The 72089-nt window shown below is 32.1% G+C and overlaps 2 protein-coding genes across 10 annotated transcripts; one reads left to right on the top strand and one right to left on the bottom strand.

Moving 5' to 3' along the window:
• Window positions 1–5606: 5606 nt before the first annotated feature.
• LOC134691273 (insulin receptor substrate 1-B-like) lies at window positions 5607–39496 on the bottom strand. Of its 7 annotated transcripts, none has more exons than XM_063551700.1 (13): window positions 39314–39496; window positions 38279–38500; window positions 36582–36891; window positions 35210–35349; window positions 22256–22398; window positions 20017–20166; window positions 18144–18224; window positions 16575–16700; window positions 15858–15890; window positions 13540–14000; window positions 12572–12730; window positions 11366–11482; window positions 5607–8456 (listed from the first exon to the last, which is right to left on the bottom strand). In XM_063551700.1, exons 2-13 carry the CDS (start codon window positions 38396–38398, stop codon window positions 5728–5730), a joined length of 4569 nt encoding a protein of 1522 aa, XP_063407770.1. In that variant the 5' UTR covers window positions 38399–38500; window positions 39314–39496; the 3' UTR covers window positions 5607–5727. The 7 variants fall into 7 exon arrangements, with proteins under 7 accessions (XP_063407770.1, XP_063407771.1, XP_063407765.1 ...); XM_063551701.1 differs by having other exon boundaries at window positions 18144–18221; window positions 39275–39496; XM_063551695.1 differs by having other exon boundaries at window positions 39275–39496.
• On the top strand, window positions 34571–52193 carry LOC134691274 (uncharacterized). Of its 3 annotated transcripts, none has more exons than XM_063551705.1 (3): window positions 34571–34639; window positions 46088–46266; window positions 51071–52193. In XM_063551705.1, the coding sequence occupies exons 2-3, from the start codon at window positions 46132–46134 to the stop codon at window positions 51770–51772; spliced, it is 837 nt and encodes a 278-aa protein (XP_063407775.1). In that variant the 5' UTR covers window positions 34571–34639; window positions 46088–46131; the 3' UTR covers window positions 51773–52193. The 3 variants fall into 3 exon arrangements, with proteins under 3 accessions (XP_063407775.1, XP_063407773.1, XP_063407774.1); XM_063551703.1 differs by lacking the exon at window positions 34571–34639 and adding an exon at window positions 43720–43843 and having other exon boundaries at window positions 51071–52188; XM_063551704.1 differs by lacking the exon at window positions 34571–34639 and adding an exon at window positions 44406–44493 and having other exon boundaries at window positions 51071–52192.
• The last annotated feature ends 19896 nt before the right edge of the window (window positions 52194–72089 follow it).

Consider the following 72089-nt stretch of genomic DNA (forward strand, 5'->3'; position numbering starts at 1 on the left):
GGTAAATCCCAAGCTAATTTCTAATGATTGGTTAAATAATTCTCATTGTTTATGCATTCAGACATTAACGAAATATCCATAGATCAGCACAATATAACTGAATTATTTGGGTTGAGAAAAAGCTGCAGAGGAGACCACCTTAACTAATTATCTTGTTGACCAACATGGTTCAATATCACAGAACAATAGATATAAGAAGATGTAGTATGAGTGACATCAAAGTCACAATTTGTAAATGTAATCCATTAAAGGTCCAGGTACAGTCTTCAACTCAAAGCATTGCCTCACACCTAACAGCTAGCTATAAACTAAAACAGCCCCAAAAATGATTATATTAGTGTTAAACCATTCAAATGGGAATGATCTTATCAAAATAATAAAAACAAGAAACTAGAAAACAAACACATTAAATTTTCATTTTCTTTATTGTATAACAACAATAAAATTTATTTATTTATCACTTCAATGGTGATGCTATGTTGAGCAGATAACAAATAACGTTTCCATAGTAACAAACAAAGCATTATCATTAACATAAGCCAAGGAATACACTTATATGTATCACATTACATTAATATAAGATTTTTGTACAAATTAAAAATTCTGTTATATATATATATATATACATTAATACACAATTTTAAAATAACAAATCAAGCAGGGGCTTTATGATACAAGAGTTATTTTAGATAAATGAATAAAATCTATGTAAACTCTCTATTTTACCTTTCATACAATTTCCCTTTTTCATAATTAAAGTTGAACTGGAGTTCTTTCCCCTTTTATGTACAATTTTGAGTAGCAATGTTTGGCTCTAAATTTAAAGTATTTTACAAATAATCACGATTTATAAGTTTTATACACATTTCACATTATTACTGTTGCCTTTACTTCATCAATCCTGTGATTAATTATTACTGACAAGTGGATACTAATTTTCAGTGATTTACACCTCCTACACAATGAAGAAAATTGAGACAACTAGCATATTAAAATATGTGACATTTTTTAAACTAATAAAATGGTAAATTACTGTTTGTATACATGTACAAATTGTACATACCTATTAGTTGTGTCATTCCACAGTTTCTTACTTGCAATATATGCATGACGTATATAAAATGTATACTAAAAGATTTTTTTCAAACACAATGTTTGATAAGAATAATATAATTCCTACCAATTTTAATGAATCATATCGTCGCTGGTCTTCCAAAATGTTGTTAATTACAAATTTTTCAAGAAAAAAATATCTAACAAACAGGCTTTTTTAAAATTTTGACAAAATGCATGCCTCCAAAATGTTGTATGTGAACTGAAACATTTTTTTGAAAAAGCAGTGAAATAAAAACTTTGAAATTTCTGGATTATCCGAGAACTTAAATTATTTTCACAGAAATAAAGAAATATACAATTATCTCATTCTCAAGCCACTATACAACGATTTACAAGTTTTCATACAACATTTTGGAATCAAACTTTACAAATAACTGACATTGGCAATTTTGCAATATGTCTTATTTCAAACGTTTTGATTGGTATAACTGTATGCTATTTTGTATTACCAAAGATCTCCTCCCGACCAGACCATTGGTGTCAAAAAGTATTTTTAGCCAAAAATGTCATATACAACATTTTAGAAGCCCAGCATAGATATGCATACTTTGACAATTTGTGTCTCTTAAGTGATGCTCAAGGCCAACATGTTGGATAGGCCAAAATATTTGAATATTCAAAATCTAATTGCAAATGTTGAAAAGCAGACAACCCCAAAAAGGACCGAAAGTAAAACCAAATTTAGAGAAGAAATCTGAGATTTGCTGAATAAGATATTTAAAACAATTACTACATTTTTATAACAGCAAATTTTAGTCAATATTTTCATGTCTTGTTTTATCAACGTAAAAGAAGTTAGGGCTATTTCAGGATGAAATATTTGAAGCAAACTGTGTTTCAAATAAGATTTATCATTTTTTGTGTTAAAATCGGATTAAATCTAAATGATTAGACAATCACAACACTCGTCTATAAAATTTCTGTTTGATCATTCTCTAACTTAAGAACTTGCTTTTCTCTCTTAAAATACATGTTAATATGGCATGCATTAAAAAGATCATGGGTGTCATGTTAAAACAATTATTATAGGTCAAAATGTCCTCCAGTAAAATATTGTTAAAATCTGCATATATAACAATTAAAACAGTAACTTTTTAACATACAAATACATTTTTACATGTAGGAAAAAGTACTTCTCAAACATTCAACTTTTCACAACATGGACACAAAATAATAAAAATGGCCATAAAATTATATAAAATGGGTAAAAGAAAGTAAAAAAGCATATAAGGCCTGATGTAGCTTACAATTTCAAATAAAGAGGTACTCGCAATAATTATTAAGGTGGCACCCAACACTTTAACTAAAATTATTTTGGCTCGTTTAATTTTCTTAAAATTTTAACAAAGTATTTTTTCTGACCCTTTGAAAAAAATATAAAAATTTCAAAATGTTTGAACCAACCATTTAATCAGAAATTACACTGGTTATTGCAGTTTGACAAACACTTGGTTTGGTCATTGAGAAGCTTAATATTCCCTTAACAACACAACATCATTAAAACGTTCTGCTGATTTTACAGAGTTATCTCCCTGTAGTGTTAGGTACCACCTTAAGTTCCTACATTGAAGGTAAAATGACAGTGACCTTTTATCAGTGCTCAAATTTCCATGAATGTTTTCAAGACATGTTTTTTTTTAAACTTCAATAAAGGTAAAAAGAGTTCAAATAACAAAAACAATAACTAAATTGTGTCATGTGTACAATTGTTTGTCTGTTTGTCTTTTTCATTTTTAGCCATGGCGTTGTCAGTTTGTTATAGATTTATGAGTTTGACTGTCCCTTTGGTATCTTTCGTCCCTCTTTTAAGAAAATCCAATAATCATACATAATTTAGTGAAATAAACTATAAATAGAGAGCTTTTTATTTCAATGCTTCTTTTCCCTGACAATACACAGACATTAAGGATTCATTTTACATGACTGATTAAAACAAGTATGGAAGAAATAAAAACATCAGTACATATTATTTGTTGGTTGCTGATTTTAATTTATTATTTGGATAAAGGCTATTGAAGAAAGTTTGTAATTTATTGGGTCAGTACAACTGTACACATAATTTTTCAAAACTATGAAAACAAGAACAATGTATTTAGTGCATATAAAATATAAATTTTTTCCTCAATTAAATAAAAATTTAGCCCAAAAAATTAACAGATCTTTACAAATAAATTTCCATAAACTTGAAGGATTTACAAGTTAGAATTTCACATTTTTTTTAATTGAAAACAAGATAAAATATATATCTATATCCTTAAATTTATGCCATACCTGAATGCCCTTAACCAATGCAATAAAACTGTGATAAAAATTAATTGAAAATAATAAATAAACCCTTAAATTCTCCAATACACAACCATTGAGAAACAACACAGTACAATATACTTCATAATATGGATACATATATATATGTAAATATTCTATAACATAAATTGCTTCTGTGTCATGACTGCACAGCATGCCGGTTTCATTCAAATGACTTTATAAAACAAATTCACCTTTAAGTCTAGTGTGAAAGTTCAAAAAATTAATCTAATCGTCAAACAAATCTGTGAATTTCACTTGACAAAAAATAACACCTTAATCAAGCTATACATTAAATGCTGCATTTGAAGACAAAATTTGGCTGCTTTACATTCAAACATCCTTAATTTAGTACAATGTTAAAAAACAAAAATTAACAAAAGACCTTATAATAAAAATTACCCATAATAAACATTTCTTTAACAAACAATTCAGAACCAAAATATAACCCATAAGCTTCTCAATTAGCTGGCCTAACAGCTCCATGTGTAATTATATATAATAAACAATCATAACAATAATCAAATAATATATAATATAATCAGTTTAAATGTCCATATTAAACCTACAAAGTCATCTTCATTATTTGTTGAACAGTTGAAGTTACACATTGAACCAAGTCATGTTTACTTTTATATTATTAATCTATCCTATAGCTTGTGTTGATTTGGTCATTTATAGTCCACAGTTGATTTGGTCATTTTCACCTGTCAAATGTGGACAATAGGTCATCTTACAACTCAAATTTAACATTACAAAATAATCATATTTGTACTAAATCTAATTATGATGAAAGGAAAGGTAATTGACAAGTTAAGTAATCCTGGTATCCAATTGGACACAGATTTTTACCGATATGTACTGAAAATGACCAAATCAGCAAAAGCTGTAAGGTAATTGCATTTAATCCCCCTTTTATTATCCAAGTCTCATACTCTCTAAAAAAAATACATATACTTTTAGACCATGTAGACCATAGATCAACCTTTAGGAATTTTCAAAGATATTAAAATAGAAGTTATAATGTCAATGTAAATTATATTAAAAAGTTATCAACTCCTTTGACAATGTTTGAGATTGAAGGATGTTTGCGTGTCATGTTTTGGAATTTATGTCAGATTTTCAATGTCCTCTGGTTTTATCCATTTGAATGCCTTTAAAATATTTGCACATGGACACCCATTTTTCTTTTTTTAAATCTTGTGCATGTATTATTATAAGCCATTTGTGAAAGACTTCTAAAATCGTATTTATTCTTCAATAGTTTTTGAGAACTTCAACTGGTCAATTATAAAGCTATGAAAAATCAAGAGAGAACATTTTCCTGTCAAAATTCTGATGGCTAATATCTTGAAAACAAACACACTGACCCCCAGATTTTGTCTGCCTTTTATAATCCTCGATCAGTCCCCTATCATTATAGACTAGTTTTATGGAAAGTTATTTATTTTGAAATTGAGCAGCAAACATCCTTAAGTAATAATACAAAGACCATGAACAAGATGAATCAAATGGCTTGAAATGTTATATACGCAAGACCAATGGAGAAATTATAAATATTGTCCAATTGTAAAATAAATTATAAATGTATCTTCTTTTGAAGCCTGTACATGTATAAGTAAATAAATATATATCATAACACTTAATGACAAATTAACAATGCTGAACATGAATGCCTTCAATCTAAATTCACTGTTTAATGTAAATGTAATCTGACTTATCCTGCCATATATGTAAAATAATACATTTGAAATAAATCTTCTAATAAAGACCAAATTTCAAACTTTACCAGAAATTCCTATTTGTTTGACAAACACTCGTCACATAACATCTAACCACATAAAGTTCTTGATTATTCCAAATATTTTAAACACATTAAAAAATAATATGAATTGTTTTCACACATATAACATGTATAATGCATGCTATCTATACTTTTTCACTCACATTTCTATCATGTCAATTGCAGAAATAGAACATCTATTGTATATTCCAAACTGAAATAATTTTGTTCATATCACAATATCACTATATTACATTCACACTTGTTTGAATATTTCAAGCCATGCTTTACATTATCATGATTATGATCTGTATAGTTTTATCAAACTTGCATTCCAAGATACATGTAAAATAATTTACTAATGAATTAGAAATGACATTAACACTTTCAAGCAAATTTCTGTTTATCATTATCAGACTTTCATTTTAAGACAATATCTAATTTACATGAAAGTATAATTTCAAGTATTTTACCTGTCTAGCTTTTTACAATACACATGATCACATGATTTGATTATCAACCAATCATTCTTTGGAAAATTTCCCATCTTGTTTACTAGAATTTTTCAAATTTTCAGACATATTAAAATCAATTTGGGCGTAAGAATTAGGCGGTAAGGGACCAGAATCTTCTGCTGTGGAAGCATGCCGGCTTTTAACCGGTTGTAATTTTATATCATTGTCTATGTTTTCCCTGGAACCTAAGTCCAGAGATGCATAATTAAGTCCAGGTGTCGTGAGCTGTTGTTGAGATGAAGAGAGTTCTGAACTTTTAAGTGTGTCACTTGGAAAATTCATCGGTTCATAGGACATTGTTAAATCGGAGCAACTATGTCTACTTGTGTTTGAATTTGCACTATTTTGAATTTCTACTTTTTCTACCTTTTCTTTAATTTGTAATTCTAAACTTTCAGCTGGAAAATTCATACCTAATAGATTACTCTTGTTTGAAAGTTCCAATGGGCTAGTGGATATTTTTGATGATGTGCTACTATGCCTTGATTTGCATTCCTTAATATCTTTTTCAGTGGGGGACTCTACAATTTTCAGTTCCTCCAAAGATGAAATACTGCCTTCAAACACATCTGGAAGGATTTTAATTTTTATATCTAATTTCTTCTCATTTCGGTGATTTTCTGGTTTACCTACTTCATTTTTAAATAAGTTATCTTTCTTACTATTTTTAGAACTAATTAACTGATCACTTGTAATGTTTTGATTTCCAGGGGTTATTCCACCTAACAAGAAACGTTCAGTTGATTTAGATTTGAACTCTAGGCCAACGTATTCGTCACTTTCAGGAATTGTTTCTGACAAGTTAGGATTAATAACCGTTTTAATTTGAACACTTTTCTCACTTTGAACACTATCACTGGCTTTTTGTTTAATAGGTTTGTCTATTGGACTACTTGGTACAACTGTACCGCTAATTTCTTTGAGAGAGTTATCTTTTCCTAACTCTTCTTCCATAGAAGTATCAGTGATAAATGACCGCACTCTAGATGGCGCTTTAATAATCCCTGGCTTAATATCTGAATTTTCTGGATCAAAATCCATATATGAATCCAAATCCACATGACATGCTGATCCACTGTCTTTCAGAGTCTCAATACTAGATCCACCCGACTCATATTCAGAAGCAAATGTTTCTTCCTGTTCAAACTCCGCCCCTTCTGTTTTTCTCGGTGGTATAGGAGGGGCTTTCTGTCCAGACAGCCCTGATACGACTGCTGGGGGAAGATCTGGCTCAGAAGTCCTCATACTTTGTTCAGCTGAGCCTGGTTCATACTCCATGTATGCACTATCGTCATTATTTTCACTACATATCATATCAGATTTCATGGCTACACTTTCAGGTTCATATTCCATATAGGGACTACTATCAGCCATAGATTGGTTCTGAGATGTATCCATTGAAGGCTCTGAGCCTGACGATGTAAGATTAAATTCATTACCACATGAAAATTGTACGGGATTTGTTGACTCTGATGTAGAAACATTTAAAGCTCCAGGTTCGTAATCCATATACATACTATCCCTATCGTTTTTCATTTCTTGAATGTTTAATCCAGTTCCTGATGAATTATTAGAAGCTACTGAAACTTTACTTCCATTTTTCTTTTCTTTTTCTTCCGATTGTTTTTTATCTTTATGTTTTGACTTAGAATGCCAAGATTTCTTTTCTTTTTTATTTTCACTTTTTTTCTCGTCTTTAGTTTTTCCAGCTGATGCAGGTTGATACGACATATAACTCTCCTCCTCTGACTCCCTCCCAGAACTCGCTGGGCTACGACCTTTCACAGAGGGACTACGAGATCCAGATGGGGAAACAAAATTAATTGGACTAAAAAGTGAACTTGGTGGAGGGATGCTGTCTGTACTGCTACTGTTGGTTGATGTGGAAAAACCAATAGATTTTTGATTCCCAGAAGGCTTTATGATTTTGATACTTGGCGAAGAGGTAGCGTCCTGTCTAATGGGACTTGTCAATCCAACAACAGCTGGCGAAGAACTAAGACTACTTGTGGATGATTTATTTCCGACACTTTTAGGATTAACTGTCATATCAATGTATCCTGGAGCTTCTGATTTGTCCAAGCGCATATCTACATACTCTGATTTTTTATTACTTTTTGACATAGAATCATTTCTTTTCAGAGATTCAGAAGACGAAGCTCCAGAAATCTGACCTGTTAATGATTCATTTGAACGTTTTATATGGAGTTCCTTTGAAGTTAATCGTACAGATTCATAAGATCCTAACTTTCCACGTGCACTTGTACCATAGCTTGAAGACCTTGGCCTATGACCTTGAACAAACACTTTGCCAAAACTTGATGACCTTGGCCTACATCCAAAACTATCACTTGATGTCCTTGGCCTCATATGCTCCATTTCTATAAAAGAATCGGAATCAGAAATTGAGGATTTGATTGACTGACTTGGACTGCAACTTAACGAAGAATCCATAGTCGTGTATGGGATCATGTTCATGTTACGTAATTTTTTCTCGATTAAGTGTGGCGCACTCGAACTCCTCCCATTGGTTGATACATTCTGTTTGGGCATAACAGGATGGTGTAAATGTTGAGGTAAGAGTTTCCGCGGAGGTCTACTTCCAACAGAATACGCTCTTTTTGGGAATTCCCCTGACATGGAGTCATCAGATAGGTAGCTGACTACTTTATTTGGACGAAGATTCATGTCAACAAAATGATTGTGTTGTTGTGTTAATGGAAAGTTTCCTTCCCCACCTAAAAAAGAGAAAACAAATATTTCAAAACACTTTCAAATTAATTCTGTTTAAACTTATACTGATCTTATGCAATGATTTTCCAGACCTCATTATGAACAAACCAATAGCCATGGCATAATTTTAACTGACTTCAGAGTTTAGAATTTTCCCTTTAGTAACTTTCCCCCTTGTTTTTACCTTTCAATTATGATTTTTGACACTATCTGATTCAAAGATTTGTTTCAAAGAATAAATATACAATTAGTTCTCCCATATTATATAAAGGTTAAATTGCTTATGGCAGATTTTACAATAAGAAGGAATTATTGTTTTTGTGTATCCATCAAAAAAGCAATTGCTGAAACTGTGAAACAGACTGTGTAATGGAGTAATGCATTATGTTATTGAATAAAATGTGTCTTTCTGAGTAAATAAAAATAAAAATTACTCTGTGTTTGTGTTTTTTGTTGGAATTAGAGGGTTTTCAATTTCAAAATATTGGACATGGAATAGACATCATGACCTACTTTACTGACATCCAGCTTATTTGGAGTGGAATTTTGAAGTATTATTTATAAGTTGAGCCTTATCACATGGACTTATATTTTAATAAAAAGTCTTCTTTTGTGTTTTAATCATAACTTTAAGGCAGATTTTTATTGGTAAAGGCTAAAAAAGGTAATTTAATAATATTGTTGCTAACGTCACGTCTTTTCCGTCCATTGTGGTATGTCACGATCGCAATTTTCTTGTTGGTTCTCAGACAGGCAATTGTAGTTATTTTTATCCCGGGTTTTATAAATAATTGAAAATAGCAATCATATTAAATTTGGATGACGTAAGGGGGTCAAAGGACATGAGGAATCAATATCATTGGCTGTTTTATTTTTTGCGAACGTTACTACTTGAGGTTTCCGTCCAAATCAGTGTCACGTGAGCAACATATATTTAGATCTGTAACTCTCCTGTATAGGAGTTACGATATCGCCCTTTGCAGAATTAGATTCGGAGTCAGTTCCTTCACATGATGGGGTAGCAAAGAAGGTTAGTTGTATGTAATATCGTTACAAGAGGACCTTAAATGTATTCCGTCCATCAAAAAGACGTTCGCAACAAAACGTAATGTCATGATAGTAGATGTTGCTAATGTTACTATTACGAATTGGTTTCATGTGTATTCATTTGATATAAAGTACACCTGCAAATGACATTCTGTATATTTAGAAATTCTAAACCAGACTGTACAATTTTATTACTCCAGGCATATATTAAACATCACTGTGTGCATACATTTTATCTTTTAAAGATGTTGTTGCTCATGTTACATGTCCAAATGTCGCTAACGTTACTTATTTTTGTCTCCGTCACGTTAGCAACATGAAAGTAGGAGACAGAACACAATACTGTAAAATCTGCCATATGTAAGCTAGCTGCAGTGTTAGTTTATTTATATATCTATTTATAGTAGATTGGAAAACAAGTTCTGCAACTTATATTAATCCCTTTCCAATTTGCTGGTGCGAGTGCTGCCTTGTAGCAATGTAATAACAACCCAACAAAGTTCCTGTACTAAGAAAATAATAAGACGCATAAGAAAAGCTTTCATTAATACAAGAATCACATTTTCAGAATTTAAATCTATTTAAGGAATGACTGTAATATTTTTTCTTTCTATGAAGAAATAACAAAAAAAATGTGGTGCACACTGAATAACGCGTGTAGCGGGTTATTTACAGTGTGCACCAAATTTGTTATGTTATTTCGAATAGACAGAAAAAATATTAGTCATTTCTTATAATTTAATTCTAAATTCCATTTTAAACCGTAGAAAACCATGAAAAAACATTGATGACGTCACGGTCACATGACTAAATTATGTCTATGGGCTGATAACAAAATAGCATCAGCCAATCAGAAGACGCCTTACATCCAAATTTAAATCTGTATTGGACTATACCCAATGTTGTATTTTCATTTGTATCTTTAATTAAATTCTGTCTGTACAGTCTATCATGGAATATTGATAGTAATTCATAATATCCTCTGTCTTTTAATGTATGTACACAATGTACATGTATGTGGTTTAAGTTATACATTTAAAAGTAAACCAATTTTGATACTTTTAACCCCAAATTGCTCTTCCTTAACATATTTTCATTGTATGTAAATGTTTCATTTTGATTTAGTCCTGAAGTAACAAATACTGAAAATTAAAAAAATTCTCGCAATTTTTTCATCAATTTGGATTTTTTAAAAACTTCCATTCATAATTTCTGGTGTGATTTTTCCAAAAAAATATGCAATCACATTAACTTATAAGATATTTCACTTTTGTGCCAGAAAAGGCTTTGTTTTGGCTTTTGAATAAAAAATGCATGCATTAGTTGTTAAATGTACAGTAATTAAATCCTTAAACAGCTATTCTGTTAATTAAAAAAAAAAGTGTAACTAAATAATTTACCTTCAGTTTTTTTTCCCCCCATTTTTTTAAATTTTTTATAATAGATCCTTTTACAAGAGATAAAATAAATCATGTCAAGAGAGCAGTCTTCACGACGAACTATTAAATCTACAGGCCCGGAGCTCAATTTATGAAATTTTTTAGTTAGATTCTGTTGGCCTATAGATATGATTCTTACAGGCCAAAGAACAATTTCACTAGCCTGGGCTGCCACTCAGCGTGAAGACTGAGAGAGGAGCAGATGTTATTTTCTGCAAAAATTAACTCATAATATCAGTACTTTTAAGAAATAATTCATAAAAATCAAACAGAGTATCCATTTACTTAACCAAATATTCTGGATTCCTATTTTACAAGCATTAATGAGAAATCAAAACAATCAGAGTTCATTGTGTCATCATGCTAGAACTAATTCAGACAAAACATGTGTATAAGGACATGCTTTAAATAAATTCCTAACGACTTACTTCCACCCTCTTTGACAGGAGCTAATGGTTGACTGGACGGTCCCATATCCATGTACGCAGACTGTTTTGTTGATCTGATAGGTATTGGAGCTGTACGAGATAACTTTGGACTTCCATCTGAAAAAAATCATACATGAGGTGACATTTGTTCATATATAGACATGTTAGATGTATATACATGAGATAAGTCCCTTATCCTTCTGCTTTTTTTTATAGGGATATCATGACATTCAATTCAAACATAGCACAGACCCACATCTCTCCCATTATTTGACAGACAGAAGTCTATATAAATACAAAATTGTTTGATCAATAGTATGTATGTGTTTTGGCAATCCTTAGTTGGAATAATGTTTGACTGGTATAGGAGTAAACATTGTTAAATTTTATCAATTACAAACGAAAGTGAACCAACGCCTGGTGAGTCTGTAGTAAGGTAGAGTCCATAAAGTGGATACCCGAGGGTATGCAGGGTGGTTATGATAAAAAAAAACGTTAAAATGTAGAGAGTCTTATAACAACAACACTTTAGGGACTGCTGCAGAAATTTATTGATCGACATGCTTTGGTGTCTAGGTTAAATTTTATACAATTTGTTCATTAACAATGTATTGCACTCACTCAGAACAAACCAGGATTTTTTTTCAAGTTTTTAAAGATATTTATTGAATCTGAACTTTTCATTAGAGTTTTAGATTGTAAGAAATGCCACTTTCAGCACTTTGGTGTCATTTCATGGCCCTCAGTTTTAGAGGAAGTCAGAATCCAACCTTTAGTAGGAAAACTGACATTCCTAGTCAATTAAGATGTGAGTCAAGTGTCATGCCATGTGCAGGCTATAAACTCAAAACCTCAGTGTTGAAAGCCAAGTGATACAGTAGGTCGACTAATTAGACCAATCACCACTGAGGCCCCATTATCATTATGGAGTGGACATGCTGTTTCTCATGTTTTATCTATCATGGCTGTAATCAGGTAATGTTTTCTACTCAGTAAAAGATAAAACAGTGAAACATGATTGCTGATGGTTATTGGTGAATCACTCTTAATTATCTCAGTGTTTTGCCACCATCAACTACCAACAGTCACCCTGTCAAACGGTACTAAGTTTACTTCATGGGCTGCACATTTGGGCATAAAGTTAAATGTTATTGCACAGAGCAAGTATTAAACAACAGCTTAAACCTTTCAATCATCATTAAATACCTTTTGATGATGTAGAAGAGCTACTTCCAACAGTCATATCTATGTAGCCTTGTTCTGGTCCAATATTTACTTTCTCTGAACTCTTGGACTGTTCAGCTGGGTTCATTTCCATGTATCCATCTGATGAATTAATGGATGAGTCGTGTGAACAAGAAGATCCTGAAAATATAAGCTTGTCATCAACTGCAGGCCAAGAAGCCTTATCAAAATATATTTACCATTTAATGTTTTTTTAGTTTGTTTCTCCTTGTACTTCCTGTATTTCAGGAAAACCAGGTTCAATCTACCATTTTCTACATTTGAAAATGTCTACCAAGTCAGGAATATGACAGTTGTTGTCCATTCGCTTGGTGTGTTTTGTCATTTGATTTTGCCATGTGATTATATAATTAGGGACTTTCAAATTGAAATTTCCTCAGAGTTCAGTATTTTTGTGATTTTACTTTTCACATACAATTTTTTTTGTATCTGGTTTTCATCATAAAAGTATGAACCTTCATTGAATATATTGATACTGTGTAAATGGATATTTTCTAACATTTTCTTCAGTATACTACTTCAAATAGTACTTGAAAGACAATACTGAGGGTTAAGATGGGGGTCCTTCATTTCTGTATTCTTTCAATTTTTAAGGCTATTTTTCTCTATTCTTTATACTTTTGCCCATTATTCTCTATTTTTAATATTTTTAAAGTACCTCATTTTTCTGTATTACTACATAAGTCAGACGCCTTCCAAAACCAATACCATATCTTTATATTTTTGGCCCATTATAATGATTATTCTTTATTTATTATATATTTTTGGTTCATTATTCTTTGTTCTTTACATTTTATCACCTCATTATTCTCTTTTCTTTACATTTTTTGCCCATCATTTACTATTCTGTAACCCCCCCAATCTACTCTCAATACTGATAAACAATTTTTAGTATGAGAAACAGTCTCAAGTTAACATGACATAAATACCTGGTCTAGAGACTCTCTGACTAGGTGGTGTTTCTGGCCTGGAAACTCTTTGACTTGGAGGTGAATAAGGTGTTCCAGGAGATGTAATGACAGGAGACTGCTGTTGACCTTGTGAATTTGTCATGGGACCAGAGTGTTGCCCAGGTGACATAGCCATGTATGATGACATCACTGTTTCTTGTGTACTTTGCCCAGGGGACATAGCCATGTACGCTTTGTCTGTGTCAGATTTGTTTGAGCTTTGAGTGACGGGCAAACTGGAAGATCTTCCATGGATTGGTTGAATAGGTGAGATGAATAACTGTTTGTTGGTTGGCTGTTGCCCTGGCATCATGTCTAAGTAGGGGGTGTTTTCCATGATGGCTGCTGAATTCTGACTATGGCTCATATCCATATAAGTACTTAGTGATTCCTCTGTAATTGGTAAGCTGAAGGATTCAGGAGTCATTGATCGTAATGAGCTGTAATTCAAAATAGATTGAATTTACATAATATAAAAATGTAAAGTATTCAATATATCCTAATTTTGTAGGTCAAATGCAGTTTGATTTATTTCCCTTTGAGAAGATGTTTTCATACAGCATACATAGAGATGTTGATGTACTCCTCATATTAACTTTTTAACACTTATTATTTATGTCTTATTCCATGTATTATACATTACACAGACAATTATTTGTTAAACTTTTGATTCTTAGATTTGTTGAATGAAATACTTCATTATACTAACAAATAAACTTATTAGGTCATCCACCCACATTTTAAGCCTACACCAAGTCAGACAATCCTAGCCATATGTTGTTAACTGTTTGCCATGTGTTGGTCATGTGTTGTCTACTGTTTGCCATGTGTTGTAAATCTATTTTGTCAGAATAATTGGGATGTTCTTGATGTCTGTTGTATTGTCAATCGTCATTTGTTTTTTGTAACTTCTGTTTTAAATTTTTGGTAGAATATATTCTTTATGCATTTTTATGATTCTAGATTTCATTGGTATACATGTATAGGTAATTCAATTGTTCAACAAATAAAAAATTCTAAATGCCTTCAATGCAGAATTGGCAAATCTTCAAATATTCATCAAAATAATATTTTCAATTATTTCAAGAAAATAAAAATCTAAAAAACAATGAATCCACAGTATACCCATTTATCTTATTCACCAGAAGAGAATAAAAGTTTATTCTAAAAACAGCAATTTCCCATTAAGCTACCCTACCACTTTTCGAGGCAATGATAAAATCTAAAGTAACAGGAGGGAATACTTTGTATCAAAGATAATGTTTAATATTGCTAGAAAAATATTGGGTGAAGTGGAAAAAAATATTTAAGGTGATAAAGCTATATAATGAAATATTAATGAACAGCCTTCAAGGTAACTAATGGCATCAAACATTTATCAAATCATGCATTTAAAGCACTGCAAACTTCATAGAGTTGTCAATCAGTTGTATGTAGTTTGCCTCGTTTTGTTGCAATCAAATTGATGAATCTATAAAACCAAACCAAAAGTCTGAAATCAGCTTTTCAGCAGAAATTCATAATGTCGGTAATGATCTTCTTCTTACACATCTCATTAAAGCATTTCCACAAACTTTGATCATGCAGTTGTATCAAAGATCTTAATAGTTGTTTTCTTCTTAACCAACCTTGTTCATATATACAACTTTGAGATATTTTTTCAATGTGTATATCGAAACTTTTGCGGATGGCTTTATTCTTTTTTTCTCTTCTTGACCAACTTTTATAACTTTTGTAAGATAGCCTTTCAATGTGTTATTTTATTTATTTTTTTAATTTTAGCATAAGTAAATTAATTTTGACCTTGGGGTCAATTAATTTTTCACTTAACAACGGAATAGCTTCGTAGCAGTTACTTATATAAGTCTTTCTTAACTGTACACAGGACATAATAGCAAATGCTGTGTTGAAATTTTGTACTCAAATTAGCATACTTTTTTTTATATTTTTCCATGTGAATAAAAGATTCTTAAAACATTAATCTTTAATTTTTGCTAGATGGATAAATTTGCAGAAAAATATCAGATACTTCATGGCAAACATGCTATACTATTCACTGAAAAGGCAAATAAAGCATGAAAGAAATATCTAAGCCTAAGGGTCCAGTACAACCTAGAAACTAAATAATATTTTACTTTGTATTAAAGTTTGCTGCGAGGGTAATTCAACATAAAATTGACATGCTATTGTACAACCCAAATGTATATATGCATTTGAAAAATAAAGCAGTGGTAACTTTAACATAAGGACGGCCAATTATCAAAAATGCAATGATTTAAATTTTATATAAACCATACCTCGTATTAGAATTATCTTTTGTATTTTCATATCTAGGAGTATATATACAGTATATTTAAATATTAATTCAATTTTAATTATAACAAGGCACATTTCATTGTCTCAAAATCTTTTGCTATGGAAGTTTTTATAAATTCAAGATAAAAATTGCTTTCTGTTTTAAATCAAATTTTTCATTTTGTGAAAAAACTCTCTGCTCTTTTTAGTTATTCAAATTTTTTTAAATTAAACCAATTTTATAAATATCTATATACAAATTCATAAAGACTAGTGCCAACTCGTTAGTCATTATCTTTTGTTGTTGTTTTGCAAGCTAGTAACATATGATTCCAATATTTTTGGAAATTCCTATTTTGTTTGGTGAACTACCAGCCTTGTCTTAAAGCTGCTGTTTTTAGTAGTATGATGTATCTTTAGAAATTAAAAAAAAAACCTCACACCTATGATATATTCAAAATATTTATTGTAAACCAATCTATAATTTTCAAAGTAAAAATATAACTCAAATATAAATTGGTGTGAATATATAAAACTTTCACCTTTCCATAATGAACTCAAAGAGTATTTGAAAATAGCAAAACAAAATTGCCAAGAATTCGACTAGAAAAGGCTCAACACAAATAAATATCCACAAGATTTAAGTTGGTTTACAGTACTCAAAATGTTTCTGTCTTTGGATTCTGAAACTTTTAAAACTCTGATCTTGTACAACTTACATGGGTTCTGGACTGGATCCATATCCTTCAGGAGGTAGTGATTTGTGACTAGATGCCCTTGAACTTGAACTGTCTGACCTGTCCCTTGGAACATTAAATGTTGATGGTATATTGGCATAGAAACCACTGCAAGAAAAATAGGCAGTCCATGGTCATGAATATATCATTTTTATGATAAATTTAGTATGTTATTGATTTAAATTGAAATGGTCATTTTGACCTACGTATACACTCAATGAGAAATAAAATTGAGAATGGAAATGGGGAATGTGTCAAAGAGACAACAACCCAACCATTGAAAAAAACAACAGCAGAAGGTCACCAACAGGTCTTCAATGTAGCGAGAAATTCCCGCACCCGCAGGCGTCCTTTAACTTATATTTTTTTGATACTGGTGATGATTTCTAACAGTGAATAATAATTGTTGATTATTGGTGATTCACTATGACATATTTCTATGTATATTCCTTATGGTATTATATGAGATTATCCTCAATAAGACTGCTATCCCACTAAATCACAAACAATCACCCTATTTTACAATGAATCTCTCCTGGGGAATCTCTCAGTTTCTATTTTTCACTAAATTGAGTTTATGTATATGGTATTTATACACTGTATGTTTATTTCTATGATAACCAGACTTTCTGAAATAGCAAAATATGTGATATTTGCTATCAATATTTTCTTTTTTTTTCTTTTGACATTTAGTCGAAAATAATATCAAAACATTTTAAGCCTGTTTACAATTTTTTATCCACATACTTTTGTCTAATTCTTTCTTTACTCAAACCATTCTATTATAGACTTGCCTTTCCAGAAATTATTGTGTGCATTTATTTTTGTGATTTTCTTATTTAAGACTAAAATGCAATTTAAATTATTGCAATATTGAGAAAAATCCTATTTTATTCATACAATTTTGGATTTTTTCCCCCAAAATGGGAGTTTTAATTATTGCAATGATAACACTGTTGCAGTATTGGCAATAATAAAAACAGCAATTATGTCTGAATTTACATTCTAACATGACGTCCTTCAAACGCTATGAGTACACACCCGTGGTAAAATATGAATATATTGCATGGGCTGTTTTAGTCGTACTCCCAGGCCATGTTTTTTCATGAATGAGCTTCCCCACTTCATAGAATGATGACGTAAGAATATAAGCATTTTACAGGAAAATACACGCTTGCAAAACTGAAAATCATCACAACAAGGAAACTTAGACTAATGATGCTATAATGTGTTATGAGCCATATTTTTTTAATACATTTTAAAAGACATATAAGTAAATTATAATTTTTATTCCTCTAAAACTATCTAAATATGTTATTGTAAATGTCACTCTTTCAGTTTTCTCAGTTTTTTACGCCTATTTAGGAGTAAGTTTATTTATGAGAAAGGCAAACATTTTCATAGTGATTTTACCTAGGGTTGTCCCTTTATGCCAATATTTTACTCCTCGCTTTCGATCAGGGTAAAATATTTGTCATAAAGGGACACCCTGTGGTAAAATCGCGATATATTCAAGCCCCATTAATTATTTTTTAAGTGTACAATAACTACCTGTTCATCATGATATTATTTTCAGGAGATCTAGGCAGGGTCGCCACTGACTGAGGTCTTTGAATGGATCTTCTAGGACTGCTGAAAGAAGACATAATGTAAAAATATCTTGAAAGATTTTTTTTTAAAAGTCATTGCTTTGTGACATCAAATAGTTTACAATGGAATATGAACGTTACATGATGAATAATTAACTTCTTTTTGACTTTCAATATTTTTCTTTTACACTGATTGTTTTGAAATCTCAATATATATAATGTAAATTCTTTTGTCTCACGTGCACTCGACAATCTATCAAAACAATGAACAGCTTGACAGATTTTTTTTTAAAGTCATTGCTTTGTGACGTCAAATAGTTTACAATGGGATATGAACGTTATATGATGAATAATTAACTTCTTTTTGACTTATCTCAATATATGATTTAAATTCTTTTGTCTCCCTCAATAATCTATTAAAACAATGAACAGCTTTTTTTTCTCTCTCTCAGATTCCTAGATACGATTGTCTCTTTGTTGATTCTGAAACCTTTTCATTGACAATGAATACAAATTGTTATAATACTGTAAATTCAGCAATTATTGGGATGTTTCTATTAATGCGAATAATGCAAATTTATGTAAGTATTGCAATAATAAGAACTTGCATTTGATAACGTAGATCCTTCTGCAGATTTTTTACTACCAATAATTAAACCCTCAATTTGTCCCTATATCTGAATTAACAGTAGTACTTTTTACCTTTTACAGCTAGATTAAGTCTCCATGTTGTTTGTGTGAGTTTCTTGTTTTAATGACACCATAAAAGATGTTTGTTTAAACAGTTAACTTCTTTAAATTCACAGTTTGACACCTCATTAGTGTTATTTTTTCTTGTGAAAACAACTTTGTTTTTATAGCGAATCGATAAATCATGTTATTTTGTTTACAATAAAAAGTAAGCGCTTGAACAACTTTCAAATTCAGAAATCAATAAAAAGCAGAAACACTTTTTATCATTGCACCTCCTTTGTTCTAAAAGAAATTACTTATAAACAAATATAGACCAATATATAAGGGGCCAGCTGAATGACGCTTTTGGTGGCCTTCAGCTGTTGTCTGCTCTATGGTTGGGTTGTTGTCGCTTTGACAAATTCCCCATTTCCATTCACAACTTGATTAGAAGAACTTTTAACATTGAAGCTCACAGAATACCCTAATACTCCAAAAGATTTCTGACCCCCTCCCTCCAAAAGATTTCTGACCCCCTCCCTCCAAAAGATTTCTGACCGCCTCCCTCCAAACATTTTTGTATTGTGTTAACTAACCGTTTAAGTTTTTATGTGATTCTTAATGAGTACCTTCTTATACTTTCTTTTTGAAGTTTTCATTGTCAACTAAAGTATTCAGCAGAAGGACATGCATTAACGTTGAACATATTTAATAAGCTTATAAAAAAAAAAAATTTATAAAAATTTTCTCGCTCGAATTGTTTTACATTGTCATTTCAGGCCTTTTATAAATGACTATGTGGTATGGGCTTTCTCATTGTTGAAGGGCGTACGGTGACCTATAGTTGTTAATTTCTATGTCATTTTGGTCTCATGTGGAGTTGTCTCACTGGTAATCATACCACATCTTCTTTTTTATATACAATAATACACCACTGTCAAAACTGTATATAAAGGTCGCCCTTCTTGGACCAGAGAATCCTGATTTTAAAAGAGTGGTGATCTTTGAAATGGAAATTTATAATACATAGCCATTACTTCAGTGAGCAAGAATACGTTAGTGGGCAAGAATAGGGTTGTTTTCCAGCATAGATTTCACCTTATATCAAGCAGGTTTGACTGTATATTTAACAATCAACAACGACCTTCACATTAGATAATTACCCAGTATTCTTTTTACTTTCACTGTGAGTTCTCTGTCGTATTGTCACATCGCTCTCACTGTCTGCGCTGTCTCGTGATCGTCTCAATGTGGAAGTACTGGTAGAACTCCTTTGTCGGAAAATATCTCCCCCAGAATTCTTTCTCATATATCTACAATCCACATGATCCACATATATTAAAAATCAATATTTATCAATGTATTTAATCAATGTCTGTCATGTAACAAAAATGTTTTATTCAAATCTCCAATAATTTTGAATTTATCTATATATATATTACCGGCCGTAGATTAGTTTTGATCCTACAATTCTTATCAAATTTCCGGAATTAAAATTTATTCCAGTTTCAAATAATTTTTCGTTTTTATTTGCATGATTCAGAGCTCCAGATAAAAATTCACATATTGGGGTTTTTACCCACCATTTTCTTATATAATTGGGTGATAAAGTTTTTTAATTGCATTATCAATTTCAATTCACCCGTCAGGTTAATATCACATTGGGTTTTTCACCACCAAGCTCCTTAATGTATTGGGTTTTATCATCGACACAATATTGAAATATTTAGGCAATATCAACCCCTTTTTTTCCCATCTATGTTTCTTTCTTTTTTTAGCTGTTTTATTTGGTTTAGGGTTATGGTGAGGGTTATTTGCTAGCTGTTTTATTTGCTTTATTCACTGAGGAGCAATTGTAGGTTTAAATTGTGTCCCGTTTCAAACCTTTTGCCAGTTTTGTATTTTCTCACAAAAACGGATATGTGTATTCACAGGCACTCGTCTTATACCTTAAAGTTTATATAATAAATTCTGAGACCAGTGCCTGTGTGCATGGTTTGTGTATTCATCAATTCTAAAATGAATAAAAAATAGTATATAAACTCTTATACTTGAATGATTTTGTTTTATTCAATTTACATAAATCTGGGTTTAGTTGACTTTTATTTAGAACTTTTGGTTTCTGATGCTTTATCATTTCATAATTGATTTGGCATTTCACTTTTTCCAACTAATTTCGTTTTTGATGAAACTGTGTTTATTAGCGATGTTCTCGTTATGGTATGCACACACACCCGTGCGTTCGATGGACATTTCCTTAAAACACTGACTGAGTCTTGTTATCTTCATAACTTTCCCTCAGCTTTTCAAAAGAAGCCGAAAACATGCTTCTATTCAATATTTTTACTTTCGTTTTTTTTCATTGTATGTTATGATAAATCCCGAGCAATGCGAAAATAATATGACACACGCTAATTGGATAAACGCAGAGAAGATCGAAATGTTTACAAAAACATGTGTACCTATTGAGCAACGGAAAACTCAAACAGGGACTCATCTCAGTTACTTGATGCAGGGATCTATTTTTAGAACGACAGGAAATTTCCAATTATAAATATTATAAAAATAGTTTACGCGCAACTGTAAACAGATAAGGGTAAATAACGCAAATGGTAGCCAATAGAAGGGTTGAGAACTCATGGTTTTGGCATATTATTGGGTTTTCCGTTGAATTAATTGGGTTGTTGAACCCTTCAATGGACAATTGCATTGGGTTTTCTATTATTTGTATTGCGTGATCACCCAAATACGCAGCTTATCTGGAGCTCTGCATGATCATTAAATTTTATAAAAAAAAAAAAAAAAAAAAAAAAAAAAAAAAAAAAAAAAAAAAATAAGACACAATAACTGATTGAAGAAGTGTGTTATCATTTTTTGGGGGGTCATTTTATAAGCAGAAAATCCCTTGAGAATACCATGAGATTACCCAAAGTTGAAACTATTTGGGAATAAATAACATAATTATAGAACCCTCAAAAGTACATTATTTGTAAGCAGATGTTTAGTGATTTTCATTTATTGGTGTGGTTCATAAGTGCTATTAGTTTCTCGTTCTCATTTTTTATATAGATTAGAATGTTGGTTTTCCTGTTTGAATAGTTCTAGTAATTTTTAGGTCCCTTTATAGATTGCTGTTCGGTGTAAGCCAAGGCTCCTTGTTGAAAACTGTACTTTGACCTATAATGGTTTACTTTTACAATTGTGTCTTGGATTGAGAGTTGTTTCATTGACACTCATACCACATCTTCTTATATTTATCTAAGAATTGTTTCACTACCTATATCATGCATATGGTGTACGAGAACATATTATAATTTAAATAAAAATATATCAAACCCCAAAAAAGGGGAAAGAACTTTTACAAATTCATGAGCACTATTAATAATATAAAATCTGACATACACAAGTAATTCTTCATGGATATTCTGAGCACTAAAACTATCTTCTAACTGCATGTACAATTCTCCTGGCCCAGTGGGAGAATGTCTGCCGACTTCCATGAAGAAAAAATTATCTGTGTTTGCATATCTTCTTATACTGCTCAACTGTAAAATAAAATAAATAATGAATAAATAGAAATGTGGATTTAATTTAGACAGCAACCAAACAATACAAAATACCAAGTCATATATAAGGCAAGGCAATATTCATGTGAAGATTTCATATATTTCAGGGGCGGATCCAGCCAAAAAATTTGTAAGGGTTCTGCGGAACCCAGTGTCTCGTCTACTTTTGCTGTTAATCACAGGCTCAACAAAAATGAGGAAAAAAATCAATAAAATTATTCCTGTTGATACTATCTTTTGATCGTAAAAAGCTTCTGTCCAGGTTTGGTAAAAATCCAAGATAGTTTATGAATCTAATAAATGTTTTAAAACTTTAACTGCAGACTGTATGTAATGTTAACTGGAAGAAAAACTAAGTCCATTTATAAGTAAAATACAGATACACAGGTACAAAATTTTAACAAAATTTCCTTCTCGATACTAGCTTTTGATCATAAAAAAGCTTCTGTCCAAGTTTGGTACAAATCCAAAATGGTATAGGAAAGAAGAAAGTTATTAATTCAAACTTTAACTACAAAGTGCATGTGTTGTTTCCTGGCAGAAAATCTAAGTCCATTTAAAAGTAAAATACTGAAAAAATTGAAATTTATTTTTAAAAATTTACTTCTGGATACTATCTTATGATCATAAACAAGCTTCTGTCCAAGTTTGGTAGAAATCAAGTATAGTTTAAGAAAGTTATTAAAATTTCAAAAACTTGAACCACAGAGTGAATGTAATGTTTCCCGGCAGAAAAACTAAGTCCATTTATAAGTAAAATACGGAAAAAATGGAAATTTATTTTTTTAAAATTTACTTCTGGATACAATCTTATGATCATAAACAAGCTTCTGTCCAAGTTTGGTACAAACCCAGGATAGTTTACGAAAGTTATTCAAATTTTAAAAACTTTAACCACAGAGTGAATGTAATGTTTACCGGCAGAAAAACTAAGTCCATTTATAAGTAAAATACTGAAAAAATGGAATTTTATTTTTACAAAATTCACTTCTGGATACTATCTTATGATCATAAACAAGCTTCTGTCCAAGTTTGGTAGAAATCCAGTATAGTTTAAGAAAGTTATTAAAATTTTAAAAACTTTAACCACAGAGTGAATATTTGTGGACGCCGACGACGACGACGCCGACGGAAAGTAGGATCGCTATGTCTAGCTTTTTCGACTAAAGTCGAAGGCTCGACAAAAAAGGGTGGGGTTTCCTAACCCAGAGTAAAAAGGGGGGGACACTTATATATATGTTGGCAATAAAATAAATCTGTGATAGATGCCAGCAAATGTTGAAATACAATAATGTTATCTCCTACATTTACATACCCTTGGTAATTGCTCTAGAATCAAATCTTACTGAAACACATTTTAAACTAACAGGGACACAAGAAATGAGTGATATTTATTGATAGAACAATTAGGAGATAATTGTATTGTATTTTGAGCTCTGACAGAATCAATTGGGGATTTGATGGTCGCAAATTAATCTTACTGGGGAGGCGTTCCATTCTAATAAATAAAACATATAACTGACAGAAAACAAAGTTAAAACATGTATTTAAAATGTTTCATATGCTGTCTGTGCTTGCGCGTATGTCCCATAAAATCAATTGTTAATTGATGCCTTGTAAATAAGTGACGTTATCCAACCAAAATGAACGTTACACACGTTGTTGCATTAGAAGGCATAATCTCCTTGCATCTTGATATCTGTATTGGACACCATATAATCAATGCTATATATAAACTGCTTGTATTTTATGATCTCTTATTGGAAAATACATTGCTACATTTTAACAACTTTCATCTTATCTGAACTTTAATTGGATAATGTATGATCAACGGTAGATTTAAACTACTTGTATCTGTAGTTGTTTTGCAAAATATGTGATACAGGACGTAGACCTTTTTAAATGAGATGTATTTCAATACCATCAAATACTTTAAATATATCCATCTTTAAGTACTCTTAAAAAGGTTGTGTAAGTCTGCACATAATCAGACAGGAAATTCTAATTAACACTTTATCAATTTAATTCTGGCTGAGTTAACCACATGAAAAATTGTTTTTATGCAGACAAAAAATTGTTTGTGCAAAGTTCATGGAAACACCTGTAATAAACATGCAGACATGTAAACAAGCTATGAAAACAACATGTCGACTGCATCAATAGTTATACTCCCCCTAATGGTCTGCCTACCACGATTATTATTCATTAAAATATTTAAATATGTTTTTCAATAACAAATGATACATGGCAACTTTAATGCATTAGAATATTTTTCCTTGTGGATATTTTGTACTGATCAATCTGATTTTGTATCAAAACATCATTGATATTAAATTCATTTCGACATTCATTATGAAATGAAGCTACATGTACAACGTCACATGACTTTAGATGAAAAAATAAATTATTCAAGGTTATTGCTACAAAGTCTGGGTTTACAGGGGTCTGACAAGAAATTTTTCAAGGTGAGTCCTGGGACTCATCACTTTTACAAATGGTGAGTCCCAAAAGATTTTGTTAAGTCCAGGATGCATTTAATTTTTTAATATAATGAAATGTGACGAAATAAAACTAAAACGATGGGTGTTAATGTCGATAATCAGGGGATACAATCAGGACGTATCCCAGGGACTGACACATGTACAGGTTCCAAAAATGATGCATCCAGGAGGCTTGTATGGATCTTAACGAGAACCCTGGGTTAACAGTGAAACACCTTCCCTCAATATTTTCACGATGAATTAAATGTTAACTACCTACAAACTCAAAACTTAAGAGGTGTCATCTGTTTTTCAATGATTGGCACCTGAATAGAATTTATTACTATTTTTGAAATCTGTGACACTTGACCTAGCTGAGAATCTACGACCCTGGAACTATTGACCTCATACAATTTGTGGTGTCAGACAATTTGTTTTGTGACCTAAACATTCTACTGGAACCTTCTGGATGTCTAGTAATGACTGTATGTCAAATAGCGATATTTTTATAAAGACCCCCCCCAAAATAATACATTCCCTTCTACTCCTTGTAACTTATTAAATATATATATTGCTGTTCAGTTTCTATGTTGGTTTTTTTATTACCCCTTCCCCTCTTGGTATATTTTTTTCTAAATATTGCAGAAGGGAAACAAAATTTTAGGCTATTTAAACATTAATATAATGCTTTTGTTTTGGCTGCCATATACACCAATAAGTGTTTTAGCAAGTGCCTTTAATTTTTACCCTGAGGGTCAAATGGGTGAAAATACAATGATAACTACATTTCTTTTACAATTTGAATGTTTGAGACTCTTGCTCAAAACAATTTGAATATATTGTCATAAAGATGATAAAATACGACATTTAGACCATTACAGACATGCTAAGGGTGAAATGGGTCAACAGAATGAACAAAAATGACCATCAACCCTGTGCACCAAAATATTCAGTGGAATACTAGAAAAGCATCAGATATATTATATCTACTCTTTAGAATTTATTGACAAAATTATAATGCCTCAAATTTTGTTTACAATAAAAAACAGCAACGTGACAGATGTCATCAACATGGAAAAATAATTTTGTTTTCAAAACAATTGGCCGACATTTGGTCCTTATAGTCAATTAGCATCCAACGTCACAGGGATAATCAAGAGTCAAAATTATCACCCGTAAATAAAAATCAATGTCGGATTCTTTCAAAAACATTTTTGTACTTATAATAAACGTCATAGATCTAATAATAGATATGTCATATTAATGCATTCCTCGGCTGGTAATAAAACTATTAAATTACATGAAATTATCTTTAAAAAATAATCATGCCTTTTTTTTTATCAAATTATAATCAATTCCTATAAATTATAGAGTGAGAAATTTACATGTGGGTTTTACTTTTGCTAATTTTGTGATAAATAGTAAAAATGTCCCATTTTCTAACAGAGCAAAACTATTTGGCCAAAATTAAGGATACCATTGAACATCAGCTATCTTAAATTTGGCCTCATAATTAATAAAACTAGCTAGGGCAAAAGGTGTTCACAAAATTTAAATAGATAGGATAAGGGTCCATTTCCCCTGTATTAATTGCTTCAAACAAAATATAAAGTTTTCAATTACTCTTATTTTTCGCATATGTCAATAATACTCCATATAATAAAATCAATCAGTTCTATTGAACCAATTTTTACAAAATGTAAAAAAATAATCCGGAAAAAATGGAGTTTATAACCATCATGGTTAGAATTTGAAAAATAATCATGAGAAAACAATTTGTATTTTAAATTTGATACATGTTGTGTTTTTGTTTTTTTGTTGAAATAGATTTTCTCTTAATAATGTTTATGGAAAATTGTGGTAATGCACAAAAAGATATACAACTTAAAAACTATTTTTGGAAAACAAATATGATTGTAACACCTTTAATAAATAAATATTAACAGCTAGATAATATCAATAATTAACTGGGAAATAAATAACCCCCATTATCGTAAACTTGTTTACAGTAAGTTTTATTTTAACATAAGATAATAAAGAACCCTATTTACTGTCATCACTATAGACCAACTTATTCTTACAAATGAAAACATCTTCAGATGACCCCACCACATATTCTCCTTTTAAATTCTCTCCCTTTTATCTGTTATTGCCTTCACAAAAAAATAAATGCATGTTGTTTTTTATGGACACACGGTTTAGTGCACGAAATGTTACACTAAATTTATACAGTGGCGGATCCAGGGGGGTGGGGGTTCCGGGGGTTGAAACCCCCTTTTTTTGGATGATCAATGCATTTGAATGGGAGCACTTAGTTGGAACCCAGGGCGGGGCCCTTGACTTTTGTTTAGGATTAGGAAACCCCCTTTTTAAAATGGCTGGATCCGTTCCTGATATATGTACATGTATAATCTTTATGAATTTTATGATGATAAATTTAGCATACATGTATCTTTTGTTTTTGTTAAGACCAATAAGCATGATAAGTTAGAACTAGCTATATAGTAAGGGAGCTACCATTTGATTTTTTGATTTTTATGGGGGGGGGGGGGGGGGGGGGGCTAGGATGAAATTTGAAAAAAATAGGCAGGACAGGAGTTTTGAGTAAAAAAAAAAGGCAGGATGAGACACTTGCAAAAATAAAAAGTCAGGACGACAATTTAGGTAAAAAAAGTCAGGATAAACTAAAAAAAAAAAAAAAAAAAAAGGCAGGACTGAACAGAGTGAAAAATAAAAAGGCAGGACAGAGATTACAGCTAAAAAAAAAGGCAGGACAAAATTTTTCATCCTAGCCCCCCCATAAAAATCAAATGGTAGCTCCCTAATGTCAATATTCCAGACAACTTTTTTCAAGGGCAAAACCTATTCATACTCATGGTGAATTGTTTATTTTCGACTTAGTATGGGGTTGGCCTTGCTAGATAAAATATAACAAAACATTGTAAATGTATTTTATCGGTGGAATCAAAAATGTGGGACAATCATTGGTCGATTTAATTTATTCTTAAATTCTTGGTGTCTGACCTTCATGAACTTGCACATTTTTGAATTCTTGGTTTCTGACCTTGCACATAAAAAATGAATGAAAAATAATACATTTAAAATTTAATGCCTTTGTATTAAGTACAGACATATAAATTAATACCAAGTTCTATTTATTAACCTCTAACTGGTATTAGTGCACAACTTGTACTCAGTGACTATTTATAATTAGCATGAGATTACATTCATTATTATATGTAGATTAACATTTTTAAGACATATATTTACAGTCTATCTATAGCTAGTGCTTGCATGCAATCAACAAAATTTCATGTGCAAGGTTACTCTTTTCTCTCTCACAATATGCATACGCATTTTTCATTTTATATTTAAAGTACATGTCCATTTTGCTTCTTTTTACATAGACTTACAGGGGATCAAGCATTTAATGTGGGTCTAACCGCCCCCCCCCCCCCCCCCCCCCCCTCTCCAATTTTCAAATAAAATGTCAATAAAAATAAGCAAGTTAAACAAGGAAAGCATCTCCAAATAAAATAGGCAGAAATAAGAAATTTCATGTTTTGGTATACATGGTATAGTCAACTCCCCTAAAAATCTTATATTTCAAAAAATTAAATAGCAGGTGCATAACATTGTGACCTTTAGAAGACTTAGTGCCAGTTTATTTGAATTTTATCAAGCTGTTTTCAAGGTTCTGCATGTTTTTTGTTGTTTTTTACAAAACATTCTCACTTTCAAAATAAGATAACATGTTTTAAAATTATATAATAGCAAGTGCAATTTCAAAGAAATAAAAATATATTCCACGCTTTGTCACTTATAAATTGAATATATGCATGTATAGGAATAAAGAAATGTCTAAAAGTATTTTGAAAGGAAATCCCTCGAATTCTGATGAAGAAAATTAAAATGTTTTTAGCAGAAAACATGTACAGCTTTCTATTTTTCTCAACATAAAACATCCATGTTACATATGATGCCAAAAAGTGTTTATATAATTATTCTATCTCTGAGCCAAGGAGAAAAGTCTGGTACATTTAATATCATATATACACTTCACTTGTTTTGCAATAATAAATGAACTATCATAAAAGGAAGCAAACAAATTAAAAACATGGGATTTCATCCTGAATGACCTTGACCCTAGCAAATCAAGTTCATAATATAGTATTGATTGGTAACTTGTTTACTTCAATATAACATTCTTTTACAGTAAAAACAACAATCAAACGGATCTGATTATGCTATTTCTGTCTGTCCGAAATCTGAGACAGTCTAAAAAGGGGACCTCAGATCCCATGCACTTAGATTGACATTATTGACTGAGTTTTTCTATCTATTAACTTGATAAAACCTTGCTATTTTTGTACAAATGAATTTAAAGTCATTCTAATCTTTTAAAATAAGGCAAACATTAACAAGTTATAGTAATGAGATTTGGTTGATTGCCAATGAGGAAAATATCCACCAGAAATGATCAAAGCATGAGGTTGAAAACCGTACATACAGCCAAAAACTAGACGAAACCCATAAGTTTAGTAAGCAAGTAAATGAAAAACAAATATGGCAGACAGCAAGCACAAACAAACAATGCATTAAAGACTCAAAAAGAAAGACTCAGCCCATGAACACAAATTAAAGAGCCTGCACCTATGATCATAATAGGCTTGTCATTTTTCAGCGAATAAAGTTCCATACATTGTAACTCCTCAATGTCATATCAAAAATTTATAAAAATAGACTAAACTCTGATAACTTTGAACAACACATGTATGTAAAATTCAAAAATTAATAAGAATAGACAGGGAGCTTTAAATTCCATCAGTAGGTATACCATAAAAATGATATTATGTCCCTTAAACAGGTGAATAAAAATCGGGTATGTTTTGGAAAATATCAACAGTAAAAACAAGAATGTGTCCAAAGTACAGGATGCCCCACTCGCACTATCATTTTCCATGTTCAATGGACCATGAAATTGGGTAAAAAAAACAATTTGGCATTGAAATTTGAAGATCATATAATAGGGAACATGTGTACCAAGTTTCAAGTTGATTGGACTTCAACTTCATAAAAAAAAATACCTTGACCAAAAACTTGAACCTGAAACTCCCACTTTCATTTTTCTATGTTCAGAGGATCATGAAAATGGGGTCAAAAGTCTAATTTGGCTTTAAAATTAGAAAGATCATATCATAAGCAATAAGTGTACTAAGTTTCAAGTTGGTTGGACTTGAGCTTTATAAAAAACTACCTTGACCAAAACCTTTAACCTGAAGTGGGACGAACAAACAGACAAACGAACAGACGGACGGACACAAAGACCAGAAAACATTATGCCCCTCTACTATCGTAGGTGGGGCATAAAAAACTTAAAAACGGCTTGACTCTTTAGCATGTTTAGATTGGCAAGAATTTTGCTGAGCACACATTGCACATATATCATACTTTTAATAACATGAGACAGGGGGTATACTTCAATGAACAGATGGAATAAGACAACCATTGTTACCAATGAGAGAATTATCCATCAAAAACCAACAGACAACAATCATGACAATGTGAATATTACTAGACAAAGTCTATACAATCAATTTCCGAAAGTCTGCATACAACATGTACAATCCTATGTCTATGCACTTGATTTATTGAACATATAAATTTGTGGTTTATCTTCAACCTCAAATCAACAGAAATTGGTATTCAATGAATAATAATGAATCCACAGTATTTAAGTTAAGCTTCAAGTAGTAGCATGGCTTGATGGTAAAACTTTTAACTGACTGTAAATGCATGGAGGCAATCCCTTATAATCAATGTCAAGTCATGATAGTAAATAACAAGAGCTTGTCAATATAACTGGAATCTGGGTCATTGTTACATTTATTGGTGTCATTATTGTTATTAATTAGGTCAATAACTCCTGTCCATGGCATATCATTAAACTTGACCTCCATATTGTTATCAGTAACAATATCAATATTTGAAAAACAATGGTTGAACAGGACAATTTCAAGCTTGGCATATTATTTAAAATCCTGTCTATTGTAGAAAATTACAAAATTATATATTGTCTACTAAATAGATATGTTTTTTTGTTATTTTTGTGGTTGGACTGCTGTCTTGTTGACAAAGACCTTTCATATCCATACCGCCTTTTTTTCCGCCAATACAATAATTGATTTTTCTCTTTAGCCATTGGTAATAAGCAGAAATAAATTTATCAAGAGTTTGGTCAACAACTGATCATAAACACAATTATGCATGTTTACAATACAGTTAAATTACATTACAAAAATAGAATTAGCGATTTACTGGTTTATTTCAAAATACAGTTTTGTTCACAGCAAATGTACAAGTTTTAATTTAATTATCTTTAAATATTCCATTTTTTTAGGACTTATATCAATATGATTATTAAATGATGTAGCAATACAGATTAGTACACATTAATCCATATCAGATCAGCTTTTTCCTGAATAGTCCTCTCATTTAGTCGTCTATGATGAGGAACTTTATAATCTTAACAACTACACACTGTAGGTATACCAACAAACTGACATTCAATTGTACTTTAAAAACCCCAATAACAATGTATCAATGTCTGGCTGACCAAAGAACTTTATAATCTAAACAACTAGTCAACTACACAGTGTACGTATATACATGATATATATACCAACAAACAGATATACATGTACAATTGTACTTTAAAAAGTATAAAAAAACCAATAACAATATATCAATGTCTGGCTGACCAAAGAACTTTATGATCTAAACAACTAGTCAACTACACAGCGTAGGTATATATACCAACAAACAGATATACAATTGTACTTTAAAAACCCAAAAAACAACATGAACAATGTATCAAAGTCTGGCTGACCAAAGAACTTTATGATCTAAACAACTAGTCAACTACACAGTGTATGTATACATACCAACAAACAGATATACAATTGTACTTTAAAAACCCAAAAAACAACATGAACAATGTATCAAAGTCTGGCTGACCAAGGTACATAGTCACACGTGTTGTTTACTTCTAACCACTTTCCAACTTGTATATAATGTATATCCTTGAGTTTCTTAAGTTTAAACAATCCAGGAAGACAGATATTTAAAGTCAAATGTTGTAAACAAGATTTATACAAGTATTTAATCAAATCTAAAGCAATTTATATCGGTTAAAAAACATGGGAAAAACATGTGAAAATTCCCTTCATTGTTTAAAAAATTTCATTCTTATCTTTCCAAACCACAATTTAAGCTAGGTATCATCATGATCATAGTATCAGAAAACAGGAAGTATATTGTACATGTAGGTGTCTGACTTGCACATTTTACAATACATCATTACAGAGATGAAGTTTAATTTAGTACATGTAGTTTGTGAGAAAAACGGGACGAAAATGCTTGATGAAAAAAATGGATGGACAAAGTGAATACAATACACAATATACATATAGCCCTAACTGAAGAGAGGGAGTAAAAGTGGGGTGGCATGCTGAAAATGGACAACAATTAAATATGGGAGTATGGGGGTGGGGGTGGGGAGGTGTAAATTAACTGAATCATGTGAATAGTCTGGTTAGCTGAACTCAATCATATAAACACATGATACATGTACACGAATGTCTCTAAAAAAGACTAAGCATATATAGTGTAACCTGTGTTATCCAACAACAAAAAAATATTGGATTGAGCAGGGTGTCTCAGAATGAATAATCTAGTGTCGGATTAGACAGGTTACACTTTATATACATGTATATGGACCTGTTTGGGTAAAATTCCAGTAAAATGGATTTTTTTCAGAAACCATTCTGTTCATGACCAGTTATCAAATCTTGATTGCAAAGCTTTTACAACAATATTAAAGTTGCTACTCTTTATTTTACCAGGGATGATTCCAGGTGTTTTCAAATTGGTCCCTTGAACATCAAATTGGGAATTTTTATTCTAATTGGGAATTTTTCAAGCATAAAATCTAAGACGAAATAACATTATTTTCCTGAAAAATGGAAAATGTATATTATTAAGTTTAACCTGTACACTGATGTTCATGTAAGTTGTAACATTTTGAATAATTCTGGATGGGCTAGCCTACTGTTATTACATGAATATCATTGAACATGATGCACTATAGTCTATCATCTTAGCTATTATAGTTACCTAGGCCTATTACAAAAACATATATTTCAGCTAACATAAACCACTGAAAAAAATCATTCATCGGGTATTTTTTCAACAGCTGGTCATCTCTATAAATTTACCTTAATTCAAATGGATTTCAAATTGAACTGGTCAATTGTTGAATTCAGAAAAGCAATTACAAAAGTTCATATACTTAATTGATAAGATATTTAACATGTTTAAAGCATTGAATCAGTGTTCTTTAAAATTATTTGGATCATCTTCAAAACTTTTGAAATAGTTCAATAATGATGACATCATATTTCATGAATGGTCTATCATCAACATTATTTTCAAAAAACGCTCAAACTTTTGTCTTTTGAGGAAATAATTTCTTTTACGAAAAAAGTTTTTATCATATTACATAACCGGCCCTGCTGGGCGATCTGCTTTTACGAGATCAGCGTCCATTAAATCTTATCCATCAATGTTATATCAAAATTTGAATTTGCTCTCTGCCAAGGTCTGCTTTGACACCCATTTTTATCAACCTGCTGGGCGATCTGCTTTTACAAGATCCACTACTCCCATAACATATTAATCAATTGTATTCTGCTGCTAAAAATTTTTCCCACATGTTGACATAATTAAATTGTTGTTACTAAGATGCGACCGTGAACAGCATTCTTATCCGGATTTTAAAACGTTTTGACAACAAACTATGAAAAATTATAGTTGCCTTAATCGGTAACAGAAACTTTTCCTGAAATATCAATTTTTATTTTATTTTCCTGAATTGGGAATTCATTGTCATGTACATTTATTGGGGCTGCTGGCCAATTTAAGGGCCGCTAAGCGACCCTAAACTTCATAGTGGAATCATCCCTGTTTACAATCCACTTGGCCCTTACAACATTCGTGTACAAGATACTGTTTAATACCCTAGAGGGCATCAGTACAAATAAGTTATACAATAATAAGATCACCAACCAACAAAATATCCTGTACATGTGGATTCATGTATTTTGGTAAATTGAGGGGGAAATGTATTTTAAAGGATATATTTGAATTCACAATTATGCCCAAACTGCTCACTACACATTGAAAATTTGCCCAGAACGGGTATACTGTTCTTATATGAACATATTGTCTTTAATGACCTTATAATAGCTAGGAGTCGGTTTCACAAAAAAACCTTATGATTTAGATTGATTCTAAGTCATGAGAAAATCAGTATATTTTAAGACAAATCTTAGTCGTAAGTTTTTTTGTGAAACTGACTCCAGCAATATTGCTGTTCAATGACTGATTATTTTCTGCCCAGATTTGTGTATTCATAATGACATTGATTATAAGGTGCACAGATTTTCTGTTTTCAAAGTTTGTCTGTATGACTCCAGCTACAACCAGAAACTACTTTTAGCATGTTTAGAATATTGTTTTGGCCTACATGTATGATTGAACTTAGTAGTGAACTGTCAATTTCTGACAAAGGTCGTGAAGCTCAGGTAAGATTATGACCTGTGCATATAAACATACATTGTAACACTCCCAAATATACCATTTAGTGTTGCAGTGATAGAGGCGGAGGGTACACATTATAAGTAAGTTCTATTTGTATAGGTATCAGATTCAACAGGGAGCTTGTCAATTGTCAAGGGATGATTGTTGGTAATATTCATTGTGTTGATTTTTTTTAAATATAAATGGTCTTGAAATGGTTTCTTCATTAACACAATCGTCTTATATTAGTATATTCATGATATTAGATATAAAGTTGAATTCTTTGATTCATCCTTTTTATGTCATGCTTTCTAACAAATTGAACCTCATAATTTTAGTAGTATAGACAATAACAGTATATACATGTACTTGTACATGTAATAAATAATAAGTGGTGTCACAAGATATTTATAATTTTTCGCACATTCCAATATTTCGAATGAACCCATTTAATCAGAGATCTAGAAAAGTGGTGGTTCTTGGGATTTGACCACCAATTTGCAAAGGACTGGCACAATTTTAGTATCTTACAATACTAGCAGACTAGCCAATAGAATTAATAGTGAGGACCACCATATTTTTCTCAAAGAACCACCAGGGTGAAAAAGATTTCAAGAACTCTGACTTAATACCAACACACAAACACAGGACACGATGTACAGATTACTTACCTGAAAAGTATGTTCTGGTTTATCGGAGTTTCTCTTGACCATACAAATATCACTGTCAGACAAACATAGTCTATAATCTCCACAGATTCCTCGAATCATTCCAAGTCCTTTAGGTTTCACACTGACCTGCCAAACATGCTCTGAAAGAGAAATTAAATATTAAATACAATTTAAGCGGGGTTGAAAAGTGTGATAGCGGCTTACAGATACAAAATGTAAGAGGTACATTGTTATTTGTACATTTATATTGTTCCTACACAAAATCAGTGAAATCCAATTACCAACAACCAAAGGTGTCTGTCCTTGAAAATGACCAACACTTTGTTAAAATATATACAACATGTACAATGTATTGTTAAAATAGTACTTTTATATGATAATCGTGATTATAATAAATTATTACATTGGTTGCAATGAATTACATTGATTTCCCAGTTAGATAAAAACCGATAACTTCACATGTGAAATAAACGTGGTTATTTCACTCTCTGACGTCATACAACAATAGGCGTTGTCAAGACGTCGATAACGTCGAAACAAAACATACGTAGGAAAAACATATAGTTCCTTGCATTTTGCACATTAATTTCATAAAAAAAAAGTAATTTGACAATGTAATAAAAAGTATAACTAATCGCCGTATTTGAATATCAAAAATAAGACAACTTGTGACCGAACGCCGCTATGGATTAAACTCGTGCTGCGCACTCGTTTAATCCATGCGTCGTTCGGTCACGCGTTGTATTATTTTTTGATATTCAAATATGGCGATTAGTTATACTATAAATATTCCACTTTCATATACATGATATACTTCATTTACTTAAAATTCATATTTTTTTTGTCTAAATTGTAGCTAATGCCCCTACATGTACATTTGTTTGCAATGATTTGTGTTAACTGAACCTGAAGATTAACAGTGTTTTTAAGTACACTGTAGCATGTGTGTAGTGTACATGTATATATAGTGATATATTGACTGTTTCTGATGAAAAGGTTATATCTTTTTTTAGTATTTCTACTGTAACTTCTCTAACCCATAATTTTGATTTTGACTTGGCAGTTTTTTTATAATTCAACCATGTCATCCTGTCCTATTTTAAGCTACATTTTTTTAGATGTACATGCTCAGGTGGATTTTGCTTTATCCACCCATCCACAGAAATTTTTTTTAGCTTGTAGTGGGCATTCGATCAATTACTTTTGTTTAATAAAATTTTTTTCAAGTACAATCAATTGAAAAAAGCAGATAAGCATGATAAGCATAAGTTATCAATGTTTAAAAAAAAAAAGAGATTATGGCTAGAGTGGGCACAGGTGGGCTGATGGAAAAAGCAAAATACACACGGGACTATTGTGTATATGAACTTACCAAAATGGCGCTTTGGCATTTCTCCTGGTGGTATGAATTCATTTTGTAATTTCAATAACAAATTTAACCATAATTCCTGTTCAACGGCATCATCAGCTACCACAGAAAAACATTCATCTTTGGTATATAAAGCTATTGCATATTTTTGACGAGAGTCATTTTTCTTGTTTATATTGAAACATGTATGAAGTATCACTGAACGTTTTGGCGGAAGACCTGCTCTTAATTTTTTTTCTGAATCAAAATATTCCAGCCGCGCAGGGCCACTACTACTTGTAGATCGAAGAACAAAATATTTTTTCTTGTTAGTCTGAAAAATAGAAATGTCATGAACATAGACATGTGATAGATAAACATTTACACGAATCAAATGATTATAAGGTAAAGAGTCTATGCAGCACAATAACTTTATGATCACCTTATTCATCTGTTTGTCAATGTGACATCTATTGAATACAATCAGAATGGTGACATTAAATATAATGCCTCATGTTTAGAAAGTGCCACACGCTTTGGAGTTTAAGCATGTTAAGATCATTGTCAACAACTCTTTGAGAGTCTACATCTGTACAGTAACTGCTAGTATACGTAGTCCTTTGTTAATTTATGTACATGTATCATTGTCATTTCATTTCGTTTCTTTTGTTACCACTACATGTATATATTCTAACATCAGACTGGGACCTCTTTTGAACTGAGTTTTACTCAATACTGTGCATATTGTTGTGTGTTTGATTTTTCTACATTGGCCATAACAGGTAAAGGGGGAGGGTTGAGATCTCAAAAATCATGTTTAACCCTGCCGCATATACATGTATGAGCCTCTCCCAAGTCAGAAGCCTCTGGTCTTTGATAGTCTTGTATGCAGTTGTATGACGTTCATTATCACTGAACTAGTATACACATTTTTGTAAAGGGGCCAGCTGAAGCACGCCTCTATGAGTGTATAAGTGGGAGTTTCTCGCTGCATTGAAGACCCATTGGTGGCCTTGACTGTTGTCTGCTCTTTGGTTGGGTTGGTGTCTCTTTGACACATTCCCCATTTCCATTCTCAATTTTAACAAGTACAATGGCAGTGGAAAGGGACAACAAGCTAAGTTTGCCATTTATACAATATACAAGCACATGTACAACATGTACAATGTATAAGCTAATTTTCCTGTGGCAGTCCAAATTTTTTCTGACATTTCCCAATGGCCTCTACCACATGACCTACTGTTTGTATTAATGGAATTGTTCTTGTCCTGAAAATGCTTGAAATATTTGCCACTAGATATTAAGCAATCAGCAATTCATCAATCAATCTATTGAATACACAAATTGACATTCATCAATTTATTGTAAACAAATAATAGTGAGAACCCGGGTGTCTACAATGTACCCCATAGTAGATTATTTTCGCGGGTGTAAAATTTCACTATTTTCATTGAATCAGGTATACAAAATATTTTTGGCGGCTATTATTTGGGGGATTCAAAACTTTTATCAATATCATTGCAGGTTCACTTTTATATATTGGTGGAATTTATATTGGCGATTTTGTTCTTTCCGCTAAAATTTACAACCCGCAAAAAATAACCAGCTATTCAGTATTTGACAACATGCCAACCTTACACTTACACATGTCAATGTTTAATTTCAGTGAATGAGTAAACCTGCGTAAAAACTGTGTGTAACATAGAAATTAATCAATTTACCTTTAACTTCTTCAGAATGCCTTCTCTTTGTATATCTGATCCAGGCAATTCAAAGGATCTGGTTGGATTTGGTGTCTCAAAATCCATACTACCATGCATTGATGATGACATGGTGGACATATTTAATTCCAAATCACTTTTAAAACAATATCATAATTCCTCAAAAACTGCTGTTATTTTATTATTTGCAAAGCACATCATTATTTTAACAAAGTCATCAATCTGCAAAATACATAAAATATAATTATAAAATCAATTTATAATAGTAGACAAATAACTCTATGAGTATTCGCAGTATACAATAACAAAAGCAAGGTCAAATTTATGTAGATAAACATTGTATTTTGATAACAGTCCATATTTTAAATAATAAATAAACATACCAAGCTGTGTATATACAATATAGTAAATTCCATAAACATGCTTTGAATCAAAACTTATTTTTAGGATGTTCACAGTTTGGACACAAGATAAACATTAAAACTGTTAAATTCCAATAAATAGTGCTCTACTTCTTGTTTACTCTTTTGTCTCATATCACACCTGTTCTACAGAGGCATAACAAACAAACTGGAAGTATGACAACTAGTAATTATGACACAACCTTTATCTGTATTTTTGAATTATCATCCAATTGATTTCTGATATATTATTTTATAACATTTACATTTCATCTTTTGTTATATTGTCCTTAATTTCAAATGAATTACTATCCTACACACAAATAAAAGGAACACACAACCACAATTAACAATGAATACACAGTCAGTGGTTGTTTTTAACAAGTAAACAAGTCGTTATTTATCAATTTCGGAGGTAAACAAACTTGCAAGATAATCCTGTTGGGTTTAGTTTAGGGTCACTGATCAAAGCTGTCTAGGGTTTCCGATGAATGATTTTTTTGTGGTTGTAGACGATTTGAGGTTTTCCATTTCCTTCAATAATTATTGGGGATTGTTTGTGGGATTTAGAAGTGCACATCAAAATAAAATTTACATTTTTACACGCCTGAAGAATTGCACCGTGGACAAGCACCTGTTGGCTTCGTCGCTCTCTTGAAACCATGGCAATTTAATCAATAGTGTTTGCGACAGATTAATCCATTTTTAAAGTCGCTCAAAACACCAAAATATAACATTAAAGCTCATGCTGCTGGTGTTTTTGTAACAGTTTCAAACACGACAGCTGATCAAGGACGGATAACCCATCGGTAGCCATTTTTTTTACTTAAGATCACGTGACATTATTTGTCGTAAACAACTTTTGCGCACGCGGAATAACCTTCGATAGTTCAAAGGCCACAAGATACCCCCACTATCACAAGAGTTTTGAAAGCGGGCGCATTTTGAAATGTAAAGACCCAATATTAAAATTAACAATAGAAAAATCCAATTTATTCTATTATAACAATACCGGTGACGATACTAATAAAGATAATCTATCAGCTAAACAACAATGATCAACATACCAAGGACGTATAACCAGACGCAAACTTTTTCGGAGGTGAAATTATCGAACAGTCATTAAAATATTCTTCTAGAGTGGGTGCAACAAGTGGGGTGCAATGTAGATATCTTGCCAAGCGAAGTGTGACGAGAAATATTTTGTGGTAAAATTAGCGAGAAATATTTTGTGGTAAAATTAGCGAGAAATATTTTGTGGTAAAATTAGCGAGAAATTCATAATAACATGAATGGTACCAAATTTCCTAAACCAGATGCGCATTTCGACAATACATGTCTCTTCAGTGATGCCCGTGGTCAAAATATTTGAAATCCAAAGATTATTAAAAAGATGAAGAGCTATAATCCAAAAGGTCCAACAAGTATAGCCAAATCCGTGAAAGGAATCAGAGCTATGCATGACTGGAAGATACATTCCTTAATTTAATTAATTATAATTTCTAACATTTTGTAACAGCAAATTTTAAGAGGCCAAGTCAGTAAGCACTTAGCTTCATAAGGAATGTGATTTTTTGCTAAATCATAGGAAATATAACCTAAAAAACATTTTTTACCATATTTGTGCAAATATCGTACTTAAACTGTTTCCAAAGTAACGAAGTTCATATAGCATGCTATATAGTCTATAATTTTGGGAAAATCATCAAAAATATGGCATTTTAGGTCAAAACAACAAAGAAACTGTAGATAATATTTATTTTCAATAATTCCCATAAAAATATGATCAATTATAACAAATAACAATATGTTAGTTGTAACTTTATATATTATTTTGTAGTTGCTATGGTAACTTGAAGAAAACATGTGTTTTCGGTTAAAAATGAAGAAAAATGTTAATATTAAAATAACACAAACAAATCCGTATTTTTATGCCAGTACCGAAGTACCGCAGTACTGGCTACTGGGCTGGTGATACCCTCGGGGACTAACAGTCCACCAGCAGAGGGATCGACCCAGTGGTAGTAATAACATTAACGGTGCCAAATTTCCTGCACCAGATGCGCATTTCGACAATACCTGTCTCTTCAAACTTTCAATCTAAAACTGCCTCCGATGATCCCTGTCAATCTACAATCACTATAATTAACCTATTCATTGACTACCTCTATATATATTTTCTAGAAAATGGGACTGAACATAAGTAAAATAGAGATAATCCTAAGTACAAAAGCTGACCCTCCATATAAAATCAAATCCAGCGAATGTTATATATATGTCAATGGTTGCTAGATTACTGGTGTTGCATTACTATTTAGTATTAGTCAATCGAATATATTCGGGGGTTTAGGGTCTTGATCGCTTAGTTTAAACATGTTTATTTATAGTGGATTGGGAAACAAGTTATTAAAACTTATATCAATCCCTTTCCTCTTTGCGGGTGCGCGTGTTGTCTTGTAGTGGCATACTAGCCTGCTCTTTTTCGAAATCTACAAGAGTTTAACGTGCTAGAGATAGTGTTTCTCTGAACACAGTTTAGTTATGATTTATCGTCCCCTTCCGAAGGACTATCATTGTTTCTCAAAACCATACTTGCAAATGGTGTTCTTCCCGGAATTGCAGTTATCGATGCACCAACCTCATGCTTCATCAAAATTTATAGGTTATAAGAAAGAAACATATATTGACACAGAGATTTTGAATAATGATAAAAAATAATAAACTGAGCTTTCGCTTGAACCAGCATTTCTATCTTTCATTCAGAAAAATCTAACCTAGACTGTTTTCTTGGCCATTATGAAATAACCAACCCAACCCAACCGCGAGCAGGGCGCTTTCACCCTCTTCGTGGAAAGTGAGTTAGGGAATTTTTTTGAACTTCGATTATCAAAGAAATTGTTTATAAAAACCACAACTACAATGTAACAATTGTTTCAACTGCTAAAAGCCTATGATATTTGTCATCAAACGCTGCTGTATCACAGGCACTCCATTGGAAGACCCACTATCAACGTATATTTACTTTCAGTGACTGAATTTTCGGCTCTCCCTTATAACAGTCACACCATTTGCAAGTATGGTATTGAGAAACGATTATAATCCGTTGGAAGGGGACGATGCCATTTCGTCTCAACAAGTACTTTGTTATGCTGAGGACAACCCATGATATTTTTTTTATATAAAGTAAATTTAATGCGAATAAGATGAAGAACGGACATTATTCATACATCTCTGTCTGGTGAAGGGGAGACAACGCATAAACAATTTTGTTAATATTTCCTCAGTCACGCCTATAAACTCAGATAAAATTAAGATTGCCTGGTCATTATTAAGGTCGTCTCAGACTCCTGATCATTATTGGAAGATGATGATGTGATGAACACGATATAAATAAAAAAAAAATCAACTCCGACATAAATGATCATCGACAGCAAAGTTTTATATTACATATTTTGGACTACGTATAATTCAAGATGGTATAATAATATACTGATTAAAAAACCCTATAATCATAGTATAACCGTTGATTCTAAATAATGATCAGTTAAACACAAACTTTAGTTAACTGATATAAAAAAAGTTCCTTTTGCTGCATATTAACAAGATTAAAAATTGAAGCCACATACAAGGGATGCGAATTTTTACTTATCATCTGTTTCCACACGACAGTATAAAAATATTAAAATTACCCACATTTTTTTTTCAGTGGTGTGTCACTGGTTGTCGATGGTTAATGTTTATCATACATTTGTTACTCGTAAACTGATTTGTTAAGAACTAGGTCGTTAGTTTTCTCCATTGAATTGTTTCATCTTTTCATGTCGGGGCATCTTATAGCCGACCTTACGGTATGGGGTTTCTCATCGTTGAAGGTCTCAGATACGCGGTTGTCAATATTTGCTTTCGTTTAAACCGTGAGAACACATTTGAATCTATTGATACAATGGATTTTTGAAACCCCTGAAATGATTGAAATCTCAGGAAAAATGAACCCTTCTTCTTTGGACTTTCGCTAAAAAAAAAAGATGGCAAAGAAAAAAAGAAAAGGTATACATATTGGGGTTTATTTTTTTTAATGTAAATGGACAAAATTCTTTGAAAAATACCATAATAACCTTTTTACCATAATCGTTTACATAATTGTTAACATGAGTTTATATCTTAGTATTCTCAATAAACCATATATATACATAGGTATAGAGAAGCCATGCAATTGTGTACAATATTTACAACAAGACAGAACAAACAAAATAGTTGCTAAGACAATATATGAAGTCCATTTTAGCCAGGAGCACATACACCTGTGTTAATAATCTGTATGAATTTACATAATTTAATCAATACTGATTTGTTTTTTGAAGACATGATCTGTTTGTATTTGACAATATTTGCATTTTTAAATAATAATGTGACAGACAATGTTTCCTGTTTTCTTCAAAGTAGTTTAAAGGACGCAATTTAACTGTGAACTCATTTGACTGACTTCAGAGTGATGATTTTTCCAATATTAGCAAAAAAGGCTTATTGCAGGAACATTTTGGATAAATTCTATATACATGTAGATCTTCAACAAGAAATTTGGTCATTTAATCCTCCTCCTTAGTGAAGGACAGTGTTATTTCAAAATCATAAAACAGTAGTGTTCCTTTATTATATATCGTCATCCGATTATCAAGTTATGGTTATTTATTTCAGGCAATTGATTACTGAAGTGATAGTAGATAGTAGTTAAACAATCTCAAGAGTTGAAACTCTTCTTCTTCTTCTTCTTTTTCAATTACATTTTTTCTGCTTCTTCTTCAAAATTTTGTAAATAAATTCTTTCTTCTATTTCTTTTTCTTCCTGAACATTTTGTAATTTTTTTCTTTTTCTTCTTTTGGAGGGATTGCAATCGGGGCTTTTTTTGTCTTTCTTCAAATTAATAATAAACGTTTCTTATCTAAATGACCATACTTTTATCGAGACTTTTATTATCAGTGTCAAACATGTCTACTGTACAGATTATTTTTAAATATTGACTTTAACAAATCCAGGTGTAATGTTATTTAAATATCGAACTTTCTCTAAACAAACACTAAATTTATGCAAGTTTTATCAATAATTTAAAAGTCAATACACACACACATAACTGGCAGTGTGTCCCACAGCCATATGTGCAGCAAGGTAAGTTCATATGTTTTGTTAAGGAAATGTTATTTTCTGCATTTTGATCTTTATTGTAATGTTCTTATAAAAAAAAAACCAACAAGATATATCTTGTCTAGTGTTAGATTAGCTCATAAATGTTTACAAAATCAAATTATCTACCTTGGTGAACAATGGTTAAACCAATAAGCTATTTAAAATCAATATTCACGTTTTATTTCGGGGGGTGGGGGGTGGGGGGGGACTAGGAACACAAATTGGTTTATACATATATTCAAACTCGTTTAAAAGGTTACCCACGGTGAAGATGATTGCCAATGAGAGACTCCTCTCAAGAGAACAACATGACAGAGAAATTAACGACTTTAGGTCACCGCACGGTCTTTAACAATGAGCAAAGAACATACCGCATAGTCAGCAATAAAAGGCACCGAAATAACAAATGTAAAACAATTCAAAAGAGAAACTAACGGCCTAATGTATGTACAAAATAATGAACAAAAAACAAATATATGTATTTCATCACGGCAACAAACGACAACTTAAATGACACTGAATCACAGGCTCCTTCCTGACTTGATACACACATCATGTGGTGGGTTGAAACATGTAAGCGGATGTACAATCCTCCACTAACCTAGGACAGTGCATGATGTGACAGAACAAACGTAAGAACAAACTATACAAATCATATGGATAGAAATAGAAATACATCTAACAAAAACACAGAGTGAACATGGTCGGATACTGGACATCACAACAACAAAAAGACACTAATAACAGAACTGAGAGTACTTACTGGCAGCAATAGTTCAAAGCAAATACAAACTTACATTGTTTTCGGTAATTTCGAAGATGAAAGATGGAATATTTTGGTTATTTATGTCGGAACCAATTAACATATTCGCGTAAACATTTTCCAAAGCATTTTTTTTTTACTATTACTTTTTATTCTAATAAGTTAAGCGTGGATTCGAGCGTCACTGATGAGTCTTTTGTAGACGAAACGTGCGTCTGGCATATTTACAAAATTTAGTCCTGGTACCTATGATGAGTTTATTAAGAAGTACCATGACCTCCATGTATTACAATATCATATGTCACAAGCAACAGCGGTTATAACCACTGCAGTGAGGTGCCCATCAAATCTTTCATATTACAAAAAATATGTTTTTACATTTTCCAAATTTTTTGTGCTAGTGAAAACACAGTTTTCATACCACCTTTTAGAACTCTAGGGAATTCGCCATCTAATTAAAATCAAAACTCTGCACTCGCTTATTTTTGTATACTATGTTGCTGGCCACAGGAAACTTGGCTCGTTCCAACAACTATGAATGAAATTAGAAAGAATTTATATGCATATTTCTATGCTCTGCCCATACTTTTTGAATTCAACAAATTAGTCGTAAATACAACAGCCGATTCGTTTTTATGAAAATGATTGATTGTTTGATTGATCGAATAATTGCTTAAACGAAAAAAATTGGGGACTGATTGTTGGCTGCTTAACTCTCAATGACAAATATTTCATGGATGTTTATTACAATTATGACAATGATGTTAACTGATTTGATAATTTTCATTTAATTCATCACTCAAAGTAGAAATAGTAAATAACGCCCCGAGGTCATATGTTATAGGATAAATTGATTTGTATGAGTGCTTTGAAACGAAACCGTACGGTAACCTATAGTTGTTAATTTCTGTGTCATTTGATATCTTGTGGAGTCAGAGTTGTCTCATTGATAATCATACCACATCTTCTTTTTCAAAAGTATTTTAAAAATTATATAAACGAAGGACACCAAACGTTTGCATTAAAAATGTTTTCATTCATTGATGACTTTTTCTTCTTCTCAAAAACGTTTTAGCATGACAGCATGCTATATGATCCTTAGGGGTCAATGCCTCTCGTTCAATTATGAATTGAATGCTTTTTTTTGTAGATTGCAGTGCAAAAGCGTTGAACGAAGTACATTTTGTATGAAGCGCACAGTCAACCTTTTACAACCCTATAAAATTACAGAAAGACGCGTTCATTACTTATATTTACATTTTTTTGCTAGGATCATGAAAACATGACTTAATTCTATCAAGATTTCCTTTTATACATTTCATTTTGAAATGAGGTAACTGATTGAGAATGGAGCAAGATTTCTGTTAGCCGATCAAAACAACGTATTATAATGAAACAGAAATGTAATATAATTATCATATAATATATTCTGCCGCCATATGGAGATCTTATTTTTGTTGCAGTCACATGGTACACCAATAGTCCAAGGGTTCATCTGTACGACTGAATGATGGACGAATTTGAGCGACAATCTCTGTACAACTGCCGACATGAATTTTACGACAATGTAGATAGTGACAAATTTGTACAAAAACTACAGAACCATGGTGTGCTTTCTGAAGGTCAAAGACAAAAAATACAAGTAAGTAAAACAGCAAGTAACTTTCAGTCAGATATATGAAAAAAGAAGATGTGGTATGATTGTCAATGAGGCAACTCTCCACAAGCGACAACATTAACAACAATAGGTCACCGTATGGCATTGAGCAAAGGCCATACCACATAGTCATCTATAAAAGGTCCCGAAATGACAATGTAACACAATTCAAACGAGAAAACTAACGGCCTTATTTATATTCTCTTCTTCAATTTGATTTATCAACGGCAAACACAGAGCGGTCTGAAGACTGTGAGAAGACTGCATAAGGTTGATTTACTTGTGTATCATTCCTCTTACATATTTAAGCAAATACAGTATATTTTAAACTACACAGACTAGCACGATGTGTCTATTTTGATCTAATATTCAAACTAATTTTATTCTATAATGTATGGAACACCACGACTGCCTTATGTTAATAATCAGCATTATACGCAGTGTTCACAGCATTATATGAAGTGTTCACAGCATTATATGTAGTGCTCACAACATTATATGAAGTGATCACAGCATTATATGCAGTGCTCACAGCATTATATGCAGTGTTCACAACATTATATGAAGTGCTCACAACATTATATTAAGTGCTCACAACATTATATTAAGTGCTCACAACATTATATTAAGTGTTCACAACATTATACGTTTTTTGTTGTATGATGAGATTGATGTATGATGAGATTTATGAATGATGAGATCATTCGGTAAACTTCGTTTTTTAGCGGAAATTACCGAAAACATAATTGGTAAATTACGGTAAATTAATGCCCAGCAAACAAATTTAAACAGTTATTATTATATATGTGATCATTAAGGCAGTATACAATATTTAAAACGGATTGAAATAAGTAAATTAAGAAGTATGATCAATTTAACCCAAGTTTATTCCACCCCATGCGGGGCGTTTTAAACTTATTTTGAGGATTAGTTTCACCATATTCACAACTTAATATGTCTATATATTTACTAGAACACATCCGTGATATCGCGGGTCTGTGACTGAATTAAAGAATATAACTATGCGTAAGCCTTATTTTAGTATTGGTATTGTCATCTGATAAAGTCATGCCGATTATAAGATGAAGTTTTCTCTGATTTTAACATCTTTCTGTTTGAATCCGTCCACCTGGAACTTGTCAATTTAATATTGGTATTATTGATTTTGTTTGGAAAACAAAAGTCTCTGGAAAGGAGTATTTTTTAATCAACAGTTTTGTCCTTTATGAGTTATGAATAAAAATGAATCTTTGATTCGCTGTTTTACGTCTAACAAATTGAAAACTGTACATGCTGTACCTATACGCCTTATTTTAAGTCCAGATTTTTATTATTCGTATTGCCATCTTAGAAAGTCATACTGATTAAAGTACTACAATCGGGAACAATGTGACAATGATTGAATTGATTCTTAATTATTGGCAATATTAATTATGTGGAAAACAAAAGGGTCTGGAGTGATGTTATTTTTAATCAACAGCATGGTACTATATTAGTTATATATACTCTCAGATCAGTACTTATAGTGTCTTTTTATTGTTGGGATATACAAGTACCCGCCCACATGCACGTTCACTCTATTTTCTTGTTAGATCATATGTATTTATATTTGTACCCATCTAATGAGTTAATATAAAAAAAAAAAGAAGATGTGGTATGATTGCCAATGAGACAACTATCCACAAAATACCAAAATGACACAAACATTAACAACTATAGGTCACCGTACGGCCTTCAACGATGAGCAAAGCCCATACCGCATAGTCAGCTTTAAAAGGCCCCGATACGACCATGTAAAACAATTCAAACGAGAAAACTAACAAGCCTTTTACAACTGATTTTCATAGTTCGTTCTTATGTTGTTCTGTTACGCCACTGTCCCAGGTTAGAGGGAGGATACCAACATCCCGCTAACATGTTAAAACCCGCCACATTTTGCATATATGTGGCCGTCCCAAGTCAGGAGGAGCCTTTATTTCAGTGGTTGTCGTTTGTTAATTAATGTGTTATATACATGTTAGTTTTTCGATCGTTTGTTTGTACATAAATTAGGAATATTTTTCGTTTATCATTTCGGGGCCTTCTATAGCTGACTATCCGGTATGGGCTTTCCTCATTGTTGAAGGTCGTACTGTGGCCGTTTAGCTGTTTAAAATTTCTGTGATGTCATTTTGTCTCTTGTGGAAAGTTGTTTCATTGGCAAGCATACCACTTTTATATATATATGTACCGTGCAAACTGACGAACAAACGTAGTAAACGTTTTATTCATTCCCACAAACTCAATTTTCATAAGAGATGATAACTTTAAATGAAAATGTTAAACAGGGTCTTGAAAGGGTAATTTTTTCTATGAAAGTTTAAATTTCTATATAAGACTGCTGATCATATTTAGAAGACAATCTTAGTATTTGCCGTGCTAAAATGCTTGTTAAAAAATGGAATAATTGATGTAAAGTTATGTTTAACACCTACAGTGCAATGCTTTAAACTGCATTTTCCATATCTGTTAGATACTTATTCATGTAAAAATGCCAAATTCTGAAAATCGATGCCAAAAATCACTAGATATCATGACATATATAAGCTAGCGTAATATGGCACCTATGTGTTATAGAAAGCTAACTGTTTTGTTTAAAAGGTAATTAAGCTTTTTAAAACTGAGTACGGACTATAAAGTGGCACCTTGCTAAATTTCTTCAGTAGGAAATGAACTCGAGAATATATCATACAAATTTTCCTACGATATTTCATTAAATAAACTTTTTATTATTTAACTTTCATTTTGCAATTCGTATTTCTTACGACGAACAGAACTACTTCAATCATTCACCTCTCAGTTTCATCTGTTCCTTACTTATTTCAATCAGTTTTAAATATTGTATGCTACCTTATGATAACATGATTTTAATACCTTTTTAAATTTGTTTGCTGGGCATTACCGTAATTCACCAATTATGGATTCGGTAATTTCCGCTAAAAACGAAGTTTACCGAATGATCTCATCATTCATAAATCTCATCATACATCAATCTCATCATACAACAAAAAACGTATAATGTTGTGAACACTTAATATAATGTTGTGAGCACTTAATATAATGTTGTGAGCACTGAATATAATGTTGTGAGCACTGAATATAATGTTGTGAACACTGCATATAATGCTGTGAACACTGCATATAATGCTGTGATCACTTCATATAATGTTGTGAGCACTACATATAATGCTGTGATCACTTCATATAATGCTGTGAACACTGCGTATAATGCTGATTATTAACATAAGGCAGTCGTGGCGTTCCATAATAATGTATGTTTAAATAATTAATAAGTTCACTAATCGGTAATATGGTTAATAATATATGATTCTTAATTACATTTTAAAAAGATAGTACCAACGACATAAAGTCTAATAAAATATTCTACTAGTAGAGACAATATTCGTCCAATAACTTTATAAACATGCACACTTTTTGATTCTTTATGTTTTTAATTCTATAAATGGACAAATGCTGAAATCGTTGAAAGTGGTTAATGTACTTTGGTAGTGACATTACCAATGATAAATGGAAAAAATAAATAAATATAAATATGATAATTTAGGGTTTGCATTCCAGTAAGCATTCATGATATTTCACTTGTTTAATTTTCTCAAGAATAAAATAAAACACCATTCAAGATTTGAGTATATTTTATGAAAGTTTGTCGACCCATTAAACCGTGGACAATATATATTAAAATAAACAAATGAATGTACAAAATACAAAGTAGCTGCGGAACCGTAGCTCTTAGGTCCTAATGTTATTTTTTGAAAAATAACATCAGGACCTAAGAGCTACGGTTCGGCAGCTAAATACGAAGACGATATGTCAAGCACTTTCACTTTTGACTTGTTAACTTTATCAATGCAAATACATCTTACATAAATATTAAATATCTATTACAACATTCCTTTTGTCTGAATGCGTGCATATGAATTAGTTACCATTCTGTACATTTGCGTGATAGACACAAGTGGGAATACCAGATCAACGCCCTAAGTTTATAACACCAACTGTAATCCAAAACATATTTGACATTTTGTTTTGTTAATTATTTTTTTTAAAAGTACTATTTTCACTCCATGTAACAATAGGTAAAGCCGGTTCGTCGAAAAAAACAGTGTAGTCCGTACTGTCTGTTTTCTCACCTATTGAATTATAAGCCTGGTACTTTTGTTAACTATTTACAGCACTGGGTCGATGCCACTTCCTGCGGATGTTTTTCGTCCCCGAGGGTATCACCAGCCCAGTAGTCATTACTTCGGTGTTGACATGAATATCAATTATATGGTATATTTTATAAATTTACTGTCTACAAAAGTATGATTTTTCCCAAATACTCAGGATGTTCTTATCCCAGGCATATATTAATTTAGCCGTATTTGACCCTCGTATTTGGAACAACTTTTTGGAATTTTTGTTCCTCAATGCTATTATTATACATTTTACTTAACATGTATGCCATCATAGTTTTGTAATTCATTTTAGAATATCGTACTGCATTTGTGTACCTCAACTATTGTGTTTGTATTTACAGTGTATGTTTCTCTGTAAACTTGCACTTAGTTTTTAAAGAATAAATCTATCTATCTGTCTATCTATTGCACTTTCTACTTGTTTGGCTCTATAACTATTTTAATTTTAGCGTCACTGATGAGTCTTATGAAGACGAAACTCGCGTCTGGCGTATTAAACTATAAGCCTAGTACCTTTGATAACTATATTCAATCAACATTATACATTTCAGAGATGTAAATCCAACAGAGAAAAGATGGCCAACGTACTACAAACTGTGTCATTTGGTAATCAGGACTGTTATCAAAACATTGTGTCAATAATGAAAGAGGAGTATCCCATGATAGCGAACAAAATGGAACTGGAACTACTCAAAGAACGAACAAGTAATTCACGAGATGTAAACGAGAGTTTAATCGAAATTATAAATGAGCAACTTCTGCCTATTGTTTATGGGAAAGGACAGAGTAATCAAGAATATTTCAGTTCAAAGCGTCCACATTCTTCAGTATCAAAACTATCCGAGTTGATTCGTCAGCTGCAACTTAGGTGTTTGAGAATCCTTAACGTTAAACCTAGTGAAGCGAGGAACACAGCACTTCCCGTTTTAATAAACAGAAAAATTAAAGAACAACAGGAAGTAGTGAGACAATTAAAGGAAGAAATAAACGAGATAAAATCACCGAAAAAGAAAAATCAATCTTTACATGAGGAGCTAGACGAAATAAATCTTGCAGAAAAGATATTCCAACTTAGAAAGGAGTTACAGGACCAGCATGAACGAGTGAGACTATTACAATTGTCTGTTCATTCGAAAGAATCAACAGTTTTAGATTTGAAAACAGAAAATGCTATAATACAAAATGAAATACAGGACTTAAGGAAGCAAAGACCATCCGGAAAATTGCAAGTCAACCTTTTATTTGACGACTGAACTTAGAAAGACGGCACGATTGCCTTTAATTGTTTACATCCACTCCATTTACATTTTGGTGGATAGTTATCTCATGGCAATCATACAACTTCTACTTAATTTTATATATCTAATTAGGACCGGTTAAAAGAAACCCTTTTTAAAGTATGAAATCAATACAGATGTTATTGTTTTGTGTTTTTGTTTGTTTGTTCGAATTTATATGTGCTACCTGACCCATAACGGAATATTCCTTATACCGTATTGACTTTATACAACACATTTTATAATATAGAACCCTATAGGGAAAACCAGAGAACTCCTTTTGTCTGAAAACACTGTCAAACATCCAAACATACTATCCACACTGATTTGTGTCCACACTTGTAACTTTATAACATATTTTGAACTTTAATAAGTAAAAAAATGGTACAAAAAATCAATGTTGATCAGCATTATCTTTTTTAAATCATAGGAAGAACTTTTAACTACTTGTCAACTACACACCAAAAGATCAGTCAGCAGTACATAATTCTGTAAATAAATACGGCTGTCGTGTTTCTTTCCTTGGGATACGAGTTATAAGTGTTTTTGATTCTGGATTCTGACTTTATCAGCAAGATTATTTAACGAACCCGCTAGGGCGAGCTGATATTCGACCATAAGAATCCGTATCAAAAAATCTAATGCCATCATTCTGTTTATCGGCAATAAGTTTTAACAAAATATTTTTGCTTTTTTTGAGAATATAAAATAAAATAAATTTGTCAGTAAAAACTACCTCTCACGCGTACAACATTGCGATAGTTGTTCGGTTGTTGAATGAAGTGGTGTGCATTTCAATGAAAAATTGAAGCGGATGGACATGAAAACGCGACGTTGATGCACTGTTATTTCACGCCATTGCCTAATATATTCGAGTAAAGGACATTTTTCACTTCTTTGTCCTATATATCTGAGTATAACACAGGGTACTTAATATAAAAAAAGAAGATGTGGTATGATTGCCATGATGAGACAACTATCCACAAAAGACCAAAATGACACAAACATTAACAACTATAGGTCACCGTACGGCCTTCAACAATGAGCAAAGCCCATACAGCAAAGTCAGATATAAAAGGCCCCGACACGACAATGTTAAACAATTCAAACCAGAAAATTAACGGCCTTATTTATGTAAAAAAAATGAACTCCATTTTCTTTGGAAATGCCAACCGGTCGCGACCGTCCGTTATATTTCGATTTCTGGGTTGTCTACCCCACTAAAACCTTGCATGCAAATAAGGTATAACATGCATATCTTTGTTATCGTCTGAATCATTCGTAGCAGGCCTAAATCGGGCCTTAAGTATTTCGTATACACAAACCAATTGACAATATAAGGCCGTACTCTGACCTTTATATAATTGTTAATACATTGTGACTTGAATGGAGACTTGACTCATTGGCACTCATATCCCATCTTCTTATTTATATAGAACAGGCAGACGGGAAATGCCGATAATGAAAGTTTTACAGAATTTCAATAACGCATTGATGCGAATATCAAAGAATGTATCCAATAGTCATGCTTTTATAAAACTATGACTCATTGTATTTCGTTCAAACTCTTCAAAAATAAAATACAAATGACAAAATGACGGAACGATTGAACAATAACAGTAGTAATTAATCAATATGGATGCAACTTCAAAAAGAAAAAAGTAAAATAACAATGTCATAATTTGTTAGCTTTATAAATGATATTATCATAAAGTTTCCAGTCACTTATTAATATGGACTGTAAGTACAGTGCAAGGTTAAATACACACTATCAATAAGGTTCATTTATGAAAAATAACAAAACCATAGACATTTACTATAAAACATTTCATCACAGCTCATTTGCTAGGTCTAACAGTAAATCAGCGCGCATCTCATCGTCTTCAGACTCGGCGTCTTTACTGGCTATTGAGTAATAACCTCGGTCAATATTGCTGCCGAGTAAAGACTGGTGTTCATTTGTCGTTTCTTGGTCACCATTATCTAAGTCAACATTTATATTATGTTCTCTGGTATACAGTTTTTGTCTGCAGTAGTCAGCTATTAGTTTTTGAATGACAAATGCTTCTCGCATGTCAACAAGGAATTCATCTCGTGTCATCATTTTATGCCAAAGCTTTGGAATGAGACAAATAAAAAGCGCGGTAACAACTTGTGTTAGTGGATTGATATCCCATAATCCTTGTAGTTTAACAATAGTATGAATTGCTAGGTACATCAAAAATGTGATAAAAACAAGTTTCAGGAATGAAAAAAATATTTCAACTCGAATAGGTCGATGACGTGAAACAACAAATAAAAAAAGTTCACGTGAAATCACGTTGAATCCGTTACACTGTTTAATAAGGGAAATATTAGGAAATGTATTATTGTTGTGAATCTTTATGCAACATTTTCTGACACGGTTGAAAAGTTTTGAATATCCAGTTCGTATATGCTGTATCGCTTCCATAACATACATAAGTATGGTGATTGCAAAGACAAAATACCCGTATGTAGTCCCGGGGTACGCAATTAATCCAGTGAAAGTAAACATGATGACTCTCGTTATGAAATGAAAGCTGTCAACAAAAACCACAGTTAAGATGTAAATATTAAAGATGAGCAAGCCGACTACGGAGAGTGTTAATGTATACCGGATGATATTCCCAACTACCCCGAAACGTTTGACTATTGTCTTAATTTCTTTACAATACGCGCACACAGTCACCTGAAAGAATAAAAAGATGGGAAATCCATAATAGATTACGGCAAGCAGCAACTCGGCAACGCAAAATATGAAGAAATATGGTATAAAAAGAACAACCAAAAGTGAAACTTTCAAAGATTGTTTTTGTGTGGCAATGTTTAGTAATCCCAAAAATCTTCTGAGCTGCATTTGTATTGCAAGTTTCCAAAATGATGGATTTATTAGCATAAAAATGTGCGCTTTCATCAAACTATAGATTTTTTGATAGCCATGTTGCCTTTCTATATCAAAAACTGCACCGAGTTTCCCCCTCGTTTTGAGATCTATTGTGATTGGGGACACAGATAATCGGACATTATTTGGTATACCTTTGTCAATAAAGTCCTCCAAATCACGTGGTAAACAAACGAGAACAGCTGTCGTTACGAGATAAAATGCGAGACCGACGTAGGGTCCTCCAAGACGAGGCATAAAATTATGCTTGCTGTAATGATATCCAGTGACCATAGATCTGAACGCCAATGGCACACCTGCTTTAACGAGGTCTAAGGTGTATTTATAGTCGTAGTTGTAATGTACCAAAATTTGAATTATTAAAACAAATACACTGCACATAGTTACAAAAACTCGTAAAATAACACTTGCCATTCTCGGGAATTTTTCACCGAAATAGATAAATGGAGATCTTATAATTCTACAAAAGGACAAGGGATTAGCAATAAGCCAGTCTTCGTTATAAATTCCCGATTGTAGTAAATCGATAGTGTGATATCCTTTGCATCTTCTCTTTTTCTGAAACGGTTTCACAAGCAAAAGGGGCACGTTAGCAAACATAAGTATACCAATTATAAATGGAACTATCCACCAAGCTTCGTCATAGTGAATTACGTCTCCGTCACAAACTACTCGAGTTTTATTATTTCCAATTTCATATATAGTATTGCAGCATCTGTATCCTAATGCTTCGAATGGACAAATGATATGCAGACACAGGCTATACATTATTGGACTATCAATGTACACCCTTTCATGATAACATACATAGCCATATCCGTATTCCACGTTAGCACCAGGCAAATCAGATGCTTTGTTTGCCATTTGTAATAAAGCAAGTCCTATTCTTTGAGTGGTCTCGTTTTGTCCAATAATAACTGGACAGTTTCCTTGGATTGTAATACGAATATCAACTGGACCGAATGTACGCGAATCTAAGAGCCCGAGAGACCATACACGGTATTCCTGCGGCCACTTCAGAAAATGTGTTGCACCTTTTTCTCCTGGGAAGGTCCAGACCCATTGTTTTGGTTCAACTACACATTTTGTTTTGAAAGTCTCAATTCCTTCAAATATAACATTCAATCTAATTAATCTACCTTTAAATTCGCTTTTCCTTAAGAGGAACATAAATTCCGAACCGTCCTTCACTGTCATATTACACGTGTTTGTGACGCCATTTTCCTCTGGATACTCATATTTCCAATCATCGCACTGAAAAGACAGCTGTGTCAAGTTGCTAGATCCTTTACAGATGATCGTCGCATTTAGAAAGATAAGACAAATTATCCAAAACATTCCGAATAGGTTAATCAAAATTATTTTTCAATAAATACAAATCAATTTCAAAACAAGGAAATATTAGTTTGAATGACATAAATAGTCCATGTTTAAAAACTTCCTTCCTTATAGTTATCTGTATATATCTATAATATGCATTCACATAATAATACAGAACAACTTGTGTTGATTAAGGTTGACCGATTAAGGAAGTTTTAATGGAAGACCAATATGCCCTCAATTTTATCACCGATCTGTTTTGATGGAAAATAATTTTATCAAAAGGAACGTAAAAAGTGTTGTGTAAATTCCTTTGTTGCCCTTCCTCTTCATGCCGTTACAAATGCAGTCATTTTGTTTATATTTTCACAAGGCCATACATTGATGAGTTTGTATTATTACTTTTGAAAACTAAATTATGCGGAACAAGCTGTATTAGTGAAGGCAAAAAAATAAGAGAACATGTACAAAACTGTTGCACGACGAGACGACCTCTATGCAATTATCTTTAGTCGTCAATATTAATACATTATTTAGCTTACTGGATCTTCTCACATAATATTTACAAGATTATTGCTGTAGAACTGTTCATTCGACTCCGTTTGAAAACGAAACAGATCATTGTGCAATTGAGAGGTTTAGCACAATAAAACCAGGTTTAATCCACCATTTTCTACATTTGAAAATGTCTGAACTAAGTCAGGAATATGACAGTTCTTGTCCATTCGTTTTTTATGTGTTTTGTCATTTGAATTTGCCATGTGATTATGTATTTCCGATTTGATTTTCCCCTGAGTTCAGTATTTTTGTGATTTTATTTTTTTTCCAGAATCTATGTTCTGTAGGGTTATAAACTGACATTTCTCAAAAGCGTTAAACATTAAGTTAAGAGTGTATTTCTGTATTGTAATAAAAAATGAATATATTCTTTACATATAACTTTGAATTGAACTGCATTGTATTTGCATATCACACACACACAAAAAATCAGATGCAGAGAGTATATATAGATCTGTAAGACATTAATTACACACGACATCAGTTCTCAAAAGTGTATTGCTGATCTATTGCTTTACGAGTGCAAAAAAGATCATAAGATTTTAAAAATATTGATTTGTAAATTTTTTGTTTACTGGAAAACAGAAATATTTCTTTTCTTTTAATGCGTTAAAATTTGATACATTCTTTTATTTTACTTTTTTGAAATCTGAACAAGACAGTTTTTCTTTATATTTTGCACCTGTATGAAATTTCTTCTGATGTACACCCACTGATATACGAAAGTAGAAAGACATGATTTCGTTATAGCGGGTATTCTATTTTGAAAGAGGGACGAAAGATACCAAAGGGACAGTCAAACTCATAAATCTAAAACAAACTGACAACGCCATGGCTAAAAATGAAAAAGACAAACAAAAAACAATAGTACACATGACACAACATAGAAAACTAAAGAATAAACAACACGAACCCCACTAAAAACTAGGGGTGATCTCAGGTGCTCCGGAAGGGTAAGCAGATCCTGCTCCACATGTGGCATCCGTCGTGTTGCTTATGTGATTACAAATCCGGTAAATAGTCTAATTTGGTAGGTCACATTCATGAAAGGGAAGGGGATTGTAGTTACAACGTAAGGAACATATCCGATATCATTTGTGAGACGGTTATACCATACAGTCAACCAACTCGTGATGGCGTCCGTTTCTGAAACCGAAATTTAAGCAATCCATGGGTTATTATCTATTATTTATTGATACGCTTGCACTTGTGTTTATGTTATCTATTATGCCGATCTTATATATAAAAAAGGTGTACACATGTGTGTTTTGGTTAAGTTTACTTGACGCCTTTGTTATAACAGATATAATAGAGTCTGCGTTTCGAATGATAATATTCTTAAATGTTCTTTTTGTATTGCAAATATTTTGGTGATGACTCAGTATATCTTCTTGGGGTGAAATATTATCCGAACCGAGACGAAAACCGAATTGTTTTGTTTTTACCTATTTTATTCCGAAATCTAGACGGTTCAACGCTTAAAACATCTACCAACCAATGTACTGGACTAAGGGTTAATAATCAAAGGCTGAATGGTTGTACACAATGGAGCTCAGTCACCCCTGCTAGTTAAAACTCAATTCAATGATTGGGTTTAGGACTACGTAAAATTTTAAGAATTTATTTGAAAGAATTACATTTTTTTGCCATGAATAATTACGCTTATGATCCCCGAAAATATGAAGAAATAAAATTAACGTCTGATTTGAGAGGTGACGAGTGTTTTTTTTATTGTATACTGTAAAAAAATTTTTTGCACGCTAGACGCCCATTTCATTTTCAAAAGCAAATAATAGTTATCAAAGGTACCAGGATTACGATTTTGTACGTCAGACGCACGTTTCGTCTACATCAGACTCATCAGTAACGCTCATATCAAAATATTTATAAAGTACAAAGTTGAAGAGCATTGATGATCCAAAATTCCAAAATTTTGTGCCGAATACGGCTATGGTAAAATATGCCTGGGAATAGAAAATCCTAAGTTTTTCGGAAAATTCAAAGTTTTGTAAACAGGAAATTGATTAAAATGACCACATTATTGATAATCATGTCAACACCTAAGTGCTGACTTCTGGGCTGGAGATACCCTCGGGGACGAAACGTACACCAGCAGTGGCATCGACCCAGTGGTGTGAATAGTTATCAAAGGTACCAGGATTATAATTAAGTACGCCAGACGCGCGTTTCGTCTACATAAAACTCACCAGTGACGCTCATATTCATAAAGCTAAACAAGTACAAAGTTGAATACATTGATGATCCAAAATTCCTAAAGAAATAAGTGACGCTTGAATAAGAAAAATAATTTAAAGGCCAATGAAATTACGAAGTTGAAAAGCATTGTAGACAAAAATATCGTACACGACACTTCATGTATTATGAAATGGTTACATAACGACCTTAAGTGGTTGCCTGATTCAGACAGTATATGAAATTAATGTATATCTCGGATCTTCATCCATCATATCAGATGTATTCCCTGTAACTATAACGACGAATTTTAAAGATATTCCATATGGCTTTAGGTTTTATATGTTGTACTATTTTTTTTCTGCACGTATAATTAAAGTAACTATCTTTGGCAATGTAACCATTACCAGACACGCTCAAGCCTTTTCTAAATTTCATTTTTAGAACGAGTGTTAAAGAACCCAGTTATTCCATCAATGTCCTATAAAAATAAGTACATCTTGTTATGTACATTTATATTATTTATTTATGTATTTCACTATCCTGACTGTTTTTTCTGGTAATGTTGTCGTTTTAACATTTCCATATTTATATAAGCGGAAGGTTTGGCTAGACATAAAAGTAGGTTTAACCCATAATTGTTTTAAAAAACTGTCCTGTACCACGTCCGAAATATATTTATTGATTTATTGTTATTAAATTGTTCGTTACCATGTTTGTTGGCGTTCGTTTTTGTAGCAGTTCAGTGTTTCTGTTTTCCGTTGATTTCTCCTCATAGATGATGTGTTTCCCTCAGTTTTGGTTTTTACCCTTTTTTTCTCCACTTAATCGATTTAGTACTATAGAACAGCGATATACGACTATAACCTATATTATTAAGCTATAAGAAACTTTTAAATAATGAGCAAAACGATTATTTAAGAATAAATGGCTACACGAAATTAAATTATCGTCCCAGAAAATTGATCCTGTTATCATATTTGCAGCTCAATCTGCACATATAAAAAATATTGTCATAGAAGCCATAGGTGTCAATTTGTTATCGCACATAGTTGAATATAACCCAACATTGTTTTTGAAGAAATAAAAGAACCTTTGGCTGCGAAATGATATACTAGCTCCATGTATCATTTTCGTATACAGTAAATTAAAACTTGTGCTGCATGTTACAATTTTACATAACTACATATTTTAGATAGCATATTATTATCTGCATAACAATAAAAAAAATTACTACTGTATATCATCACAATTTGTTTTGTGTCTTTGCTTAGAAATGTAATATTTTACGTGTAGTATAAATTACTGTAATTGTTATTAACATTGATGCCAAACACATTACACATTTCAGTCCTGTTAGAACCAGGTAGCAGAACTGTATATGAGTATCTCTTAAAACACATTGATTGTTGTAATGCGCATCTGGTGCAGCAAAAATGATACTGTTTATGTTATTAAACAAATGGTTATAGGTTTTGCCTGAAAACATACGTATTTGTGTAGCAGCTGTATAATGTATATCCCATCAAGATATATATTCAATGACCAGCATGTGGACCAAACGGAACAAAACATTTACGGTATTCTTATTCATATACCATATGTACTGCCGGTGATGTTTTGATGCGTAGAACACAACATTGGATCTTTCAATTGGTGTAAGCCAAATGATAATATGCGCATACAACTATGTGTTGATTTATCTGTTACATCATACTTTTGGCAATTTCGAGACAATTGTTTGCGATTTGAAAATTCGTCTCGATCGGGAAAATAAAATAAATTTCTCGAATTGTAAGTTCTAATTCTCTAAGTGCATTTAGTTTGCCTCTTTGATCATCAAGATGATGTAAACATAAAAACGATAACATATTCAAATACACAACAGGAGGAATTGAACATGTGTTATTATAAACATCACGTGGAATTAAAGGGATCAATTCTTCTGGCAATAAATAATATGGTTCTGGAAACGATACGCTATTAATGACTAAATATTTGCAAGCTAATATAAACCCAAGTGCGTCTTTGACTTTTTGGAAATAGGTCTGTTCCAACAAACTATTGTCAAAACTTAACATAATTTTGTCCCGTGAGCATTTTGATAAAGTATAGTTTAAGATTTCTTTACATTCGTAGAATCTCTTGTATTTATAAAATAACGATGCCAACAATGACCACCCGGATGTAACATCGTTATACATTCCTACCATGTAACAATGTAAACTTGTCTGGTATTGTTTGTATAACAATTTGTTTTCTCCCTCATAGTTAAGGCTTGATAATAGTAGACTGTTGTTGGAAATCAGTGACAACATGTATGACGAAATTTCTGCATCGTTGATATTAAATAAACAAGTGACTATTTGTTTTATGTTGTAATATTTCAAAGGAATCATTGAGATGTTGGTGTATGTTAGGCAAGACAATTCAGAGGCTGCAAGACAAAGTATAAGGGAAGCTCCTTGTTCTGACCTAAACTTTCGAAAAGTATCCGTATAGAAAACGTTTGTCCATAATGAATTGTTTATCTCCTTCATCGTATCAAGTAAAGATTTATGTTGACTATCAGTAAAACGACTTTCGAAAAAGTTGTTTCCCGGAATAAAGTAGTGAAGACAGATTTTATATTCTACACAGTATATCAATCGCCACAGGCAGCTCTTGAAACAGAGAATCATATTCTGAGGATGCCATTGTGAAGGTTTTGATTCTTCACATAACCAAAACATTATAGTTTTAATAAAGTACGAACAAATAAGATCACCATGTTTTTTCTTTATAATGTCCTTCAAAACGATTTTCATTAATGCATAGCACAATAACTGGGTATGAGAAAAGGAAAAAATTAATTGCTTTTCTGCAATAGAAAATGATATCCGCCATTCCAAATCTTCATCCAATGATCCTTTACATCCAATAGGAACAAATAAAACTCCGTTCTGAACAATAGCCGTAACTAATTTGGGATCGGGCCAAGACAATCTCGATCTGACAATCCAAGGGCAAGCCGGTTGTATCCATTCTTTACATCTAAAACAATGTGCACAATCGTAAGTTTCATCTCGTGACGATTGACAAGGTCCATGAATTATCATAGAATCTGGCAAACAATACTCCCGAAAAAGTCTACTTGACATGAATATTTCCCCTGCAATGATTTCGACCCATATGCTTATGCCAGGAATGCATATGTGAGATAAGTTGTATAACTTAAGTTTTGTAAAACCTTGTTTTGTGTCACTTATGTCCATGATTACAGGTAATTGGTTTGTGGAAGATGAAACTTCATGTATATTCTCATAAATACGAAAATTTGCCGAAACGAACATTTGATCATAATCACTGCCCTCGAGGTCTAAACCTTCTGCTTTACTACCACTACTTATAACTGTAGAAACAGGATATTGGGTAATATTATCTAATGCCCAAAATATCTTTCTCCTTGATTTCACCACTTTCTCTGATCCAATTATATAACATAAATACTGGTATATCTGAAGAGAACAGTCTATGCTTGATTTGCTCATATTTCGTTTTAATCTGTAAATGATAAATACAAATAAGATGTAACCTGTTTGCTCATATCTCTCATCATCTTAAACATCATTTCATTTCAATTTTTAATCTTTTGATTTTTTTTTGGTTTCATTTATTTGCTGTGCTATAAGTGCAGACAAAATTTAATGGAATTTTGAGAGAGGTTTGACAGAAGGCAAAATGCTACGTATGTGTTGGCTTGTTAAGACCACTATTTGGCATGTGTGTCTAAATTAAGATAGAGTCGAAACAATTTTTACATCCGGTGGCTTTGTTACATATTTGTTTGTTTTCACAGTGATTATAATGTTATCACAATGTTGACTGCTGTACCCCTTGTTTGTACTTTTTTAACTATCATATAAAAAAGAAGATGTGGTATGATTGTCAATGAGACAACTGTCCACAAGAGATCAAATGACACAAAAAACAGCTATAGGTCACTGTCAGTCTGTTCAACCTGTTCACACATCGTTCTCAATATAATAAAGTCTTATGATTCTGACAAAGAAGTAGTGAGAGGTTTAACTAGCCATGAAACCAGATTTCATCCACCATTTTCTACATAAAAAAATGACTGTACCAAGTCAAATATTACAGTTGTTATCCATTCGTTTTATGTGTTTGAGTTTTTTGATTTTTGATTAGGAACTTTCCGTTTAGAATTTCAATAATTTTGCTAATTTACTTTCATGTAAAGTCATATCGATCAAGAGAAGATAATTTGCCAAAATTAGTAAGATATAAAAATGTAAAATATTTAAAAACCCGTATCGTTACGGGTAACTAAAGGACTGAATCCCCAATAAACGTGATGAATTTGAATCGAATATGACATAGTTTATTTGAAATAGGTAAACCTACTCTTTTTGGGGGGCAAATTTACATCAAGTTTTGAAGCTGAATAATAATATGACTCATATAACACACCAGCTATCGCTTATTAACAAACCGAACAATTACTGTCAGAAATGACAAACAACGATTGGCTTACTGCTGATATATATAAAAAAAATGATTCGATAATAAAATCGGATCAATAACAGGCAAATGAAAAAAAAATTCTGGTCCAGAGTAGACAGAGTTTGAATTAATTATGAAAAAAATGTAATGCACTAGACGTGTAAACAAAAAAACTTATTATTTATTTTTTAAACTTTTAACCAACATTATATCTGACACTTCTGATGGTAAAATCAAAGTCTTATTATTATTTTTTTTGATAAAATGTGACTGTTTTCTTTTAAACCCCCCGTTTATAGCGAGACGATTATCTGATACATGAAGAAAAATTCTTTATGTTTTTTAAATATGAACTTTTTTTTTAAAGAATATACTTCCTAATACGGTGTTACACTATGATTTAAACATCTAGATTATCATTTTTTTAGGACGAATTCTTTATCGAGCACAGAAACCCTCATCTTGCTCTGCAAGATCAAACATTTTTTAAAAAGAAAACAACTACAAATAAACTCAAACCTTTGTTTCAATGTGAAGGTCTTTTTATGAAAACAAGATTAGAAAAGATTTACTAAAACATGATTTGGGAAGGGCTTGAACAGACATTTGGATAATCATTGGTCTGTTCTTTGTTCCTTTGGTATTTCAACCAAAGATGAAGAACTGGATCTTCCATCACTGTATTGGATACCTAAACTACAGAAGTGTCCTTACAAACAACGGTATATTGCTGGGTCTTCCAAGTGCTCCACGAAATCCCTTTCTAAATTATTAACATCAATTTTATCAGCAATCAAAGACGGGCTTCAAAGTTATTGTGAAACTGCCTATTCTATAGACGGCGTGAATCAGATGTTGATACTTGAAAATTCCAAAGATCTCTTAGAGTACATACAATCTAACTCTCTTTCATCTTGTAACAGTATTAAAACATTTGACTTTTTTACTCTTTACACAAGTATTCCACATTCCAAACTAAAAGACAAATGAAAAGAGTTGGTATTACTTTGCTTCATAAAAAAGAATGGCCAACGTAGATACAAGTATCTTGTCTTAGGGAGGGATAAATCCTACTTTGTAAAGAATCATTCTGATTCAATCATAAAATTCTCTGAAACCGATATTATCAAGATGCTTGATTTCTTGATTGACAACATTTTTGTTACGTTCGGAGGGCGTGTTTTTCAACAGACTGTCGGCATCCCAATGGGAACAAACTGTGCCCCTCTACTTGCTGACTTGTTTCTTTATTATTATGAGGCTGACTTCATGCAGGAACTTCTTAGGAAGAAAGATAAGAAGTTAGCAATATCCTTTAACTTTACTTTCCGCTATATAGATGACGTTCTTTCATTAAACAATTCAAAATTTGGTGACTATGTTGATCGCATCTATCCCATCGAATTGGAGATAAAGGATACTACAAATACAGTTTAGTCGGCTTCATATCTTGACTTACATCTAGAAATTGACAATGAGGGTCGGTTGAAAACAAAACTTTACGACAAAAGAGATGATTTCAGCTTTCCAATTGTGAACTTTCCATTTCTAAGTAGCAACATTTCAGCAGCACCTGCATACGGGGTATATATCTCCCAATTGATACGATATTCCCGTGCTTGCATTTCCTATCATGATTTTCTTGATAGAGGGTTACTGCTCACAAAGAAGCTATTAAACCAAAAGTTCCAAATGGTGAAGTTGAAATCATCCCTTCGTAAATTTTACGGACGCCATCACGAGTTGGTTGACCGTTATGGAATAACCGTTTCACAAATGATATCGGATATGTTCCTAACGTCGCAACTACAATCCCCTTCCCTTTCATGAATGTAACCTACCGAATTAGACTATTTACCGGATTTGTAATCACATAAGCAACACGACGGGTGCCGCATGTGGAGCAGGATCTGCTTACCCTTCCGGATCACCTGATATCACCCCTGGTTTTTGGTGGGGTTCGTGTTGTTTATTCTGTAGCTTTCTATGTTGTGTCATGTGTACTATTGTTTTTCTGTTTGTCTTTTTCATTTTTAGCCATGGCGTTGTCAGTTTGTTTTATATTTACGAGTTTGACTGTCCCTTTAATATCTTTCGTCCCTCTTTTAACAGTTAATGGAATGAAAGAGACGTGACTTGTACCACATTTAGACATCGTGTGGATTAAAATGTATAATCCAGGCAATAACGAAAAAACTGGAAAGGTTTGAATGTAAAAAAATGATGAGTTTGTTATTTTGCGGTTTTTTTCCACATGCCATCACTTTTTTTTTTTTAGACTTTTGTGTAACTATTTTGTATCATACTTAGTGCCTTATTTTTCGCATTTAACTATGTTGTCAGCTGTGTTGGTGTGGGTGTGTGAGTGTGTGTGTGTGTGATAGGGGCAGTTAAACTTTCTGACATACGAATCAAAACCTAAAAGGAATTAGAGAAGAGTGACAACCGAACTTCAAGATGCTATTTTTCATTCGAAGAAAATTGCTGTTTTCAAATTATATTGCCCACACGCGTAATCGAAACTTCCATTTCATGCTTTGAACATTGAAATTACCATGATCGTATCTGAACATTTAACAAAATCGAAATATATAAAAAAATTATAGTTATATTAGGTAAGGGTGTTAGATATGCGTTTATATTTCAAATACTGACATTCTTACCCTTTTCGTTGTTCATTTGAATCATCTACTTTGATTATTGCCTTCTAGATTTAATTATCTTAGTTTCCTTTTACTACAGTTCGGTGTCTAATGTATGAAAAGAAGTCAATTACCAGTGCACGTCTTAAACACCACAGCATTTTAATATGTCGCAGTTGTTATTGATAGATATTTAAATGACATACCTTGTACTTTGTATCGCACTGATAAAATTGATATCGGCAACCAAATACATAAGCAGAATGGTTATATATATACTACCGATATTTATAGCTCATTATATAGATAAAATATAATTGAAACTATATGTAAATTCCGTCAAGGTTGTTTATTTATGAATTGAAGCAGATTCTAAATAAAGCTGAACGAGACAGCAATCAAACGAAACAAATCAATTGATTGGCAGTTGTTTAATCAGGCCCTTTGAATAAATAACATTTGGTGTACAGGTCAGTTGCAAACACCAGATTTTCGTCAGATAGGTTTACTACTAGACTATTTTGTAATAATGGAAACACAATCAAGTTTGTGAACTATGATATCAAAAGTCATGAAAGAGGTCGAGTAAAGGGCTTGTCTTTCAAAATACATATCTTCGCCACGAAAGTATGTATCAAAACCCACAAGCAAACATGCTTGGTAAATAGTTGCAATGAAAATAAATTACATTAATTCAGAATTATCGTCTAAAATATACCAGCTATAGTAAGTAAATAAATTTTTATTATAGTGACATGTGTAATAACAGTTTAACATTTTTTTGTGTATTTTAACAAAATACAAATATATTATAAAAACAATAAAATAAACCTGACTCATTGGTCCTATAAGTCACTTTCAAATCATAAAAAAACATATTTCTATGATCACGGATTTCAAACATAATAATGAAAAAAAGAATAATTTAATTCAAAATAAATAATTAACAATGAAGAATCGAAAATTGAATAAAAATAAGATAATTTAAATATCGACTTAGTAAGTGTCCAATTAAATTACTAATAAAAGCGGGACGAAAGATATCAAAGGGACAGTCAAACCCATAAATCTAAAACAAACTGTCAAAGCCATGGCTAAAAACGAAAAAGACAAACAGACAAACAATAGTATACATGACACACCATAGAAAACTAAAGAATAAACAACACAAACCCCACCAATCTCAGGTGCTCCGGAAGGGTAAGCAGATCCTGCTCCACATGTGGCACCCGTCGTGTTGCTTATGTGATAAAAAATCTGGTAAATAGTATAGTTCGGTAGGTCACATTCATGAAAGGGAAGGGATTGTAGTTACGACGCATGGAACATATCCGATATCATTTGTGAAACAGTGAAAGGGATTTTTTGGTGTTATTAAAATTTGCTGTTACAAAATATAAGAAATTATTATGAATTGAGGAATGTATCTCCCTCATGCAAAGCTCTGATTCCTTTCACGGAATTGGCTATACTTTTGGGACGTTTTGGAACATAGCTCTTCATCCTTTATATAAGCTTTGGATTTCAAATATTTTGGCCACGAGCATCACTGAAGAGACATGTACTGTCGAAATGCGCATCTGGTGCAAGAAAATTGGTACCGATAATTTTATTATACCATAACGGTCAACCAACTCGTGATGGCGTCCGTAACATTTACGAAGAGATAATTTCAACTTCACCATTTGGAACTCTTGTTTAACAGCTTCCTTGTAATTACTGTAAATTCATTTATTTTTGTGGGTATCAATTTTCGTGGATTGCTAAAAACTTGCATATTCGTGGATATTTGATTTCGTGGTTTTTGTCAATCTCTTTATACAAAGCCTATGGAAAAGATGATGTTCGTTGAACATTTGATTTCGTGGTTCCACTGTACCCACGAAATCCACGAAAATTTGTATCCAACGAATAATAATTAATCCACAGTAATTAATATTTGTAAAACAGAAACAGAAAATATTCAGATTGACTATGAACATGATGAATTTACCAATTTACATTTTAACATAACAGTCAAATTCGTTCATTACTGTCAACTACATGATTAAATTTGAAATTGCAATATACTGTTATAAAGTGGTTTATGTATTTGTTTCAGGGTATTTGTAAAATCAGGGTATTTGTAAAATCACTGAAATTTCAGGGAAGTTGTAAAATTAATGAACTGATTAGTGATTTTATAACATCCCTGATTTTGACTAGTGATTTTATAAAATCACTGAAATAATTAAGATATTTTTAACAGATTCACTGATTAAATTTAGGGAATTTGGAAAATAAATTCATTCCTTTTTATTTTAAGTTTCTGTGAAAAAAGCCTACTACAGTAAACTCAATAAGTTTGAGGAGGTTAATCTAGCCTTTATATTAATATTAAGTGAGCAGTTTTCATGCACTATACAATTTTAGAACATATTCACCCCTTCTCGCCCAATATAAAGTTTTTCACCCTCTTTATTTTCATAGTACATGATTTTCCATGCACTATGCAATGCTTTACATGAATGACTTTTCATTGTCAGTTAATTACGAAAGTGAACTCGTAATATCTGCACTAACGAAGTGCACAATACCCTAAGGCATTCCTTGGGAAAAGAGCCTACTGATTAAAGATGAAAGAGCAAAGATTAATTGAAAACAAAACATTTTGAATTTTGAAAATTTTCATACATATATAGAATAAACAAAAAACAATTTGGGTAAGGATATAGATAAAGTAATACTTATTTGATTTGTATACCCGACATTTGAGTTTTTTTTTTCTTTCAAGAAAACAATGCAAGACTGCTGATAAATAAAGCACATTTTGTTTTCTTTTTTCGGAGAAGCCAAGTCGAAGCCAAGGGCTTTCATCTTCATAAAACATGACCAAGTATTGTATGGCCTATAAGACATTCTGTAGAACAATGGCTCAGGCACAGATGTCTTTAAATCAAGACCAAACATACACACAAAAGTTACTTCAAATAATTGAGGGAAAATTAAAGCGCAACATTTGGAAACGTGGAATATATAATGAAATTTTTGAATATGTTGTCAAAGAACCACAGAAAAAAGACACAACAAGCTCTTATCACTACCTTGTTTAAAAGAAAGTTACTGTTTATTATAGTTTTTCTGTAATTTCTGTATCAAAATAAAACCAATTCTATCATATTTTTTTTAAAATCAAATATAAAAACTGAACATTAGGTTGGTTGCTGTCATTAGGGAAGAAAAACGCATATCTAAGAAATAAGAAATTGAGTGGGTTAGGGTATGTGATTCAGTGGCAAATATTACATGCATATCAGAGCAAAGAATTTTATTACTGCATGAAAATTGATACATAAAAAGCAAATAAGCGTTGTATTATTAATTTGCCTACAAAACACAATTTATATTTACAAAATAATAATAAAAAGGCAACAGAAAATATATATCACTTTATTAACGTCTATGCAATAGAAATATAACAAAAATAAGACTTGTGTATAACCAGACTTTGGAAAAACATTAAAAGTGTGTTTTACATACATGATAAAAATCATGTCTTCTGACTAGCTTTGGCGAACCATCGATTTATATAACTACTAACTTCAACACCCGTGCCCTGTCGATGCATCTTTTCTAGCTCTTTTTAGTATTTGCTTGCTACCTTGTGTTGTTTTCTTAAACGATTTATCGGACTTGTGTGCGTTATCTTTTTCTCGAAACATTCTGTTTCCGTTTAAAATTATGTGAATCTATAGTGTACTCATATGAGTTTTGTTGGTGAAAATATTGTTGACAATAAGTAGGGGATATATAATTATCATGGAATAGAGAGAATAAAAACCTTCATTTTTTATAATTTGAGATTTTTAAGAAATCATTGATTGGTTGTTAGGTGTGCTATCATACCACATTTATTTATTGTTATATTAAAGTGTTCATGTGTTTAATTTTACGAACAAAACTTTCATTGGACTGGACAAAGAAAAATGTTATGTATTGCAAACAATAAACAATTTATAATTAACAACCTTTATATAACAATATTAAACAGAACGTTCAATACATTAAAGTAATCAAATAGTACAAAAGTCGTTACTCATGTACTAACCGTGTATTGAAATAAGCCATACCTCCCTTTAACCTTATACACGGTCTCCACGCGGACATTTTTAACCAATCATATTCCTAGAAATGTATATGAGGTAAGATCAAAATTTCCAAATGAAACAAAATGATATGCAATATAGATATAAGAAGATGTGGTATGATTGTCATAATGACAATTATCAACAATATTTCAATGGCTTAGATTCAAACAGTTATGCTATCGTTCGGTTATAATTCTATAGAAAGGGTAGCAGTATTGATTGCTTACAGCAGATTCCAACGAGTAAGACGCTATCCATAGATTCATTGGTTAGCTTCCTTGCTAGCTCAAACATGATCGGCATGATAGGTCGGCATGGTTAGGTACACAAGCCTTTGGGTAGAGCCAATAGTTAAACAGAGAACCAATTAGAACTAGTGACAGAATATAAACACTGAAAAACTAGTTTTAAAAGTCAGTGACAAATAAGTTTTCAATCTAAACTTAAAATTCATTGATTATTATAAGCTAATTCACAAGCATGTTGTTGGTGTGTTTGATTTGCCAATTTTATTTCAATCAATTACTTAGTTTATTTTTAAATCCAGTTATGTTCATGTACTCTACAATGGTACAATCACGACGTATATAATTATATGGTTTATGACCCCTTCTGTAGCCTTTGATTTACGATTTTTTCTACTGGGAACCCTTGAGTAAAACAATTAAATATAGTATGTTCTCGTGCTGAAAATCAAAGAGGACGACAGTTCACTAAGTATGCTACTGTTGCTAAGGACACACAAATCAATTACACATGCAAATTATATACTAAGTTTAAAAAAATCGACATCTAGTAAACTTAATAATTGAACATTTGTAGAGCAATACTAGAAATCCCTTGTCACATAGACCATCGCACTTCAGCGCTGACCTACGCTCTTCATCGCTGACCAACGCTTTTCATCGTGATCATCGCACTTAAGCGCTCCCTTCGTACGTCTAAGCCTCAAATATATACGATATTAACTTTAATTTAGGAATTTGATTACAATAGAACATTTAAGAGGGACGAAAGATACCAGAGGGATGGTCAATAGTTATCGAGGGTACCAGGATTAGAATTGTGTACGCCAGACGCGTGTTTCGTATCAAAAGACTGATCAGTGACGTTCATATCAAAATATCAATAAAGCTAAACAAGTACAAAATTGAAGAGCATTGAGGATCCAAAATTCCAAAAAGTTGTGCCAAAATACGGCTGAGGTAATCTATACCTGAGATAAGAAAATCCTTAGTTTTTCTTCAAAGTTTTGTAAACAGGAAATTAAAAAAAATAACCATATTATTGATATTCATTTAATCACTTAATCGCTTAAGTGTTGCCTACTGGGCTGGTGATACCCTCGGGGACCAAACGTCCACCAGCAGTGGCATCGACCCAGTGGTATAAATAGTTATCAAAGATGACATGATTAAATTTAGTACACCAGACGCGCGTTTCGTCTGCATAAGACTCATGAGTGACGCTCATAACAAAATGTTTATATAGCCAACCAAGTACAAAGTTGAAGAGCATTGAGGATCTAAAATTCAAAAAAGTTATACCAAATACGGGTAAGTTAATCTATGCTTGGAATAAGAAAATCCTTATAGATTGAAAATAAACTGACAACGCCATGGTTAAAATAAAAAAGACGAACAGGCAAAACATAGTACAGAAGACACAACATAGAAAACTAAAGACTTATCAATACGAACCCCACCAAAAAACTAGGGGTGGTCTCAGGTGCTCCGGAAGAATGAGCAAATCCTGCTCCACATTTGGCACCCGCCGTGTTTTTTATGTTATAATAAATCCGGTAAATAGTCTCAATCGGTAGGTCACTTTCGTGAATAGGGAAGGCTATTGTAGTAACGACTTAAGGAACATATTCGATATAATCTGTGAAACGGTTTTTCCATGATATCAATTTCACCATTTCGAACTCTTGGTTTAATAGCTTCCTAGTGAGCAACAATCCTCTATCAAGGAATTCATAATAGGAAACACAAGCCCGGGAATATTGTATCAATTGGGATATATTT

This window comes from Mytilus trossulus, chromosome 11, assembly GCF_036588685.1.
Source record: "Mytilus trossulus isolate FHL-02 chromosome 11, PNRI_Mtr1.1.1.hap1, whole genome shotgun sequence".
Classification (NCBI taxonomy): domain Eukaryota; kingdom Metazoa; phylum Mollusca; class Bivalvia; order Mytilida; family Mytilidae; genus Mytilus; species Mytilus trossulus.

Bases quoted from the DNA above. Each gene is read 5' to 3' on its own strand.
- LOC134691273 (XM_063551700.1), bottom strand. From the start codon at position 38,398: ATGTCCACCATGTCATCATCAATGCATGGTAGTATGGATTTTGAGACA. The intron at 20,167-22,255 runs GTATGTCAGATT...TGTGGATTGTAG, and splicing joins ATCCATGAAGAATTACTTGT to ATATATGAGAAAGAATTCTG. The intron at 14,001-15,857 runs GTATGGTTTATA...TTTGAATTACAG, and splicing joins AAAGATAATTCTAATACGAG to CTCATTACGATCAATGACTC.
- LOC134691274 (XM_063551705.1), top strand. From the start codon at position 46,132: ATGATGGACGAATTTGAGCGACAATCTCTGTACAACTGCCGACATGAA. The intron at 46,267-51,070 runs GTAAGTAAAACA...TATACATTTCAG, and splicing joins GTCAAAGACAAAAAATACAA to AGATGTAAATCCAACAGAGA.